General features: G+C 35.8%; 6 protein-coding genes and 1 long non-coding RNA gene across 7 annotated transcripts; 3 read left to right on the top strand and 4 right to left on the bottom strand.

Annotated features, from left to right (window-relative positions):
• Positions 1-4,059: 4,059 nt before the first annotated feature.
• On the bottom strand, positions 4,060-5,256 carry LOC104894884 (hypothetical protein). Its single transcript, XM_010681239.4, has 2 exons — positions 4,901-5,256; positions 4,060-4,498 (listed from the first exon to the last, which is right to left on the bottom strand). Exons 1-2 carry the CDS (start codon positions 4,901-4,903, stop codon positions 4,265-4,267), a joined length of 237 nt encoding a protein of 78 aa, XP_010679541.1. The 5' UTR covers positions 4,904-5,256; the 3' UTR covers positions 4,060-4,264.
• A 1,285-nt stretch (positions 5,257-6,541) lies between these two features.
• Positions 6,542-9,714, bottom strand: LOC104894885 (microtubule-associated protein RP/EB family member 1C). Its single transcript, XM_010681240.4, has 6 exons — positions 9,401-9,714; positions 9,122-9,277; positions 8,921-9,021; positions 7,755-7,971; positions 7,245-7,358; positions 6,542-7,149 (listed from the first exon to the last, which is right to left on the bottom strand). Exons 1-6 carry the CDS (start codon positions 9,506-9,508, stop codon positions 6,877-6,879), a joined length of 969 nt encoding a protein of 322 aa, XP_010679542.1. The 5' UTR covers positions 9,509-9,714; the 3' UTR covers positions 6,542-6,876.
• Positions 9,715-10,762: 1,048 nt separating this feature from the next.
• Positions 10,763-18,888, bottom strand: LOC104894886 (probable LRR receptor-like serine/threonine-protein kinase At4g37250). Its single transcript, XM_010681241.4, has 2 exons — positions 16,861-18,888; positions 10,763-11,862 (listed from the first exon to the last, which is right to left on the bottom strand). Exons 1-2 carry the CDS (start codon positions 18,578-18,580, stop codon positions 11,156-11,158), a joined length of 2,427 nt encoding a protein of 808 aa, XP_010679543.2. The 5' UTR covers positions 18,581-18,888; the 3' UTR covers positions 10,763-11,155.
• A 3,246-nt stretch (positions 18,889-22,134) lies between these two features.
• LOC130591916 (uncharacterized) lies at positions 22,135-23,179 on the top strand. Its single transcript, XR_008969862.1, has 2 exons — positions 22,135-22,329; positions 23,006-23,179. It is a non-coding gene; the product is annotated as an uncharacterized LOC130591916 (long non-coding RNA).
• Positions 23,180-23,594: 415 nt separating this feature from the next.
• On the top strand, positions 23,595-30,041 carry LOC125498919 (uncharacterized). Its single transcript, XM_048647249.2, has 3 exons — positions 23,595-23,694; positions 23,981-24,757; positions 29,868-30,041. The coding sequence occupies exons 1-3, from the start codon at positions 23,595-23,597 to the stop codon at positions 29,894-29,896; spliced, it is 906 nt and encodes a 301-aa protein (XP_048503206.2). The 3' UTR covers positions 29,897-30,041.
• A 332-nt stretch (positions 30,042-30,373) lies between these two features.
• Positions 30,374-34,767, top strand: LOC125498918 (uncharacterized). The gene is made up of 2 exons (XM_048647248.1): positions 30,374-30,483; positions 33,504-34,767. The coding sequence occupies exons 1-2, from the start codon at positions 30,374-30,376 to the stop codon at positions 34,765-34,767; spliced, it is 1,374 nt and encodes a 457-aa protein (XP_048503205.1).
• Positions 34,768-62,853: 28,086 nt separating this feature from the next.
• On the bottom strand, positions 62,854-66,606 carry LOC104894887 (putative oxidoreductase TDA3). Its single transcript, XM_010681242.4, has 2 exons — positions 65,454-66,606; positions 62,854-63,455 (listed from the first exon to the last, which is right to left on the bottom strand). The coding sequence occupies exons 1-2, from the start codon at positions 66,358-66,360 to the stop codon at positions 63,076-63,078; spliced, it is 1,287 nt and encodes a 428-aa protein (XP_010679544.1). The 5' UTR covers positions 66,361-66,606; the 3' UTR covers positions 62,854-63,075.
• Between the last annotated feature and the right edge of the window lie 5,483 nt (positions 66,607-72,089).

The raw sequence follows: 72,089 nt of genomic DNA on the forward strand, positions 1-72,089 counted from the left end.
ACCTATAACTGACTTGCACCTAAAATTTTGGCAAAACAGGTTACATGTAACTCGACCTGTACCCGACCTGATAATAATTGATACCTGCTCATGACCCGATACTCTATGACCAGAACCGATACCCGCCCAAAAAAAACCGATAACTGAAATGATCCGACCTGACAACGATATGAATCCGATTCGACACCTGACCTGATTAGGACCTGAAACTGATTATAACTCGACGTAACTTGTCATTAACTCGACCTGTTGCAACCCATTACCTGATTTACTAGACCTGTTGCGACCCAATACATTATTTTACTTGACTTGTTGCTACATGTTACCCGATTTTGCTGGACTTGTTGATTGTTAATAACTCGACTTGTTATAGATTTCACCATATTGTAACTTAAATCATGAACTAACACTACTATAAAAAGGCATATAACTAGATGAACTATTCAAGCATTGATTATCAATGAAATCTTGAATAATGATACAAATTTGAAGCAACGCCACACAAATTTCATGACTGTTCTATGCTCGAAGCGACCTGAAATCAAGTATGGTACAACCCGATAACTACCAACCTGAACCCGACTCGAAGCTGACCCAAATTGTTATCATCCTAACATGATAAGTATCCGACCCACGCATGACCCGAACCTGAAAGCACCTGCTACAAACCCGACACCACATGATCACGAAACATGACCTGTCCCGAAATTGACCGAGCCGAACCCGCCCGAACCTGAAAGAAGAAATGAACCCGGATAGACCTGACCGAATTATGACCGTTTTCGACCTGCACCCGACCTGTTTGATTTAATGACCTGACACGACTTGATCGGACATGACCTGAAACCTAAGATGACCCGACCTGAACCAGATATGCCCACCTAACAACTGAAGGAGGAAGAAGACGTGGGACAGACACTCCTCGAAAATCTTCCTCAAGAATGGAGCGAAGCTCCGGTGGCGCCACTGAATGAGTAATCACAGGGAGGAGCTGAGACACTCCATGATTGGCAAGCCAATCAGCTGCTCGATTCCCCTCTCTATACACATGGATGAGCTTCACTTCCCAATCTTCTTGATGGATCAAATGAATACAATGATTCAGCATATGAGTACACTCATTTCGGCCAGCAGCTTTGTTTTGAATCATTTGGACACATGCCAAACTATCCAACTGAATCACTAGTTTAGCAATTCTTAAGTCACGGGCCAATTCCAATCCCTTTAGTAATGCCATGACTTCTGCCTTGAACGAGTTGCAGTGCCCAAGATTCAGTGAAAGGGCCGAAATCAAACCCCCACAATGGTCCCGAAGAATGGCACCACCCCCCGCTGGCCCAGGACTTCCCTTCGCGGCACCATCAGAATTAAGAACGTACCAATCGAATGGGGGATGCTTCCAAGTCACTGCTACTTCCTCCCTAGCTCCTAGTGACCGAGGCTTCATGAACAAAACTAGTCTCTTATCCATAGCTCGACGGGCCTCATTGTATCTCACATGGATAAAGCCTCCAATGTCTTGTGGAATATCTTGGCTACGGCCAAACACTACACTATTACGCCATTTCCATATCCACCACAAAGCAACACAAAAAAGGGTCTCCCAAATAAGATATTCATCATTTTTATTCTGCTGGAGGTTTGTCATCACCCATCTTTTAATTGGCTGGTGATAGAACTCACGTGAATCCGCAGGTCCCCCTAACTTCGACCATACCATTCGAGCGATAGGACAGTCTCGAAGGATATGGATAGTTGACTCCTCCTCCGCCCCACAAATATAACATTTCGGATCATCCACTAACTTGCGTTTGAATCGCATAGAATTGCACATAATCCGCTCATGGCAAGCAGTCCACATGAAGGCTCGCACTCGCTGCTGAATAGGAGCCGCCCAAACGAGATTCCAACAATCATCATCAATAGAATCACTCATGTTCTTCATGAGACACAATGCAGATTTAATGGTAAATTTGCCCTGTTTACCTTTGCACCAATAAATTAAATCACCATGCTCCTCAGACTCACGCAATTCATATGATTGAATATGCTTAAGCACATCCTGAGGTAGGTACTCTGCAAACACCTCCCATTTCCAGCCTTGAAGCGAGTCCCACATCTCATGTACCGTCGCCCCTAAAATGCTATCTGAGGTAGGTACATCCTGAGGTAGGTACTCTGCAAACACCTCCCATTTCCAGCCTTGAAGCGAGTCCCACATCTCATGTACCGTCGCCCCTAAAATGCTATCTGGGATGGCCTTCGTGGCTAGAGACGACAACGAAGTTGGGACCACCCACTTATGGTCCCAAAATAAGGTGGTCAAGCCATTAGAAACCGCTACCTGGGTACCTTCACATAGAAATTTGGCATTATCGGTTATCCCTCTCCACACATTTGACATGCCTGGTTTTGGAGAGAACATGTCAATATCACATCTCCCACTATAATATTTCGCACGAAGCACGCGAGCCCAAAGAGAGTTTGGTTCCGCAAGAATTCGCCAGCCCAGTTTCGTTAAGAAGGCTGCATTCGCTTGCCTTGCCGAAGGGATGGATAGTCCACCTTGCTCTTGAGGTTTTTGAAGAGTTTCCCATGAGATGAGATGCATTGCTCGCTTATCCTCCGTGCCACCCCAAATGAACTTACGTACCTTTTTATCAACATCCTCACAAATTGTGCGTGGAATCTTAGCTGATTGCATAGAATAATTAGCCATGGTTGTAAGAGTGGACTTCGCAAGCGTAATGCGGCCTGCAAGCGATAGATACTTCGTTTTCCACCCCCCTAGCTTTCGATCGATCTTCTCACATATATGGCCAAAAGTTTCCCTAGTGACCCGGCTGGTGATGGTGGGCATGCCCAGGTACATACCCAGGTCCGCAGTTGGCTCAATGTGAAGAGCTTCGCTGATTGAGGAAGCTAATTGCTCATTGACATTTCTTGAGAAATAAACGCGAGATTTCGGCAAACTAACTTTTTGACCCGAAGCAATACAAAATCTTTGAAGACAATCATGTATGGTATGAGCTTGATCCACACTTGCTTCAGCGAACAATACAATGTCATCAGCAAAAAACAAATTCGAGAGCATTGGACCATTTCTACTAGCATATATCGGTTTCCATCGTTGGGCGATTATCTCTGCTTCAATAGTTTGGTACAGCCTTTCCATGCACATAACAAATAGGTAGGGAGAAAGAGGATCTCCTTGCCTAATTCCTCTACTTGGCCGAAATGGTTCAGTAGGTTCACCATTCCAAAGCACCTGTAATGAAGATGTAGTAATACACTCCATAATGACATTGACCATGAGAATTGGGAGATTCATCTGGAGAAGGGTGTCACGTATAAATTCCCATCTTAAACGATCATATGCTTTTTCAAAATCGATTTTGATAGCCATGTATCCTTTTCCCCCTTGTTTCCTTCGCATCGTGTTCAAAACCTCTTGCATAATGACAATATTATCCGTAATTTGCCTGCCGTGGACAAAGCTCGCCTGAGTATTTGAGATAATACCAGGTAGGACAGGTTTCAGTCGGTTCACAATCACCTTAGTAATAATCTTGTAAGCTATATTACATAAACCAATAGGGCGAAATTGCGACACTAATTCCGGGTGCTCCACTTTTGGAATCAACGCAATGAACGTATCATTGAGACCATTGGGAATGCCTTTTCCTTCCAAAACTTCCAGTACCAAAGAGTAAACACTATTTAGTGATCTTTATAGCTAATAAGGTAAATATATAAGAGTAATAGGTGGTAACCTAGTAGTGTTGGCCTCACCTTTGATAACAAAGGTCCTAGAACGAGCCTCATTTTTTGCAAGAGTGATCACCAAATTTCCCATATTTTAAAGGAATTTCAACTTACCTTATTTTTTAAAAAAAAACTACTACGGGAATACGTAAATAAATTATGAAATAGCCTTACAAGAAATCCTGTAATTAATTAGAACAACATGAGAAAAAAAATATAGGAAAAAGAATACATATTCTATTATTATGCAAGAGAAATTGGATAAATCTATACAGCTATAGTCCATGGATTGGAAGACCTTGGATGACAAAAAGTTTTGTAAAATCTTACATCTATGGAAGTCCATCAAAGAAATTTGCCAATCTATACAAAATTATACCTTTATATAGTATTACAAGAACAAGTACATAAGATGTTTGGAACATCTCCATGTTCAATAAAAAGAATGACATTCATATATGCATGAGTCACGACTTTCCCTACATTGTGAGGATTTGCACTAGTGCTTATTACTATCAGAAATGGCGTTTTTGGCAGACTGGAGAGTGTTAACGACAGCAACTGCGGCGCCTGTCAATACACTGCCACTGGTTGCAGGTTTTCCAGATTGGTGACTTTGGTGAATCACTTCAATATCCCTTTGTTGTTGTCCTTGCCCTGCAGATTCTCTTTGATCAATTGTCTCCACTTTTACTTCTTCTGAATGTTTTGCTCTATTCATCTGGTGAGAACTCTGTTCATAAACATAAACACAAAAACAAAACAAAAAATGTTGTTAGCACTATTAGATTTATATCTTAAAGTGCTTAAAAATAAAAAATTATGAGTAAGGTTGTGTTTGAGTATAATTATGTTCCATGAAAATTAATTTTCCAATTTTCCTCTGTTTGGTATGTAAGAGGATGAAAATAAATTCTTAAGCTGAAATATGTTTTTCCAACGATAGAAAATATTGAACGTAATGCTAAGGTCACAGTTTTTCTTCCTATCCTCTTCTCTCCTCTATTTCCCCTTTTTCTCTCTAAATTTTCGAGCAAGTAATCAGTGAAGGAAAACCAAACGCAACCTAAGAAAAGAGCAATTTCATGGATAGGATTATAACTATGATCATGATTCATGAGACGCAAAAACATACCATTCTGGATTTTGAAGTTATTGATATGGGGAAATGATCAGGTGGATGAAAAGGTGATGAAGATGTCAAAATGTGGGTTATATAGAGCTTTCTGTTTATAGCTAATCTTCTGTCCTGCTATAGTGGCCACTCTTTGGGAGCAGAATTTTAGGGGGACTTGTGAACAAGGGAATATGTTGTTTCTTATCCACTCTTCAAAAGTTTGATATGAGATAAATTTAGAAAAGAAAAATTGCATTCGCGCAAATCAGGAAAACCTTTTATTTAGCAAATACTATACACCAGGAGAAAAGAAGCTGTTGTTTCTGAGTTTAGGCCAATTAGTCTGTGTAATGTATTATACAAAATAGCTTCAAAAGCCATAGTTGTCAGTGTTAGAGTATATTTTGTATATATTGTATATCTCCTTGTAGAAGATGAGGAAAGCTAGGGTACGGCTAGGATCGTGTATTTGGCTGATACCATGTGGGAATGTAATTCCTTGAGGATTTCCATTAACAAAGTCAACGTTATATGACAATATACAAGAGATAAGTTAGGCTACAAATCAGCCTACTAATTAGCTATCTATGGAAACTAAATATATTCTAGCTAAAGGAGAGATATACAATATATACGAAATATACTCTAACAAGATTTCTCCAAAGGCTCCACATTTCATGTGGCGGTTGTGCACCCATTCTTTACCTATACGTGCGGCTCTTAAAGCTCGCCACATCATTGAGGAGGCGCCTTATCCTTGGTGCCGCTGCAGTGATGAAATTGCGTTCCATGCGTTGATGGGCAGTGAGCGGGTCCGCCAAATCTGGGTGGATTGTGGATGTGCGGCGTTGTTGGGTGACGGAGAAGACACTGATTTCTGTGAGCTTTTGGTCAGTTGGGGCGAGTTGGACGCTAAAATGGTGCAGCGCGGTTGCTTCCTAGCTTGGAATTTATGGAGTGAAAGGAACAAGTTTGTTTTCGAGAATATTCGCACACCCCTCGAAGTGATTGCTCAGCGAGTTGCTCGACAAGTTGAGGAACACGCCTCCTATGCAGACCGGATCTACGCAGGCTCACGAAAGCAGGCCACGCCTAGCCCTAACAAATGGTGCGCCCCTCCAGGCGGGTTGGTGAAGGTAAATGCGAATGCTTCCTTGAGTGATGAAGGGTGGGTTGGTTTGGGTGCGGTTTGCTCGCGATAATAAGGGGGGTGTTCTTTTCTCGGTTGTTCGTAGAACCAGGCCATGGTGGCCAACCGATGTAGCTGAAGCCAAAGCAATATACATGGTTATTCTTTGGGCGAAGAATCATGGGTTGAAGGAGGTGGTTATTGAATCAGATGCCCAGGTGCTCGTGTCTCGTTTATCCTCGGTAGCTTTGTTTCACTCGGACTTGGATGCTATTCTTGGCGATATTGTTAATCTTTGCTCGTGGTTTATTGTTATTAATTTTTCGCATGTAAGGCGGGATGGGAATTATGTAGCTCGTCACCTTGCCAAAGTAGTGCCATTTGGTTATGAACAACGGTGGGAATCTCATTGCCCTAGGGTTGTGTATCCTTATGTACTGATGGACGTTTTGTCCCTGGATTAATTAATGCACTACTTGTTTCCCCTCAAAAAAAAAAAAAAAAGGAGAAAAGAAGCTGAGACTATGAGAAGCAAGCTAAAGAAATTTATAAGACGTCAGAAACATCTTAATGAGATTGAAAGTTTTTAAGATTCACTACATAGGGTCCAATTGATTCATAAAAAACGATACAGATACTATATGAGGACTATATCTTACACATAAGCGACAAATCGACGCATTTCTGATGGTCTTAGGAAGAATACTAAGAAAGCGAGGAGCAGTTCAGAAAGCTCCAGCAAAGCAAAAAAATATGAACTCTCAGATATATCTGTATGTCCACTTGTATTATGTACCGGAAAATCCATTCGTATATCAAATTTGACAAATAATGATAGGGCTCGAACCAGCAGTGGAGCAATGATCTAGCAGGTCAACAACGGTGATCCACTTTGATGCACATCTGAAACATCTGAGAGTCTTTGCCTTGGAGACAAAGTTGTACTGGCAGCAACCTCCACATCCAAGTTGTCAATGGTCTTTCTCTTAAGTGTGTCAACCTTCAAACCGTCCTCTGACTCCTCAGCAGTTGGACTCGATGACTTAACGTGCTTTTGAGCTAGCAAAGCTTGAGCTTCTTCTAGCACTGATGCATTATCATCAACAGCATACAAAATCTTCTGTATAGCTTCAACAACCTGGAACGGCAAACAATAGGGTGCTTAGTCTTTAGGTTTGTTGACATAGGAAGAGTATAATCTTTGCGAATTGACTCAAAAGGAGTTTGATTTACAGGTTGATGTTCAATCGCAGGATATTGGCATAATATCTCAATGTCTCTCAGCTTTGCGAAGTAGAAATCCCTCTCCTTCTCAAGACTATCAACGGACAGCTTCAACTCAGTGATCTGCATAACATTTGCTCAGCTCAAAATATATTACTTCTAGAGTACAATATATTATTCTGGGAAAGTTGTTTTCTCCTTTTGCTTTGCTATACTCGGTAAGGGGAGAAAAAGGTTTTCCAAGAATGAAAAAACATTTGCTCTTAAGAGGAAAAAACTCCACATTTTCTGTCCTATTTCTTACTTTCCTATTTTTTCTTCCCATCCAGTTTTGTTTTCCCATCGTCATGAACTTTTGTAAGGTAGAAAACAATGTAAAACTATTTCAAAATTGTGTTTGTCCTTGGAAATTGTTATTTCAACGAAAATCATTTTCCATCCAGAACACAGAGCCCTTGGGAATAGGCAAAAAACTCAATCCCAGACAAAAGGTCTTAGTGAACTGTACAAGCTACGTACCTGTTCATCATATACAACCCCTTGATTGGAAACAGGTTGAGCTTTAGCAGCTTGATTTGCAGAATTCACAGAAGAGACATCAGCCTTCCGAGAGCTCTGAGTTGGGTGAGACTTGGTTGCTGCTGTTGAGGATTTGGTCGAAGCATGTGAAGCAGCAGTTCTCTTGCCAGTTTCCTTTCCTCCCTTACAAGCTTCTCTTCTTTCTAGAGGATTGTAACTAACAGACAAAAGGGATACGAAAAGTTAATTAAAAGGATTGCACAAGTTATTGTGCAACAACAACTTCATGACAGTACATTAGAAGCACAAAAATGAATACACTATGTACAGAGATGACTAATTGGCAACACTCTTGTGACCACTGACCACGAGACTAGTGCAATCTTGATATCTAAAAACAGCCATTAAAGCAGACGCGGATGATACAAGCAGACATTATTAGCTAATCAATTTTCTAAAGTGAACAATCATATACTGTAGGATTCAAGAAAAGCCACAAAGGTTTGACATCAAACGGTGTCCTGAGTCGTGAACTGATAGCTACTGTGAGAAAATCATAGCTGATGCATATTGAACATAAACAAACAATTAGTTTAGCAAAAATAAAACATCAAAAAATCACACCTCCACCATCACACAATTTCCTTCAACTTAAACTCTTAAAGGAACATGATACCATGCAAAGAGTAACATGATAACCAAAACTTGCAGACCTTGGTATGATACTCCATTCGACTCAAAACCATAGGCCAAACTTGAGAATTTTTTCATATTCTTTTTGACGACAAATGGCTATCACTACATATCCATAAAAATGATATAAAAGAAGTATACAAGTAATCATAAAGAAGAATTGAGCACACCATTTCCAGTGTAGATGAATATATGATTTAATACATCAATGGCACCAAAATTAAACATACGAAAATTGAATGTGGCCAATAATATTGTAACTGAGTTCATTCAATTTCACGCATAATCATTTCATAAGATTAGCCATAACACTAGCAAATTGCATTTTCCAAGCAATCAGGTTTCTAGCGGACTCAAATAACAAATCAAATGCAGATCAATTTAATCAAAATCTGGTGGTTATTAACTTCAATCAGTCCAAACTTCAAAATCACAGTAAAATGCAGAAAAAATGACTGCAAAATTATATTTACATGTTGCTGCTGTGGACGGAATCGCAGTAGCGCTTCATCCACTGAAGGAACTCTAGATTATCCAATGCTCTTCCCTTAATGAGCTTATTCACTTCTATATTCTGAACATCACAAAAAAAAAAATAAAAAAAAAATAAAAAAGTAATTAGTTAAACGAATAAACCCTAATTTCTCGAGAAAAAAGCAATAGAGAGGCAAAACCTTGGAGATTTTGAGCTTATTGAAAACGTCTTGAAGAACTTTGTAGTTCTGAATCATATCATACTCATTCTTCGCCTCAAAATTCACCTTATGCATCGGCACAATCCCTGAATGTGCCGCATCCATCAGCTGACAATGAACTGCTCCACTGCACGCCTAATTTTTCACAGATTGACAATTTGAATTTCAATTGAAATTTTCGGCGAAATTTTCTAGAAATTTGCAGTAGAAGATAATCAAATTGAAAATAAAGACGGATAAAGAAAAATAAGCAGTTACCTCTTCGACTTTAGAGAGATTGAGTTGGAGCGTTGAGTTAATCCAAGCCAGAATCTCCGATCTTCCAACGAAATACGCAGAATCCATCATTCCTATCTTCGTCGCCATTTCAGATTTCTCCGATTAATTTCTTCTATCTGCGTTCTCTGAAGATTGTATGAGAGAGAGAGGATATTTGAATGATGAAATTTGGGCGGGATAGTAGTGTTAGACTACAACTGCGATGGAAACATGGAATGCGTTTGTATTTGTATTTGATGTTTTAGATTTTATTTTGAGTTTGGGCTACCTTAAGAATTAAGACGATGGTTTTGAGTTTGGGCCGTTCTTGGATCAAAGGACTAAAATTTGTTGAGTTTGCTCTGGTTCTTATAGACATTTTGTTTGAGAGTTTTTATTCCAACTCTCTTTAAAGCTCTTTTTTACCAAACACCCCTTTTAGAGTTTTTGACTAGTCAAAACTCTAAAAGTGGTTCAAAACTATATTTTTCCTCCAAAACTCAAATTGCGAAACACCCCCATAGTATTTTGATCAAAGCCAATATGACATGAATACGAAATTATTGAGAAAACTCTTAAGCCGGTGCGACAAGATTATAAATCAACCCAAAGACTGACTTGATTAGATTGATCTAGTTTGCTTATACAATTATCATACATTTAATTGATACAAGACCAAACGTGAACACGATCTATTTACTTTAGCTATCAGTTTTTCGAAACTGAGAGGAATACCATTTTTCTCTTATATTGAGTATCGAGTTCTAATAAGATGCTTTGAGTAGCGGTTTTGGATAAGAATTAAATACCGAAGAGTTGTATTTGTATTCGTGAAGGAAGAGGAGTTAGATCATCGAGAAGTGGTATTAAAACTCGCAGTAGCACTCGTAAGCTAGTTTTACTATGTTCGAGAAAGCCATATTCAATACTCAAGTTAGCTTGGAAGAAGGAATGAGAAAGCCCTTTTCAGGTGTGTAATAATATAATCACAAGATATTGATTTAGACGAAATTCAATCCCCTGCTTTATAGTTTTACCTTTAGAGATTTTTTTTACTAATTAGTCCAGCTCATTTTTTGTAAACTGATTTCAAGAGTGCATTCATCATACATCCGAGTGTACCATGTGCATGATACACCTAATGTCATTTTTTACTCATTTAATCATTTGAAACTCTACCTATGTGATTAGAGGTTTCAAATAAACAATGAACAACAAAAATAGTTTTAGGTACACCATAAGCATGATACACTCGGGTGTACGATAAGAATTCCCCTGATTTTAATAACAACATATTAATGGGTTCATAAAACATGTTATATTTGGAATCAGCCAGTGGGCCAAAGAATATTCCACTAGTAATTCTGAGCATTAGGATATTCAACAAAATAATTAAAAACATGATTTTCTGTACAAGGAATAAGCGAGGTAGTTAGGAGCCTAGGAGAAGAAATTAAAAAAAATGATGAGTTGCATCACGCAACACGATCTAGTAATGTTGCTAGCCAACGGCCAAAAGAAAGACAGTTACATCACAAACAACTCCACTAATTGATAGAATAGAAATGCAAATCATTAAAAAAAAAAACTATCTGAAAAGATGAACAAAAAGCAAAGAGGAAAAAGAAAAAAAGTACAACCTGTAAGTCAATCATACATACAACGTAACTCTTTTAATTTATCTCTTAATAATAATCTACAATGCTTTGGTATGGATCAAGTGAGGTCAGCCATACATTAGTAGCAAATATAAATCTAGGGACCATGATAGTATGATGATGATGATGATGGTGTTGAAGGTGAAGTTGCTATCTTTTCTAGAACGTGGAGCACTTCTTTCATTGAGGGTCTCTTTTGTGGAACATGTGAAATACAATTATACCCTAACTTTAAACAACTTAATAAAGCCTCCTCTTTACCTTCTAAATCACCTCGAATTGTAGGGTCCGCCATCTTAAGCATCCGTGTCCGATCCTCTAACCCAACTGCCAACCCGGCTAAAACGGGAGGGCCAAGTTCATCTGATATTACAACCTTTCCGGTTAGTAATTCGAGTAATACCACCCCAAACGAGTACACATCCCATTTTGCACTCGGCTTTAGGCTTCGTAATGATTCGGGTGGATGGTAAGGTGAGACACACCCAATTGAGCTACCACTTGGGCTTGGAGTAGCACCTAATGAGATGTCTTGGAAACTGTCCCTTGAAGCTGTGGATCTTTTGCTACCAAAATGACGTGTTGATCCGCCGGGTATATACCCAAATTTACCCGTAGTAAGTTTTTCAAGCCCAAAATCACTAATCTTCGGCTCCATATCTGCGTCAAGGAGTATGTTGTTAGGCTTGAGGTTACCATGTACGTGCTTCTTTTCATGGATATAATTTAGCCCACGGGCTACCCCTTTCGCTATTTTCAGCCGAACACCCCATGGTATGTGACACGGTGAAGACCCTGTTTTTCCTGCAATTTTTTGATCAAAGTCATTGATTAGTTCACATTATCACATACTCAACGGCTTTTTCTTTGGCTTTAGGCTTTTCAATTTGATCAAACAGCTAAAAAAGGTGTTTGGTTATTGATTTTTTGGTTGGCTAAAAAGCTGTCTGGAGTAGCTTTTTGGATTGGCTTTTGGCTTATTGGCCCACAAACTCTCTAAGAAATAGCCCACAACTAATTCTACCAAACACTTTCGCGAACAGCTGGCTTGAACAGCCAATACATATAGTCAATGCTTCCAGCCAGTCAAACGAACCAACTAAAACATCCAACAACCAATTGCCAAACAATCCCAACGTACTCCTTCCAGACACTTGTTTTAGTTGGACTTCTATACATTCACTCCTTTTAATATTTCATCTGTTATGAAATAAGTGAAACTCTACTAATAAGAAGCTCTCACATAGAAATAAAATGTTCCACTTCTCTCAAAACGGTAGAATTATATCTATTTACTAAATAATAAAAACAAAAAATTTATTACACATAAAATGTTATCAAAAATTATTAAAAGAGACGGTCTAATTTTAATATAAAAGTAGACCTAGTCAATAAACTAGTCACCGAAAGAAACTAACTTAATCACTATTGAGCTAATTCTCTTTTTAATATTGGACTTACCATTGCCTAATTTTAATTTGAAAGTAGGCGATCTCTTACAAAAATAAACTCAAATGTTATAGAGCTTCAAATACTTAATTTTCAAATACCAACTTCTCACGAATACTCCCTCCGTTTCCTAAAAATCTTCCCTCTTTCCGTTTAAGGGTGTTTCCAAAAGATCTTCCCTCTTTTGCTTTATTCCTTATTTGGCAAAACAAATTTCCCTATTTACCCTCTCATGTCACAATCATATCATTATTAATTCAATTTACTCCCTTTATCTCTCCTACTTTAACCCCTTTTTATTTGTTTATTTATCTTAACCTCTTTCTCGATCTTTAGGAAACGGATGGAGTATATATTAGTAATAAATATTTAATATCAATAACGTCAAAATTAAAAAATTTACGGGTACTAGACAATAGAGGAAACTTTCAATTTCACCACGTCTAATAATAAACTGCTATTCGTGATTACATTATTAAAATTATGAAATTCCCATAAGCTTCCAACTATCTGGTACTCCATAATCTAACTTTTCCAGAAATTAATAGTTCTAGAACAACCTAAGGGATGAGTCAGCATAGCTAAAACTTGAGTCTTCTAATAAAATAAAAAGTCAATGGAGTAATATTTAAGTCAACTTGGGTGCACCTTTTCCATTCTCAACTCTCAAGGGCGAGTCAATTAATTAATTAATTAAAGACAAATAGTTTCTAGAGCATAGTAATCACACATTGATCAAGTTAGAGAATCCATAAAGTACAATCATATCATAATATCAATCAGCATTCCTAACTCATAAGGTAAGACCGGTGAATACTCTATCAATCCAATCTTCTCAGACTTTACTGTAAACTCAGGCTGACTTTTTCTAGTTTTAGAGGTAGGTTTCCATTTTTTTCCCTAGGGTAATTTTGCATCAAAACAAATAAAATACTGTGAGAGCACAGAAATATTGTACTATTTACTTCCTTTCTTTCCTGACAAACTATCCACTACTAGTCATCTAGTTTTGGTTACAATTACACATCTGTTAATTATTTGAAAGATCCCGCTAACGAACACCCCGGGACGCTAGAAAAAAAATATATTTTTCTACTTAATTACTCATATTTATACAAATAATAGAATAATATGTAATTTTAATGCAAAATATTTATTGTTTTTTAATAGGAAAGGAAAAAACCTTTAATTCCTATACAAAGCATTTAAATGCATTGTATTGAAATTAACATTATTATATTATTTAATAAAAATATGAGTAATGAAGTAAAACAATATATTTTTTATTTAGTGCCTCCGGAGCGGCAATTAGCTTCTACCTAATTAACATTATGCACAGAAAATTGTGTAGATAGTCCTAGGTTTTTTTTTCAAGAAAAAGAGGAAGTTTGAGTTTGTTTCACCAAATTTGACAGTAATAGAGTAAATAAATGTGGTATATATGAAACCAACAATTTTTTTTGGGTACTTAATGAAACCAGCAAGTTATATTAGTATTTAATGCTATTTATTTATTTTGTTGCAAATTTGGTACATGCATAATGCATGTAAACATAAGGAGTTAATTTTTAAGGACCACCCTGTTAAGTCAAATTGACATGACCTACAAACATATATATCTATCATTTCCCCCCACCCATCCCCTAAAAAAAATGTTGCAGTGAAGTGTGAACCTAAAAATTGCAAATGCATCGAGGGTGAGTGTGAAGCAAATTAAACTGCAGGCAACTAACTGTATGTACTGATGTACACGTAAGAGTTAACACTTGGCACAATAAATATGAGTATTCTAAGCATTTATATTTATGTAAGGCTTCCGTTACAACTACTCCACCACCCCATGTTTTTCCCTCGAATCGATTGCAATGGCCCTCTTTTATCATTCCTGGCCCGGTTCCCCCCTCTACTTAAACAATATCTATATCTATAGTAATATATTAAAAGGCGTGCGTAATCCAGGAACCGTGCCACGTGGTGTATACTATAGGTTTTGATCCCATGACCTCAAGTTCATGTACTAAAGTTTTAACCACTAGACCAAGTAGTATTTAGTGTTATCATATCAAAGTACAATATTAATAAATGAAATTTTTCTTACCCGTGGCATAACCCGAGTCTAATAACTAGTTATTCCTGAATGCGAGTAGAATATACTTCCTGACGAGGGATAAACACTAAATATATTTCTTGAAATAGTATAAATCTTGGAATGGATTCTAAGGTTATATTTGGCAAAACTGACTGAAATGGAGCAGAAAGTGATAAGGTGGTTGAAACTATCAGGTAGCAGCTGAAACTGTTAAAGTGCTGAAACTGATAAGCTAGCTGATTGCATAACCTATTTGGTAATATTATTTATGACTGTAGCTGAAATATCTTTTTAGACTTAAAAACATAAAAAGAAAATATATTTTTAGGCTTAAAAAGATAAAAAGAAAATAATAATAAAAAAAAAAAATTCAACACTTGATCTCAGAAGCTATATTTTACTCCAACTCAATTTCAGTCAAATTTTGGACTTAAATTTTATTTAAGTTCCTCCACCAAACACCACTAATCATATAAGGTGACTTAAAATTGTAGCACCTTATCATTTAAGTCACCTGAAATGCTTTCCAAACAGAGCCAAATTACGCGTCAATTAGTATAATTAATGTTTATTTTCATTTTAGTTATTTTATCTAATGTTCCGAAGGCGCTTATTTATATCTTACTCTTTCGGCTTTTGAATCTGACTTAAGCATTGGCGAAGACGAGAGGTGTTCTCTAGGATGATTTTGGAGGTACTTAGACGTACGATCAAGAGCAAAATATGAACAATGATGAAGGGTAAACACTCTAATCAACATTAGTTCACACACAACATAGGGTCAACTAAAGTCCGTACGCTTAAAGTGGCTCAAAGTGCTTACACGACATAATGATAGATCCATACAACATGAAAATAATAACATGACCTAACTCTATAACGTAGACTACAAAAAGGGTCAAAAGAAAAACTCAGTTCCAATAATGAAAACAATTATTACCCACATAAGAATTACTCCCTCGATTCACAATACAAGACACGAGGTTTGAGATTGAACTAGTTATTAGGCCCGAGTTATGCCCCGGGTAAGAAAATTTTCATTTATTAATATTGTACTTTGATATGATAGCACCAAATACAACTTGGTCTAGTGGTTAAAACTTTAGTACATGAACTTGAGGTCACGGGATCAAATCCTATACTATGCAATTTCTAATTTTTTCATTGTACATGGATTACATGAACTAAAACTCCCTAGGGAGAACGCCACGTGGCACCGTTTCTGGTTTACGCACGCCTTTTAATATATTAGTATAGATTTTGTCTGTTAATTACTTTCAAATTTTAAAAAATAATATTATTATAGTATTTTTCATGACAAATTAAAGTTATAATTTTTATTTATCGTATTTGAGAGATATTTATGGTCAAAGTAAATTTTCATAAAGCGTGAATGCCTTATATTTTAAAACAGAAGGAGTACTAAGCTTCAATGTCTTAGTAATTGACTATATGGTTTAAGTAAGCCTTGATTTGAAAGTTCCACTCTTTGACTGTAAGGAGGTATACGGACTATATTGATTACATACTCCATTGATCTATGTGATTTTTTTTTGAGAGGACAACTGATCTTTGTGATTGTTATGAAAAAGTAAGTCACAAATATGGACTTTTTAGCTCCCTCGAGTTGTTCACATCTTGGAGTTATTTTGTTTCTTCCAATCTTTATACCACATTGTTATAACCCACTTATTAGCTAGATGTATGTATTCATTGTAATAATCTTAACAATATTTTATGACAAATCAAGAAATTTCAATTAGAAAACTTTAAAAACCAAAATTTGATATTATATTTCTTTTTTGATGGATATCACTAACAAAACACTCAATGATCAACTCGTACACAATTTTTAATACTATTACAAGTAATTGGTGTTATGAAAATGCATGTTCAATATTCATTACTCTTATTAACTTTTAATGTTTGAAGCAATGTTTTTGAAGTAACTTTTAAATGAAGAATATAATTAATCTTTCGTTCTTTTATTTATCCAATAAGAAGTTTTATCGAATACTAATTATTTATAAAATATCTCAATGATCATTTCTTATAAAAGATTTACTTTAGAAACAAAAGCGGGGTAAAAAAACTCAAAGATGCATTATGATCAGAATTAGATTTAAAAAATTTGCGACCATACATTATTTATTTTTATCCATATGAATCACGAATGCCGTACACAATACTCGCGACCATGCATGATGCATTACCAAAAAATGAGCAGAACAAACAAAAATAAAAGTGAGAAGTGTAGTACTTACTGTAACGGACGTTAGCAAGGCTGCCATTAGAAACATACTCATAAATCATCAACTTTTCATCAAAACTCCAGTAAAAACCCCGAATCTTAACCAAATTTTGATGGACCAACTTAGCAATTGCTCGAACATTACCTTCAAAATCCTTAAACTTCTCAACACTATTAGATTCCCCAACTCTTCTAACTGCTAAAACGGTGCCGTCTTCTAAAACAGCCTTATACATTATACTTGTACCACTTGCGCCTAAAATATAAGCTGACGCTTTTAAAAGCGTTTCTAACTCCAACGCTTTTGTTTCTCCTCCTCCTCCATCAACAGTTACTAGCTGCCCTTGCTGCTGATGATGATCTCTACGCTCATTTTCTCTCTCCTCTGACGCGCTTTCTTCGTCGCCTTCATCGTCGTCGCTGTCGCTTTTTTCTTTTCTTAAACAAGACCATTTACCTATACCTTTAGACTCTGATGATGAAGATGAAATTGAAGTTGATGATAAATAATCATCTGATCTTCTTCCTCCTCTTGCAGGTGTTGCTACAGAAGCTGGACTTTTTGTATTTACAGTTTTGCCACTAGTAGTAATATTATTATTATTATTATTTTTATTACTACTTTTTCTCTTACAAGCGTAGAGAAAAATCATGACTAATATTGCAATACCTGTTAAATCACCAACTACTATGGCAGCAATTATATGTGGTTGAAGCCCATGACTTTTCTTTGGTGGGCTTTCATGGGGGCCCACTGGGTTATTATTCTCTGGAGAGCTTGCAAAGCTTTTAGGAATGGCGGCTATGGCGGGAGGTGGAATGGGCTGAAAAGAGTCCACCGGAAGCCCTGTTGGGCTTGAAGGGATTGGACATGGGCTTCTTGATGGGGGCCCACAAAGATCCGGATTACCGGCGAAGGATTCTCTCTCCTGAGAAAGAAACACATTGGAATCCGGAATTTCACCCGTTAAATTATTAAAAGAAAAATCCAAAGTCGCATTTTCTGGTATTTTATTACCGAAAACCGGAGAAATATCGCCGGAAATCCGGTTATATGAAATATTCAAATACTGTATTTTCTCTCCACCAAAATCAACGGGTAGTGAACCGTTTAATAAATTGGACGATAAATCCATGAACCGAACCCGGTTGAACCCACCCGGAATACTTCCGGAAATATAATTTCCTTTAAAAGAAACCATACTTAAATTTCTTAATGTTCCAAGATTCCTCGGAATATTCCCATCAAGGGCATTTTCGGAAACGTCAAACACTTCCAAACTACGTAACCCTCCAATAGACTCCACAACTTCACCGGAGATTAAATTATCCGACACATCAAAAACACGAAGATCAGGTAAGCTAAATATCGAGTTAGGAATTGAGCCATTGATAGAGTTAAAAGATAAATTAAGTGTTTGAAGATGGTCTAAAAGTCCAAATTCAATAGGTAATGATCCTAAAAGTTGACTACTAGGAAGGGACACTCCTATAACACGAGGAGCATCGCTCGGACCTAATAACGTAAAATTAAAAGCACTACAAGAGACGCCATGCCAAAAACATGGCGTCTCATCGTAGATGTTCCATGAGTCTAGGACGTGTAAAGGGTCATTTAGTATGGAGGATTTGAAAGAAAGGAGGATAGTACCATCTGAAGTAAGGCTAAAAGAGTTGTGTATTATAGTAAAGAAGAAAATGGAGAAATATAGAAGTATAGATGTTGCCCTCATCTCCTCATCATCTGTAATAGTTATTCCTTCATATTTTTTTTGTTTCAAGGTTATAGATTGATAGTCAGACTGAAGACGAAGAAATGTTTGATGTATGAATGTTTTAAAAAAAAAGTATGGATGAAGAAAGGAGAATATTTGTAAGGGTAGTGAGATTTATGGGATAGCAGGAGAAACCATGTGAGGGGAATTTGTTTTATGAACAAAAGAAGCTCATAGCACAGCTCACTAATTTAGCAGACTCAAAATTTTTTATATATAAAAAATAAAAGTAGGAGTACTTTGCTTTCTTTTTATACTCTTCAATTATTATATTACTTGGGTTCATCTTTGCTGAAAAGGGGTATGTAATTTAATACGTGCCTACTTCACTCCTTGGTGCAATTAGAAGAGGGAAGAATGATTAAGTAATGACAGAGTATTACTTACTACTACCACGGTACCACCAGCGTCCAGCACCAGCAATGCAACTCATTTTAGCATGAGAGGCGAGACTTTCGGTGGAATTCAGATCACTAATGAAGGGGAAAAAAAAACCAACTCTTTTTCCGGAAAAATTGTTTTAAATAAATCAATTTTGCGCGATCTTTTCATTTTAAGTTTATTTTTGATTATTTCTAATTGAGTTAGACTTGTATGTTTGTTTTTTTCTATTGAGTTTTAACTTGTTTGTGACTTGTTTAGTAGGTTACGTATGATACATATTACAATGTCTTTTCTTCTAAAACAGGCGATGGTTGGGGTGGGACATTGTAACATCTGACACTTATCATAAATAATCTACTAAACAAGTCACAAACAGGTTAAAACTCAATAGAAGAAAACAAATATACAAGTCTAACTCAATTCGGGACAATCAAAAGGTAGACTTAAAGTGGGAAGACCGTGCAAAGGTTGACTTATTTAAAATTCTAGCCTCTTAGGCATAATCAGGGGTAAAAGTTTAAACATTAGACATTTCTTTTGGCTAAGTTTAAATATTAAGCCTCTATCACTTAATCCGTCTTTTATTAATTTTTTTTTTACTTATTCTTTCTTTAAAGTTTTTAAAATTAAATTTGATGAACGATAAAAGAAATTTAAGTGAATTATTTTTGGAATTTTGTACGTTGTATTAACTTAGTCTTTTGTGTTAGATAAATCATTCACTTTGTTAATTGATTAATCTCGTTTTGATATAACAATTGATTATCTTTGTGAATTAATTATAAGATATTTGATTGATGTCATCTTATAGTCAATGTTTCTTATTTTGGTGGTTCAATTATAACTTGATTGTCTTTAACATTTAAGTTAATTTTTTAATGCTATATTTGAGATTGATTTTAATAGAGATATTTTTTTTTTTTACATAATTACTTGTCATGTTATTAGTTATCTAAACATTGTGACATGCATATTTTATACAAAAAAGACATTATAAAGTACTATTTCATTTACATATATGTATCCCATAGCTTATTTTGACTAGTTTAACAGTATATTTGATAGGGAGAAATTGGATGGGAAGGAAGGTGAATGAATTTTTCTAGGAGATCGAAGGTTGAGGACACTAATGATATCTCTTCTTTGAAATATAAATTTACATGGGATTTTAGGAAATGAAGAGGATATTATGGGTTTTTTCAATTTGTTTTCTTCTCAAAATTAGAAGAACTTGGAAGGAAAGAAAAAAGTAGGGGACTTTCCTTTCCCTTGCTACCTAGTTCCGTTAAACCAAACATATTTGGCTCCTTCCTTCCCTTTGGCTTCCCTTTTCTTATCTTCCTTTACTTTTTTTGTTTTACTAGAAAAAACGGATAAAAGTACCCAACAACATGTAAATAAGATAAAATATTAATTAAGATAATTTTATGTCAAAGGACCAACTCAACCAAAAGCTTAAGCTAATGGTTGAGGCCACAGGAATAGATTTATACTCTATCACGCCCCCTCACGCAAGAGCCCTTTGGGCTTGAAGTGTGGATGCGGCACAGGTCTCCCTCATACCTGACGCTATATATTCCACTGAGAAAGGAGGGGCGGAGGAGATTCAAACCCGTGACCTTTTTGTCACGCTGGCTCTTGATACCATGTCAAAGGACCAACTCAACCAAAAGCTTAAGCTGATGGTTGAGGCCCCAGGAATAGATTTATACTCTATCATGGCAGAGCTAATAACTGGAATAGAGTGACCATTGCCAACATAAATAGAACGAATAGTACTCAAATTAGATGAAGGGACAATAGTACCTGAATCCGCAGTTAAGTGGGAAGAAGCACCCGTGTCCATGTCCCAAGAGTCATCAGGTTGGTGCAAAGACATGATGTGAAGGGCGGTGCCAATGTCGATCGGCTCAAGAGCATCCAGATCCGTGAGGTAGGCATGACCCGAAGTCCTAGGCTGATGTGGGCGAGGAGAGTGCACGCGCCACTGTGGAGCACATGGCTGCCACGGGGTGGCCCAACCAGGTTGGGTAGGGTAAGGGCATGGCGGAACGCCCCAAAAGGAAGGCGGGCGTCCCCATGGCTGATAATAGGGCAGCGGGTAGCCAGCCGAAGGAGGCCGTGAGGGCGTGGCGGGGGTAGAATGACGAGCAGCAGTAGGGCGGGGAGACCCGCGATGGTTGTGGCGCCGGTTAGAAGTCCGACCGCCTTGCTGTGGTGGCGGACGTGGTGGTTCAGACCACGAAGGCGCGTCAGATGAAGGCGACGACGGCGCGACCAGGGCAGTCGGAGGAGGACGTTTTCACGAACCGCCCTCCTTTGTTGCTCAAGTTGCAACATGCTACGAGCCGTCTCATATGACGGGATTTGTTGATTAAGAAAAGAGGCCTGTAATATCCCAAAATTTTAAACATGTTTAATTAAATAATTAAGAAAGTTAAATCGTTCACTTAATAATTGTTTTAGTTAAGTAAGTCTAATTATGAACTATTTTATTTTTGAGCTTTTAAACAAACTAACTAATTATTATAAAATATTGTAATTGAAGAGTAAGATTACTAATAACACCTAAGTTAGTCACTTTTATTACAACAAAGGAAACCAACCAAATATAAGAAAAATAATAAAATTAAAAAAAAAAAAAATAAATAAAAAAAAGAAAGAAAAAGAAAACCCCCCCAAACCCACGGTCAACACCCACCTCTTTCCCCCTACACTAATTTCCCTTAATTGAACCACCATTAATCACCTACCATCTCCCCCTATCTCCTACTTGTCCCCTCTCCTAGCTTCCTATCAACAAAACCACCAATCACCATCCTTCCACCTTCAACCTTGTCTCCAAAAATCTGTCCATAAATACACAGAAGAAATGAGTTTCAATTACAAACTTAAAACCACAAAGAAATCACAAAGAATTTCTTCTTCTCCTTCCTCCTCTTCTCACGGCACCACCACACCACCGCCACTGTGCGCACTACCTTCGGCGCACCACCGCCTTCTGACCGGCGAAATCACAACCGTCTCTCGCCGGCGACCCACGTCGCAGCCCGTCACTGCTTCCTCTCTCTCTCACTCTCGCTCGCACGCTCCTCTGTTTCGCGTGCTGTTGCTGCTGTCGTTCCGCCGCCGCCGGAGCTCCGGAGATCTACGGCCGTCGCTGGTCTGTTCCCACCGCCGGCATCCCGCGCCGTCATCTGCGCCGCTCGCTGGAGTTCGCCCAGCCCGTGTTTTTCGTCCCTGCTCAAGAGAGCAGAGATTAAGGAAGATAAAGGATATTACAAGCCTCCCCCGGCTATCAAGGTTATTAAGCAGGAATCCAGGTAACGTCTACTGCTAACACCCGCATTCCCCTTCAAAGTATGTTTTATGATCATGATTAATATTATGTTTTATATGGATTGCGGGAAATGAAATGTTTTATGATGGTTATTATGATATGATGCTATGAGATGATGATGATGACGTTATGATGAAATGAAAGAATATAATTATTCACGATGATGATGTTACTTAAAACCAATGAAACATGATAAATTCAAGTGAAAGACGGTTCTTGGCAGTATGATACGGGCACCGCAAGTGTCACCTATGTTGTGACCGCCTGATGGTTTAAATGATACGGGCACCGCAAGTGTCACCTATGATGTGACCGCCTGACTGTTTTATGATACGGGCACCGCAAGTGTCACCTATGTTGTGACCGCCTGATGGTTTAAATGATACGGGCACCGCAAGTGTCACCTATGATGTGACCGCCTGATGGTTATGTAGTGGGAGACGTCCCCTATGTTATGATGTACTAGCCAAGTTACCAAAGTAAAAGATATATGATGATGAACATGATAAAGAAGATAATGTAACACTATGATATGTTTATGAAATGTTTTACTTATTCTCTCCTTCCTGTTTTTAACTAAAATGATGTGAAATGAATTTACGATGTTAGAGTAGTATGTTACTGAGCCTCGGCTCACGACGTTTTGTTTTATGTTTTAGGTACCGATGGTGATAACGGGATGGCGTAGCAGTGAGGATTTAATTAATATCTAGATTATCTAGACTCTCATGGTTTTAATTTAAGTTTATGTCAAAACTCTGATTAGTAACTAAGTTTCTATTAATCAAGACTAATGTTGGATCTATATTATGCTTCATGTTATAAATGTTTAAGTTATGATTTTATGTCGCCTTGTATTTTCCTTATGGAAAGTACGGCGGTAACGCGCCGACTATCTAGGTTCCGCTGCTAATAATCGATTAATTAACTTAACCAGATGATTAGAGGTCGGGGCGTTACAGGTTGGTATCAGAGCAACGGTTCTCGATGCCTCAAGTAAAATCTCAAAGGTTTTACTTAAATTAGCAAATAAATGGTAAAGTAATCTAGTAAAACGAGAGTCATCACCATAAGTATAGGGTTTATATAATATAATAATATGAATACTAAATGGTTAATAAGTGTTTAAAAATGAAAATGAGTGTGAGTGTTAGGATCGGGGAAGGGAATATTTTTATATTATTTTCACGATGACATCTATGCCTTGTTTAACATGTTATGCACATGGGATATGTGATGTTTTAGAACATGGCAACAAGTGGAAGTGGACCTACTAATGGAGCAAGTGGAACCCATGGGCCTGAAGTCACACTTGAAGAAATGAGGCAAAGGCTAGATACCTTGCGAAGTGACCCTGTTTTCGAAGAAACGACTTAAAATGCTAACGGAAATCAGGTGGATATAATGAAGCTGATGATGGAATTCTTGCAAGGAAACCGACCAAGGGCCAAGACGGAGCAGGAAAAATGCTCCAATATGTTCAAAAGGTTTTCTGCTCACAAGCCGCCTACTTATGATGGAAAACCTGACCCCACCGAGTTCGAGGAATGGTTGAATGGCATGGAGAAACTCTTTGATGTCACCCAGTGTCCAGATAAGTGGAAAGTTAACTTTTCTGTATTCTACTTGAAAAGGGCAAGCTGATCTGTGGTGGAAGACTGCTAGAGAGATGCAGAATCAACCTGGATTTGGATGGGAAGGTTTAAAGGAGGCTATGAGAAACCAGTTTTACCCTCAATCTCTGCAGCTCCAGATGGAATCTGAGTTTATCCATCTGAGGCAAAGGAATATGTCAGTTCTGGAATATGCTGTGAAATTTAATGAATTAGCTCGATTTGCTCCTGATCTGGTGTCTACGGATCGTCAAAGGATGAATCGATTTGAAGGAGGTTTGAATCTGGACCTTCAAGAAAGCCTTGCTGCAAACATAAGTAAGTCCTATCAAGAGCTATATGATCGGGCTATTAATGTTGAAAGGAAAATGAAGCTACGAAAGGATGTTTATGAGAATGGAAAAAGAAAAGGTAAAGGTCAAGAAGTTTCAACAAGCAATGTTTTTAAGAAGCAGAACACTGGATTCTCAGGAAACAACAATGGTCAGAGGCAAACCCCTCGCTGCAACATATGCTCCAAATTGGGCCATGTAGCCAGGGAATGTCGAGCAGGAACCGATCAGTGCTATCGGTGTGGTAAGACGGGCCATATGGTCAAGAATTGCCCGGCTTTGGAAAGGAAGAACGAGAACACTAACAACCGTGTGCCAGTGCAAAGGAACAACTCTCAGAACTATGGTTATGGTAGGAATGCAAGTAATAATGCCAACAGAAACCCTCCACGTGGACCTCCACAAGCCGGACGAGTGTTCATGATGCAGAAAGAAGAAGCTGAGGCTGATGACACCGTTATTACTGGTACTTTTCCTGTCAACTTGTACCTGCTTATGTCCTTTTTGATTCTGGAGCTTCCCATTCGTTTATATCTACTGCATTTTCTAGAAGCTTGAATGCAAAACCATGCTCTGAATTTTCTGCCATGTCTGTCACCATCCCTAATGGTGAATCCATCTTATGTGATGTCATGTATAGAAATTGTCCTATTCTCATAGGAGGATGTGAATTTCAAGTAGACCTCATTCAATTTGAATTAACCGACTTTGATGTGATATTGGGAATGAATTGGTTGTCGAAGTACAAAGCAGACATAAATTGCCTTAACCATGAAATAACCCTCATGAAGCCAGATGGGTGTAAGGTTTCTTATCGAAGAAGAAAAGTCCAAGCCAAACCTGAAATCATCTCATCCTTAAAAGCCTTTAAGTTACTTTCAAAGGGTCATTATGGTTACCTATGCAGTGTGGTAGACCTAACTAAACCTGAACCCTTGTTATCCGATATTCCCATAGTTTGTGAGTACCCTGATGTATTTCCGGAAGAGATACCTGGCATGCCACCAGAAAGAGAAATAGATTTCAGCATTGACCTCGTTCCTGGATCTGCTCCTATCTCCAAGGCACCTTATCGAATGGCACCTGCTGAGTTACAAGAACTGAAAAAGCAACTAGATGAATTACTCGAGAAGGGGTATATTCGACCTAGTGTGTCGCCATGGGGGCACCAGTTCTATTTGTCAAGAAGAAAGATGGAAGCATGAGGTTATGCATTGATTATCGAGAGTTGAACAAGATCACCATCAAGAATAAATATCCATTGCCTCGTATTGATGATCTTTTGACCAACTTCGAGGTGCAACTATCTTCTCCAAGATTGATTTAAGATCTGGATATCATCAACTCCGCATAAAGCCAGAAGATATTTCAAAAACCGCTTTCAGGACCCGATATGGTCATTATGAATTCACAGTAATGCCATTTGGGTTAACCAATGCCCCTGCTGTCTTCATGGATCTGATGAACCGAGTATTTAAATCATACCTCGATAAGTTTGTGGTTGTATTCATCGATGATATCTTGGTGTTTTCAAGAAACGTTATCGAGCATGAAGAACATTTGAGGAAGGTGTTAGAAGTGTTGAGAGAAAGGAAGTTGTATGCGAAGTTGAAGAAATGTGAGTTCTGGTTGAAAGAAGTTGCCTTTCTAGGGCACATCATTTCAGATACTGGAGTCTCGGTTGATCCACAAAAGATAAGAGCTATCATGGAATGGCCTAGACCCACTAATGTTCCTGAAGTTCGGAGTTTTATGGGTTTAGCTGGATATTATAGAAGATTTGTCCAAGATTTCTCCAAGATAGCCATGCCTATAACTCGATTGGTGAAGAAGACGGTTAAGTTTGTATGGAGTGATGAATGTGAAGCAGCTTTTCAAGAGTTGAAGAAGCGTCTCACTACTGCTCCTGTTCTTACTCTCCCTTCGGGAACTGATGGATTTGTTGTGTATAGCGATGCCTCTAAGCATGGATTAGGGTGTGTGGATGCAGAATGATAAAGTTATAGCATATGCTTCCCGTCAACTCAAGCCTCATGAACAAAACTACCCAACCATGACCTTGAACTAGCCGCAGTTGTGTTTGCTCTCAAAATATGGAGACACTATCTCTATGGTGTTCCGTGTAAGATCTTCACCGACCACAAAAGCCTTAAATACATTTTTACCCAAAAGGAATTGAACTTGAGGCAACGTAGATGGCTTGAACTCCTAAAGGATTATGATGTCGAGATCCTATATCACCCAGGCAAAGCTAATGTGTAGCTGATGCTCTAAGCCGCAAATCCTACCTAAACAAACCTTAACCTTGCCGAAAGAAATCAATGATGATTTGATGAAGATGAAAGTGGAGATCATGCAACCGAAAATAGAAGCACAGTTGTACGCATTGGAGTTGAGGCCGACTTTGTTGGAAGAAATAAAAGAGGCGCAAGATGGAGACTTGGAGTTGCAAAAGATAAAGAGTGATGTGAAGAAGGGAAAATCACCGGGATTTGTGATCCAAGATGATGGCACGTTGAGATTTCAGGGTAGAACATGTGTTCCAGATAAGGAGGCATTGAAAAAGAGAATTCTGGAAGAAGCTCATACAGTCCTTTTTCTGTTCACCCTGGAGGAAACAAGTTGTACAAGGATTTAAAGCAGACCTTCTGGTGGAGCAATATGAAGCAAGAAGTTGCAGAATTTGTGTCAAGATGTCTGACTTGTCAAAGGATAAAGATCGAACATCAGAGACCTGCAGGATTGTTGCAACCATTAGATGTTCCTGCATGGAAATGGGATTCAATTTCTATGGATTTTATCATGGGGTTGCCACCATCATTTCGAGGAATGAACTCTATATGGGTCATTGTGGATAGACTGACAAAATCCGCACATTTCTTAGCCATTAGAAATAATTGGAGTTTGGATAAGCTAGCTGAGTTATATATGAGCACAATTGTCAGATTCATGGAGTCACAAGTTCTATTGTGTCAGATCGTGATTCGAGATTCCAAGCAAAGTTTTGGAAGGAATTACAAAAGGCACTTGGTACGAGACTGGATTTTAGTACCGCTTTCCATCCAGCAACAGATGGTCAAACAGAAAGGACCATTCAGACTCTTGAAGATATGCTGAGAGCATGTATTCTGGATTTTCAAGGAAGTTGGGAGAAATACTTGCCATTGGTTGAGTTTTCTTACAACAACAGCTATCAAGCTAGCATCCAAATGGCACCATATGAAGCATGTATGGAAGAAGATGTAGAACACCCCTGTGCTGGAGTGACATTGATGAAGCTCGAATGATTGGACCTGACCTGATACAAGAGACAAAGGAAAAAGTACGATTAATTCAAGCCAGGATGAAAGCTGCACAAAACCGACAAAAGAGTTATGCGGACCGTCGAAGGAGGCCATTGGAGTTCGAAGTAGGTGATCATGTCTTCTTGAAAATTTCGCCTACTAAGGGTATTATGAGATTTGGTCAAACTGGTAAGCTAAGTCCGAGGTACATTGGTCCATATGAGATTTTGGATCGAGTCAACGAAGTAGCTTATCGCTTGGCGTTGCCGACGACTTGGATAAAGTCATAATGTTTTCCACGTGTCGATGTTGCGAAAGTATATACCAGACCCTAGCCATGTGATCAGACACGAGCCTTTGCAGTTAAGGAAATATTTGACTTATGAAGAGAAACCGATTGAAATTCTTGATCGTAGGGAAAAGCGACTTAGAAGCAAAGTAATTCCTATGGTTAAGATTTTATGGGCTAATCACACGTCATCCGAAGCCACTTGGGAAGTAGAAGATCAGATGAGAACAAAATACCCTCAGTTGTTTGAATAGATGACTTTGATGTGTTTGATTATGTGCTTCTGAAATCTTATGTATGAATGTTCAAGTTTATGAATGCATGATTTTATCCTTTTGACAATGCTATGTAAGTTTCGAGGACGAAACTTTTTCTAAGGGGGTAAGGATGTAATATCCCAAAATTTTAAACATGTTTAATTAAATAATTAAGAAAGTTAAATCGTTCACTTAATAATTGTTTTAGTTAAGTAAGTCTAATTATGAACTATTTTATTTTTGAGCTTTTAAACAAACTAACTAATTATTATAAAATATTGTAATTGAAGAGTAAGATTACTAATAACACCTAAGTTAGTCACTTTTATTACAACAAAGGAAACCAACCAAATATAAGAAATATAAATTAAAAATAAATAAATAAATAAATAAAAAAAAAAGAAAAAGAAACCCCCCCCCAAACCCACGGTCAACACCCACCTCTTTCCCCCTACACTAATTTCCCTTAATTGAACCACCATTAATCACCTACCATCTCCCCCTATCTCCTACTTGTCCCCTCTCCTAGCTTCCTATCAACAAAACCACCAATCACCATCCTTCCACCTTCAACCTTTATCTCCAAAAATCTGTCCATAAATACACAGAAGAAATGAGTTTCAATTACAAACTTAAAACCACAAAGAAATCACAAAGAATTTCTTCTCCTCCCCTTCCTCCTCTTCTCACGGCACCACCACACCACCGCCACTGTGCGCATACCTTCGGCGCACCACCGCCTTCTGACCGGCGAAATCACAACCGTCTCTCGCCGGCGACCCACGTCGCAGCCCGTCACTGCTTCCTCTCTCTCTCACTCTCGCTCGCACGCTCCTCTGTTTCGCGTGCTGTTGCTGCTGCTGTCGTTCCGCCGCCGCCGGAGCTCCGGAGATCTACGGCCGTCGCTGGTCTGTTCCCACCGCCGGCATCCCGCGCCGTCATCTGCGCCGCTCGCTGGAGTTCACCCAGCCCGTGTTTTTCGTCCCTGCTCAAGAGAGCAGAGATTAAGGAAGATAAAGGATATTACAAGCCTCCCCCGGCTATCAAGGTTATTAAGCAGGAATCCAGGTAACGTCTACTGCTAACACCCGCATTCCCCTTCAAAGTATGTTTTATGATCATGATTAATATTATGTTTTATATGGATTGCGGGAAATGAAATGTTTTATGATGGTTATTATGATATGATGCTATGAGATGATGATGATGATGTTATGATGAAATGAAAGAATATAATTATTCACGATGATGATGTTACTTAAAACCAATGAAACATGATAAATTCAAGTGAAAGACGGTTCTTGGCAGTATGATACGGGCACCGCAAGTGTCACCTATGTTGTGACCGCCTGATGGTTTAAATGATACGGGCACCGCAAGTGTCACCTATGATGTGACCGCCTGACTGTTTTATGATACGGGTACCGCAAGTGTCACCTATGTTGTGACCGCCTGATGGTTTAAATGATACGGGCACCGCAAGTGTCACCTATGATGTGATCGCCTGATGGTTATGTAGTGGGAGACGTCCCCTATGTTATGATGTACTAGCCAAGTTACCAAAGTAAAAGATATATGATGATGAACATGATAAAGAAGATAATGTAACCTACTATGATATGTTTATGAAATGTTTTACTTATTCTCTCCTTCCTGTTTTTAACTAAAATGATGTGAAATGAATTTACGATGTTAGAGTAGTATGTTACTGAGCCTCGGCTCACGATGTTTTGTTTTATGTTTTAGGTACCGATGGTGATAACGGGATGGCGTAGCAGTGAGGATTTAATTAATATCTAGATTATCTAGACTCTCATGGTTTTAATTTAAGTTTATGTCAAAACTCTGATTAGTAACTAAGTTTCTATTAATCAAGACTAATGTTGGATCTATATTATGCTTCATGTTATAAATGTTTAAGTTCATGATTTTATGTCGCCTTGTATTTTCCTTATGGAAAGTACGGCGCTAACGCGCCGACTATCTAGGTTCCGCTGCTAATAATCGATTAATTAACTTAACCATGATGATTAGAGGTCGGGGCGTTACAAGGCCACCGTGTCAAATTCCGGCGGTAAACCGCGCACAAGTTGAATGACAAGACGTTGAGGCGTGACCGGGCAATCAACGTCAGAAAGTTGATCGGCAAGTTCCTTAAGACGGTGACAATATGCATTAAGAGAAGACATGGATTCAAGTTTGAGATTATTGAATTCATGTTCAAGGGCGGCGGCTCGGGAGCCCTTGTTGTTATGGAACAAGTTCTTCAACTTGACCCACGCCTCATGGGCGGTGGTGTCGGGTTCCAAGATGCGGAGGCAGAGATCGTCGGAAATGGATTGGTAGATCCATTGGAGGACGTGTGAGTCGATTTCTTGCCAAGCAACATAGCCGGCGTCGGTTTTCGCCGGAGGGGCGGTACCGTCGACATGATGGAGGACCTTGTATCCTCGAAGATGAAGTTGGAATAATTTAACCCACGCAGAGTAAGAAACTTTGGTGTCGTCAAGGACGCGCACCTTGTGTTGGATGTTTCCGACCGTGTAAACGGGATGAAGAGGTTTGATGGTGGTTGAGTCGGTGTTGTCAGAGCCGGCCATTGCACGAGGCTAATGGTGGGGAAGCGGCAGTGTTTGAAGGGTGGGGAGGGATGCCGTAGCAGCCGTGGAAGGAGGTTGCCGTGGCAGCCACCGAAAGTCCAGGAAGAGAAGGAAAAATAATTACCTTGCTCTGATTACCATGTTGGATAGTGAATCCCCTAATTAGGATTATTGTTATCATTAGCAATATATAGACCATACAAACTAGGAAACGAGTCTAAGCTAAATAAGGTAACAATATAAATACATAATACATAAATATACACTCTAATATTTTACAATGGCTATAATTTTATTGTAGCTATTGTACCCTATGTAATTTGAGCCCTTCATTTCTAATTTTTAGATTAATTTAGACCATTTAATTATTTGATTTGTATTCTTCTATTTAAAATAATCATATTTTTTCTAAAAGAAAATATCTTCTTACACAATTTTTTCTTTCTCCATTCCGCTTGAAATTTGTTAGGCTTCTCTCTCACCTCGACCTTCATCTTCTCAAATTACTTTGAATTTATTTGTAAACTTGATTTTAATAAGATTTCTCTCTTCTTGAGAGTTTGTTGGATTTTTCGCTTCCCCATGCTTTCAAAACAAAAGGGTTCCGCCTTTTACTTTATATATAGGGTAATGCACAATGCATTACAGTTCTAGTGAATTGTACTGTGTTGCATTTGCTATATGCTTTTCACATAAAGACCTTTCTTGAATTCTGTATTTTATAAGGTAATTACCATTTATAGCTATCTTTACTCACATTATGAAAGCACAAACCAACTTAATTATGCACAAGTGATCAATAAAATCCAATGTTTAAAATTCGCTCTCCTTGAAAGGCGCGACTTGGGAGGAAACAAATCCTCAACGTAAAGTATCTTTAAGCAGGGTTTTATCTCTTGACCTCAACGTCATGAAGGACTAAGGCCTCATTCTTTTGGAGTAAGAGAATTTGTATTGAACTGAACTGAACATAAATAATAATGATAATAATAAAATAAAAATAATAATATTAATGATAATGATAATAATAATATCAAATAATAATAGTAATAATAATAATGATAATAATTAATAGTAATAAGAAGATGAACAAATGATAATAATAATAGTTATAAATGTATGATAATAATAATAATATTAGTAATAAATAATAGTAAAAATAATAATAATATTATTAACATTAATAGTAATTATAATAATAATAATAATTAATAACAATAATAATAACAACAACAGTAATAATAACAATAACAAAATAACATAATAATAATAATAATAATAATAATAATAATAATAATAATAATAATAATAATAATAATAATAATAATAATAATAATAATAATAACAACAACAACAACAACAACAACAACAACAACAACAACAACAATAATACTCCATATTAAACTGAACTGAACTGAAATTAAAATAAATCTAAAAGAAGCTCTAACCTTACTATTGCACAAACTCTCACTTATATATATATATATATATATATATATATATATATATATATATATATATATATATATATATATATATATATATATATATATAACTTTGTAAATAGTTAAACAATATTAGTACAGTATAATTTAATTTAAACACTCTCTAAATTACAAATTAATGACAAATCTTTTTTGTTTTTGGATGGAGATTAATGACAATTCTAAAATTACCCCCACCAACTATTATTTAACACACAAGAATTAAATATTTAGGATTAAAAAAAAAGAAAATGCCTATACTATCATTATAACCACTAAACCACGTTATATTTGATGTTATCAATAAAGTAAAATATTACCAAATGAATTATATACTTGCTCAGATCCAAAATAAAATTTTCTTATTTTTCTTAATTCGTTAGGTTATTTTATTGAATAAAGGATGAGTCAACTTTATAAATATATACTTATATACCAACTCTTTTTTTAAAAAAACTATCTATGTACTTTTTTTTTTTTTTTGTTGCTAATTTACTATGCATTTTCTATTGTGTTCTGCATGGAAACTTTAGTCATGCATGCAATCATTAAGTAGTAGCATTATAGTCTTCGAAGTGATAAGTACATGACATCTCTAAGTTTGTGGCATAGAATTTGCCTAGTAGGTGACAATATATGCTTCGAATTAAGTGTTAGCAGCTTTTGAATTGCCTAGTAACAAATGGGGAAAATACAAATTAGGTACCCATAAATTTTATGTTATATTATCTTTGTTTTTTAATTACAATATTTAATTATTTTAACACACTCGTCAAAAGTCAAATTTTATGTTATATTATCTTGCTAACGGACGCCCCGGGGCGCTAGATAAGAAATATATTGTTGTAACTTAATTACTCATATTTATACAAAATAAAAGAATAATGTATAATTCCAATGCAAAGCATTTAATGTTTTTCAAAAGGAAAGGGGAAAACATTGCCTAAATGCTTTGGAGGACTAGGAGTAGGAAATCTCTTGCATCGCAACATTGCCCTTCTTTTTAAATGGTGGTGGAGGTTTTACAACGAGCCAAGTGCCTTGTGGCGCAATATCATCAAGGAGAAATATGGGTATGATTCATATACAACAATAGCTGACTTTGGAATCCCGAACCGTGGCGGGCCATGGAAAAACATTTGCGCCTCTATTCTTCATCACCCTACTGCCAAATGCCTAGCTAGTTCCAAAGTGAGAAAGTGGGTGGGAGATGGTATTTCAACCTATTTTTGGCTGGATCTATGGGTTGGTAATACTCCACTAAAATCCCTATTTCCTCGGTTATTTCGAATTTGTAGCAACCAGTTGGCGTCGGTATCATCGTTGGGTTTCTGGGATGGGTCAAAATGGTATTGGAGCCTAGATTGGAAGAGAGCCCTTCGACCCCGGGATGTAGAAGACCTGGACCACCTTCTCTCTATAGTGGGTCATGTCTCGCTGGATGTTAGTAGTAGCGACAAGTTCATCTGGGCCCCCGATAAAAATGGGCGCTTCTCGGTTAGCTCAATCACGAAAGAGCTGGACAAAACCTCCCCCATGGTTTCATCTGACATTTTCAAGAGTCTATGGAAGGGTCTTGTCCCCCATAGAATCGATATTTTTGTTTGGTTTGCCCTTATGGGTAAGCTAAACACAAAAGGGAAGCTTGTAAGGTTGTCTATCATCCCTCCCTCCGAAGCTTCATGTAGTTTCTGCAAACAACATATTGAAGATGAAGAGCATCTATTTATTCATTGCGAGCTCTCGAGGAAATTGTGGTATTGGTGGTTCGCTCTTTGGGATATTTCATGGGTCCTTCCGCGGTCATTGAAGGATCTTTTTTTGCAATGGAACAATTGCCATGCAGATTGCTTTTTTAAGAAAGTATGGAAAGCCACCTTTTGCATCATTTTGTGGACCCTATGGAAGGAGCGTAATGCTCGGGTTTTCAGCAATATTGTATGCTCTGATAAACAGCTTCAAGACATGGTTCTACTTCGTTTATGCTGGTGGATAAAGGGATGGCAAGATCCCTTCCCATATTCAAGCAATGAGGTGATGCTAAACCCAAAATGCCTTAAAGGCTGCCTAGCTGCGGGAAGGAATGTCAATCCAGCTCCTAGTCATGAAATTCCCCTTTGGAGCCCTCCGCCTCAATCCTCATTTAAATGGAACACTGACGCATCTCTAGACCCGATCCGAAGTCGAAGTGCCATTGGAGGTGTCCTTCGTGACAGCTTCGGAAACTTCATGTGCATTTTTTCATGTCCCATTCCTCATCTTGAGATCAATTCTGCTGAGGTGTATGCGTTGTTCCGGGCTGTGAAGATCTCTCTCTCCTCTCCTTTAATAAACTCCAACCACTTAATTTTTGAGTCGGATTCAGCGAACGCAGTAAAATGGTGCAATGAAAGAAGTGGGGGTCCATGGAATTTGAACTTCATGCTGAACTTCATAAGATCAGCCATTCATTCGCATCTCAATGCAAAAATCATCCACAAAGGAAGGGGCTCGAATGCTGTGGCAGATGCTTTAGCGAAGAGTGGTATTAGAAGAGAAAATGACTTCATGGCTTGGTTATAATCAATATGTAATCTAGCTGTAAGGGACTTTGCAGATGTAACTCTTTGGTATATTGCCTCACTGCCTCATGCTGTAATACTGCTTGTAATAGCATAAAGTATAAATAAAATTCGCTAACTTATCAAAAAAAAAAAAAAAAAAAAAAAAAGGGGAAAACATTTAATTCAAATGCAAAGCATTTAAATGCATTGCATTGGAATTATATATTATTATATTATTTTATATAATTATGAGTAATTAAATAGAACAATATATTTCTTATCTAGCGCCCCCGAGGCGTCCGTTAGCTTTTGCCTAAATATATTAAAAGCTTTTAAACTCTTAAAGAATGCATATTGTACCATGTTTTGAAAATTAATTGCACTATGAATTGTTATAAATTTGCAACAAACTTATCATATATCCTTAATAACTATTAAATGTATAAATAAATATTAATTAATCTTCCCATCAATTGACACGAACATCATAAATTGGCTAAGATTGATTACCTCAAAAAAGTTGGTTAAGAGATTGATGGTTGGGCATTTGGGCAATGAGAACCACAACAGCAAACGATTTTGCAATTCAAGTTAATAGTTTGGGCTTCCTTTAGAGAAGGATGCCTAACTTTCCTTCTAATATCTTTTTTTTGGCTTAAATTAATGATGTTATTTTATATTTGTAGTCATTAAGTGTATAAGGTGGTTTGTTACGATTCTTAAAGGTACAAAGCACAAATTTAAAGATATAAGTATATAAATTTAACCATGCATTATTTAAAATCTCAAGGGTACAAAAAAATGCAATTGTGTTCCACGAAGGGCCTATGACAGCAAACATGAATGTCCTTGACATAACGAATTCTAAGGACAACCTCAAGTGCCCTTAAGAATAACCAGCACTAGAAAATTGAACTTAATTTTCGCTCTCACCCTTAGTCAAGGAATATATAATTGTCACTATGTTAGAATTTTCAATATATATATATATATATATATATGTAAACTAACTTAATCTCTTTTATTTTTTCTAACTTAATTAGAAAAAAAAAAGAAGTCGATAGATTGCCATTAGAGGTGGGCATGTGTCGGGCCAACACGTGGGTCGGTCCTGCCCGTTGTTTGCTACGTGGGACTGTCACAGGAAAGAAATTTTATTTCAGTCTGTACCCGGAATGAGCCCGCCTATATAGTCCGGTATCCGATGGAATGCTACTTCTCTTTGTTTTTAGTCTAAACTGTCAATAACCTAAAAGAACATCATAAAACATGGGTCAGGTCCTCAAGAGACATGAGTCCGGCCCGCAGGCGTGGACCGAGTCGCGGACAAAATATTGAAATTTCAGCTCGGCCAATGCTCATGTCTAATTGCCACATGTCTCCCCTATTTCTCCCAATTGATTACGGCTATGTTCAGTTCACCTTATTTTTGCTTATTTCAGATCTAATCAGATCAGATCAGATCAGAAAAAATAAGTTCAGATCAGATCAGTTCAGATCATGTTTATATTTAAAAATCATTATATCTTTCATTACATATTAGTAAAAATTATAATAATTGAATATTAATAAAGTACTCATTGAGACGAATCAAACAAGACCCCACATGACTATATTTTTTCTTATACATTAAGAAAAATCTAAAAGATAAGATCTTGTAATCAGAAAAAATAAGTTCAGATCAGATTAGATCAGAAAAAATAAGTTCAGATCAGATCAGATAAGTTCAGATCAGAAAATTTCAGATCAACTAAACATAGCCTACATGTTGCTATTTCAATAATATGTGACATGGTGTTTCTTTGAAGTTATTCAGTATCTCATAAAGCTAAGGAAATGCTTTGAAGAGGTCTCCCAAAATCTTTTTGCTCCTCGATATACATGCCATTTAACTACCAAGTTACTTGTGACAAATCATTTACGAACTTAAAAAATTAAACCAGTTTATATATGTCTTATGAACCCGGGGCATTGCCTTGGTCTAGAGCTGATTATTTGCGTGATTGGACGGGTTACATACCGGGATTAATTTTAAATTTTTGTCCAACGGGCCTAACATGCCTAGTCCAAGTCCTTTTATGCGAGTTTAACTATTTGTCCATGACCTGCCCTAATCAACGGGTGGGCTTGTCCTTGGGCCTAACGGGCCTATTAATACTTCTATTTATTTTCAAATAACTCTAATTAATTTCCTTTAATTTAATATTTATAGATTAAAACACAATTTTGGTTAAAGTAGAAAAAAGTTGATAATCACTAGTTGTTATATATATATATATACTAGTTGTTGGACCAAGGTATAGTTGTTCATGGACGGGACGGCCCACTAAGCCCTCCTAGCCCGACTCACTAAAATTGCTGGCTTAAACAACAAAATTTGAAAAAATAAATAAATGAACGAGCCAACACCAGCCCGCTAATATTCATGGGAAGATATGGACAACCTCAAATATACCGCGAGCAAGCCCGTCCGACCCGTTTATCATAATACCTATATACTATGAAATGTAATTCTTAATCTTACTAATTTATTGTTGATTTATCTTTTGAAATATATAGTTTATTTGCACTAATATATCTTTGGGTAACATACAATTATCTTTATTCTTATATATACATATATATATAAATCGAAACACGTGTGTAATTATTGTATCTCACCACATGTCACCCTCCCCTTTTCCAACAACAATTTATCCACGTATTTCTCATATATTTTTAACAATACATTTATAGTCAATGTGTAGTTTCACAATTCAGAGTTCAGACCCACAATCTCAATTAATTATTATGAAAGAAAGAGATCTATCTATCATTCTACTACACTGTACTCTTAGTGCTTCTTTAGGATTAATAATGACATTATAGATTTTGATGGAAACTAAGAATTAAGATACCATAACATTTTCAACACATATTATAAATAAAATCACTTATAATATCCTTCTTTTTATTGACATTATACTACACAAATGACATTAGTTGTCTTGAACTACTACATTGTAACATACAAAAATAATACCGGGAATTACCCTGGCTCAAACACTATTTTCGTTCGTATGTTGTACTGTGATTTGTTTTCGAACATTTTATTCCCTAAATAATTATACACAGAAGTTACATAAATACAAAGATGTGCTCTGCATTAATCAGACATATATAGATGTAATAGATACCAAAGACCCTTTGGGTCTCATGGTATGACTTCCTATTTTTCCACATGGGAGACCAAAGTTCAAATTTTGATGGAAGCAAAATTTCAATATTATTTGGGAAGAGAGGATTTGGGACTTGTTGGACCTCTGGGTGAGTGGCCCTGTACGATTGCATTCTCGAGAAAATTCATCTTGGGTTCTCGAAAGGGGGAAAAAGAAATACCAAAAACTTAAATTCAATGATATGGATGTATAGATGAATAGATCCCATCTCGTCTGATAAAAGTGGTCTACAATTAACGACTACTTCTACAGAGTACTTGACCTACGATTTACGAAGACTTGACAAAGATGGTTCCAACTTCCAAGCTTGCAAATTAAACAATTTCTTAAACTCTCTATTTAGTTTGTACAGTTATTGTAACATGCCATTCTACTATTCTATTTTTGCGCTGATAATCGTTTTGGCTTATGTAATCTTTGTCGGCATAGAACCTATATTGTTTTGTCACTTTGGATTGTCTATACGTAGCTAGAATCAGGACACAAAATTAATTTACTTGTACCCGTCATACAAATATTATATCTGCTTGTGGGTCTGGCTGCATAAGGTCTGATGATGAAAGATTACTACTTAGTATTAATTTTTGTTTTTTTTTTTTGACAAGAAGAAAATATATCATTAATAATAAATCAAACGGTACATGTAATGATAATTGAAATATGAAAAATACATATTTGACAAATTGCAACAATTTTCACAATAGAACCATACTCGAACACAGCTTCAACTCCGCGGCTTCAAGCTCTACGCGAACAATGTACTTCAACGTTTGTGCATCTTTTCAAGTAAAGACTTTCACAATTTGATTAATATAATATAATTGTTTTTCGTGATGAATTGCTGAAAAAACCTAAACCCTCGTGGATCTATACCATCTTCCAAATTATTGACCTATGAAAATAAGAAAACTCATAGATGAGAAGCAACGCCAAGAAGGGGGACAAAAACTCTCAAAATGAGAGAACTGGACAAAAGAAAGCAATAAAAAAACCTAAAAAGCGCTAAAATATAAGGAAAAGGGTGGAAAATAGTCTAATTTTCTGAGAAATTAGACTATGTCCGGTAAAAAGAGAATTGGAGAGGGAGAGAGGAGAAGAATCTACTAGGGTTTTCTACTTGTATTAAGTTACATATTTGCTGTCAAAAAAAAAGTAGCCTCAAATTGAAATATGTTTAGCGAAGATCTCTCTTTTATCATGGGACCTTATTTCATTAATGGAGTACACATTAACTTGATATGAACTTAATTAGATGCTCTATTAATTTTATTTCGAATTAACGTCTTTGGGTGATGATTGTACGAAATAAGTAGGTCTACTTGGAGTACCCAGCTCCTAACATTTTGGCGCATCTATAAAATTAGACTAAACACATGAAAGTATACCCGCTTATGTTCGATCATATTATTAATCACATTTTTGTGTTTGGCTTTACTATCTCACCTACATGTTCGTAGAGCAGTAAAGTTCTTTAATTTAATAGTTGTGTTCTTTTCATCAGGTAACCCTGAGATTTAACGAAATGAACTAGGTACATACCATCGTTGTTTGGAAAATGCACCAAATGCACTAGAGGTTTAACTAATTGCACCAAATGCCATTAATGATGAACGACGCTAGTCTGTCGTTAGTGCATATTTACAGAAATGCCATCATTTAGAATTGGCGCCATTGGAATGATCCTCCCAACCCACGGCCTTTCATATTTCCTCTTCACTTCACTCGCACCCTCTGTTTTCAAACTCTCTCATCCAAAGAAGCACTAAAAATCACACAAAATTTTTTAGGAGAAATTTGCATAATTTGAAGTCTGGGAATTTGGGTGGGAAGTTTAAGGCTAATAATCTGGGATGTTTGCATCTCAATTGCGGGTTTTGAAGAGGAATTGGGTACACTTGAAAGTTGAAGAAAATCTGGATTGAATCTTCGAAATGAATAGGTAAGTAATATCTCTCTCAATCAGTTTTCATTTAGTGTAAATTAGTGAAGTAAATGGTTATAATTTTGGATTAAAATGCTTGAAATGAACTTTTTTTTTTTGGGGTTTAAGTCTGCGATTGTTGATTGTTTAAAGTTTGAGTTTTTTTCCTTACTTTATGCATGTTGTGATGTGGTTTTGATACATTGCTTGTAATATGCTTAGGGGTCAGAGATATTTGATTGCTTTGTGATTACAAGGGACATAGGTTTGATGTTAGGGTATTATATAAGGATGAAAGTAGTTTTATGGATTTGATTGATGAGTTCATTATGGAGGGACAAAAGCAAGATGTTCTTTTGCTTGAGAAATTTCAGATTGTGGTATGATCATCCTCGGACAGGCGAGTCAGAGGGTGGAAGTGAGTGATGATGAAAGTTTGATGAGGATGTTCCTTCCATTTAGAAATAAAGTGGAGATCATTATATAGATAGAGGAAACACATGATGCATGTAGGTTTGTCATTTAAGTTAGCCATACAAATGAGGAATGCTAAGTTCATGATAGGAATTGAGGAAACAAGAAGAGGAATTGAAGAAACAAGAAGGGGAAGCTAGGATTGAAAGAGAATTAGAAAAGTCAAGGAAGTTCATTGTCTCAGTGGAGGTCCCTGTTTATAATGTTGAGAATGACATGGCAGTAGAGTATGAAGAGTGTGGGAGTGTGACCCTGGGATTTCACAACCACCAATGTCCCAAACACAAATTACTCCATCTCAAACCCCACCTCAGTCACCCACACACCAAAATCCCCCCACCAGAGTCCCCCACATCAGACCCATCTTTCACCCCCAACTAAAACACTTCCACCTCACACATCACAAGAACTCTCACACCAACACCTCATGTTTCACCCCTACACCAACCACTTCCTATACACAGCCACCCAAGTTCACCCTCACACCCTTCACCTCCTACTCACAACTCTTCAATCTCACCCTCACACCCTTCACCTCCTACTCACAGCCCCCCATTGACCCCCTCAACTGAACCCTCACATCAACCCACTAGGAAACAACCCTCAAGGAAACCCCCCACCCCAGTAAAAAGGGTACTACTGCACAACAAAGAAGGATTTCAAGGCTGCTAAGACTAGTGCAAGGAGGCTTGGTATTATGTGCCTAAGACTAAGGGTCCTAGGAGAAATGCAACTTGGTCTAGGCAACTTGTGAATGAAGAGGATGAACTTGGAGACTCTGATCCGTGGAATTCTGGTAGCAGTGAGGATGTGAATTATGAAGAGGAGGCAAGAAAGTTCTGAGATGGAGTTATATAATCTGGACCTTGAATAGGAAGTTCCAGAAGATGAGCCTGGTTTTGATGGTGATACACAGAGGGCGTTGCAGATTCAATGATGATTCCTAACTCCTAATTGCAAACATTTTCCTACATCTGCAAGTCTTGCTTGGCACTCTAATGTAGAAGGATTGAAAATTTGAAGAGGAAGTGTTGAATTGTGAGTTAATTGTAGTGTAAGAGGCAAAGAAGGAAAAAGAGTTTGAAGAATGCATCAAACAGAATCTGATGTTGTTTAAATAACGCCACAAATATTTTCCAACGACTAGTTTTGATTTTTTTTTTTTTTTTGAAAAACTAGTCGTTATTACCATTTTCATACATTTATCTTGAACATTAATGGTATATGGTCTAGAATAAACATGTACTAACGGCAGACTAACAACATTCATCATTTAGTATTTGGTGCAATTTAGTTAAACCTCATAGGCATTTGGTGTATTTCCCAAACAACGAGGATACCTGGTGCATTTCGTTAAACCTTAGGGGTACCTGATGAAAAAACCGTATTAGTTGCTATGAGGTTGAGATGCTGGAGTAGTGACATCACTTCTCACTTCGTATTCCTATGGTTTAAGGGATCAAATCTCAGGAGACTCATTGGAGTATTTTTCCTTACCCTTCTTCAATAAGTGAGTCGCCTTTCATCTTACCTTAAATAAATAAAAATGTAATAATTGTTATACTATTCTACCTTACGCATATAGGTGGTGACTTTTTATTTGGGTTTGAAGAGGAAGAACGAATTATTTCAACAAAGCATAATTTGATTATTCATTTATTTTGTTGTAGTCTATTAAGTGATATATATAAGTACTTCTCACTATAAATTAAATTGCTCAACTTTGTGCAAGAGGGGGATTCTACAAAAAAAATTTTATTACACAATGTGTCTCCTCCATCTAGATTTTATTGTGGCTTAACACCTTTCACAACTCGATCAATTTGCCTTATTTCGGAGAAATTGTAATAAGTTTTAGTATGATATTTCGTACTACTATATAATTGTACTAATAATAAGAAAAACAATTAGCTAGTCTCAACTTACATGCCGGCTTTCCTCAATGCAAAATAAATTAATTATTAATACTCATTGATTTATCGAGCATACCTTTTTTTTTTTTGGTGAAAAGGGTTATGCATTCATAATAAAACTTAAGAGCCGATTACATCATCCGTTTGAGCCACCACGAGGCTGTAAACACAATCCGCTAGGTAGATCTCCCTACAAAAAGGAGTGGGGTTGGGGAAGATTCTAGCAATACTATTACAAATCAACAAGTCTTCATTCCTAATACAAAATTTTGCCATGGATGGAGCAGAACTTTTTAGGTCTAGAATGATATATAAGCTGCATGACGTAACTGAGGAGCATATCTATTGCAGCAGCAGGACAACATTACACATTGATTTATGGATTTAATAGAGTAATTAATGATCGAGGCTGTAGCAATGATAGCATAATTATATATAGAACCAGTAGTAGCATTATAATTAATTGATGTTGTTTGTTTTATACCATCGTAGCTTTCTAGCTCAGAATCAATTGTGGACGTTATGGTCGGATCTAACTTGTCGTCGTTAAATCCTCACATGCTGATGGGAGAATAACCCAGCAGATTTGGTTGATAAAATCTAGTTTTTCTCATTAGTTTAAATACTAATTTTTGTTATTTTCTCGCTATATTTTCCGCACTATGTCTTCAACTCTTCAATTAATCAACGTATTAACTATTATTTGACCGAACCACCATGTTGATACATGATAGTGAAGGCCAACCACAGTTTTTCATTTTTCTCTATTTGTTTTTACCTAGATGGGTAGATAATTAAGAAGGCTTATGAATTGAATACAAATGATATGTTCTTTTCACCTTATTTTTGTTTATCTGAACTTATTAAACTTATGAGTGAGTGTATATTTGACCTTATTACTACTTCCAAATATTATATCAATTTAAGTATTTTTTTTTTCATTTCCAAGCATATAAGATTTTATCTAATGCTCTATAATTATTATTTATCTAGACAATTTATAGATTTTGAGACATTACTAAAACCACAGACTGATTTAAATGGTAAATGTTTGTTGGGTTTAGTTGGAGATAGGTGAAGCAAGGAAAGCCCACGAAGGCAAGCTCAAGAAGCACAAAGGCAAGCTCAAGAAGCACAAAGGCAAGGGAGTCCAAACCCTAGCAACTCGGGGGGGCAGCTTTAGCTCGGGAGGGACAGGGACCCCGAGCAGGATTGCTATGCTGGTTGGTTCTGCCTCGAAGGCGGAATATAATGTTGTACATCCTCTATTCTCGAACGGGCAGCTCGGCCCGGGCGGGATATGGTCTGCTCGGGCGGGATGTTGTTGTTTTGTAAATTCTGCTTCATGCTCAATGTTGCAGTAGGTTTGGGCTCGAGAAGGCGAATGGGCCTGGGCGAAAGATACTTCGATCCCGCTTGGGCAGCCCAGTCTGCATGCGTTTTTTGTGATTTAAGTTTAAATCGTGGCTGTTGGATTGATTTTAAGGCTAGGAGTATAAATACCCAATTTTCTGATTTTAGAAGGTTATAGCACATAAATTCATTATTCAAACTTTGAATCTCATCTTTTCTAGGGTTTTAGGAGAGGGAGTGAGTTTGTGGGGTTTTCTCCCGAAGCTCGGGCATCCCTCGTTAATTTTGGTGTGTTCTTATCTTGTTTTCTCTCTCTTTGCATTACTTAGTTGTTGTTTCAATTTCTTCTTGATTATTTCACAAGCTAGTTAGCACTTGCTCTAGCTAAATCACAACAATTTTATAGGGTCCACGAGTCTACCTACAACTCCACCATTAGTATAATGTTGTCCGTTTTGGGTCTACTAGCCCGCACATATTTATTTTTGTGCTCCTTCCCAAAAAGCCTCATGCTTAGGCTCGGCTCAAAACTAGTGGAAGTCAAGCTCATCTCGAGGTTGAAGCTCGACAAGCCTTTAATATTTGGGCTCGACTCGAGCTTGACAGGACAAAGTCCAAGCTCGGCTCGAAACTTAGTTGGAAAAAGTTGGACTTAGCCCAACCATGTAGGCTTAAGTCAACAACTAAAGCTACACTTAGGCGGTAGGCCCAACCATATAGGCCAAGTGTGCCCTAGAAAGTAGATGAGCTTGTTCACTCACCCACCAAATCCAAATAGTTTGCAAGTCGTCCTGGCTCATTAGCACCCTACGTGCAAGCTCTACACCCACAGATGTCCATGCATTAATTGAGTCACCCATCTTCTAGAACCATACAAAATACCACCAAAGACTTGCACCTACACCCTAGAGCTACACCGCTGCGCACCTGCGTGCTCCAGCAATCATGGGGTCCACATTGTATGCACATTCTCCTAGCCGAACTGTCGGCTCTGATCTGATGCCATTTGTAGGGCCCACGAGTCTACTTGCAACTCCACCATTGGTATAATATTGTTAGTTTTGGGTCTAGCCCGCACGGATTTATTTTTCTACTCCTTCCCAAATAGCCTCATATTAATGTAAACTCTTATAAACTAGGTAACTATTTCTTATCTCCCCTATGTGGTACTTGAGATGTATACCCAACAATGTTTTGGGTTGTGTTCCTCTAATTTAATTCTTTTGTTCACAATGAAAAGATGTTTGTAGTATCTTTGTTTCTTTTTAATTAGGTATGATTTTGATTCATAATTTTTGTTGGCTTCTCTAAAATTAGTACTACAATTTAACAATACTATATATCAATTGTCAATTTGTCACCTCTTTATAGTACTAGATATTAAAAGTAGTCACTTCAAATCATTCATATGAAGGACACGCATTTAGAAAACGAGCAAAAAACCAGAAAACTCAATAGTGAATTTAACACAGGAAAACTTAATAATTCTAGTTACTTTGTTGGTGTGTGTATGCATTTGGATGGTTGGAAAAAAAACTGTAGTATTCTTGTTACAGTGGCATTTATTTATATGCTCCAATTCGTCTTAAGTATAGGATGGGTCAGGTGCATGGCACCACCTGAAACTTCGTTCTATATTTTTTGATTTTTCTAAAACATATGGCTCAGATATTTCAAAGATGATCAGTATATTTCAGTTGGAATTTTCTTATGAAATGAATAGTTACATTCAATAATATGCATGAAATTCAATAGAATTAAATTCGTGTCACATTTTGTTTTGTTCAATGCGGAAAGTTTCATTTTCCATAAAAAGATTTATTTACGTACATCTTCTAGATCTAGATAGACGACAGTTTCAATCTAGTATTTGGTAAAAATATTGCAGATAGTTGCTATATATCTAATTTCTTGTACTCCACTTTAGTGATCGTATCTATAAATTAATCATAACTACTTTAGCTAGCTAGTTTTATTAAAAACTTGAAGTTCTTCTTCATATGGAGCTCTAATAGTCTATATATCATATGTACAAAGATGAGATTTAATGATATATATATACTTTCATAATTGTTTTAAATCTGGAACTATGCTTGAATCACATGTTATACGTACTCATAAGACATATCAATAGTGTTAAATGTTTACTAGATGTATCACATGTATATATGTAGTTTCAATCTTTGATACATTAACCTTAGGGTTATATTTAGCATTTTCATACCTTATTTTAGTGAATTATTCAAAAGCTCTAGGAGGATTAGGAATATAACATAGATTATATATACAACATTTACAAAGAATTCGTTCATGTGATCGACATATTCTCTTTTTAGGACTCACTATTAATTTTTACTTACTCTATACGAGTGTACCAAATTGTCTCTGAAAAATTTAACAAATGATAGACAAAAAACTTTGAAAAAGTCTAGTAAATATTAGTTTTTGATAATGTTGGGTAAATGAACTAAAATAATATGTAGATCACGACAACAAATTATTCATAAAAGATTATTATAGAAGAGTAAAATTTTATTCGTTATGGAATACTTATTTATTTTAGTGCTAAAGTATCAAATATTTGGAAAGTAAAGGTTATAACTTCCCTATTAAGGCTTTCAAATTTTTTCATAAGGATTATCTTCCGAAACTTAGTTTGTACTTATGTTGGTTAATTATAAAATGAACTTTATCGCCTCTATTTGGAAATATAAACTTTATAACAAAACTTAATGGAGCCGAATAAAGAATAATATAGTTTGTCTGAAATGGTTTTAATTAGACCTAAAATCAATTTGATATTTTTTTTAGCTTCTTGACTGTCATTGAAACTTTTTTTTATTAGAATTCTTTTCTAGGTCAACTTGAATAGAATGACCTAATTATTCATGCACTGTAATGATGATGTTGATTTGCCTTCCAAACTGCATATAGAAGTGGACCCAAAATTTCAGTTTTAAGACTTTTTTTTAAGTATCCGATGACATTCTGTATCTCAACGTAGATTTCCTATTAAACATAACAAAAAAAAATCTATACAATATATTAAAAGGCGTGTATAAGCAACAGACGGTGCCACATGACGCTCTCCCTAGGGAGTTTAGGTGATCTAATCCATGTACAATAAAAAAATTAGAAATTGCATAGTACAAGGTTTGATCCCGAAACCTCAAGTACATATACTAAAGTGTTAACCACTGGACTAAACTGTATTCAATATTGTTATCTAATAAATGAAATTTTTTCTTACCCGGGGCATATCCCGAGCCTAATAACTAGTTAACTCCTTAAAAAGACAATATATTTCACCAGGAGATTCCTAAGAATTAAGATGCACCGTTATTAGGTACTATCTATGAATAATCTCAGTAAGATGCGCTTCAGGTTAGAGTATAGTAATTTCAATGAACGAATTAATGTACTTTATTTTCCTTATAGACCTTGGCATCATGTACAAAATTCCAAACCAGAGAAAAGGAGCCAAAGGTCCCTTTTTCTTTGATTTATGTCTAATTATCCTCTTTTAATTGCTACCAATTTCCTCAATACCAAAAGAATTACAAGAAAAGGCACAAAGGTGAAAGCAATTTTTTGTTATTGTATATATGCATATCGTTAATCATATAAGACCCTTATTTGTCATATTACTGATGTCGGTTATAGAGTGTATCTCGACTCCTTTAATACTATATTGTTACCTCTCATTTGTCATTTCAAAATACTACTGTTTATATAATACTTTTATACGAATTATCACTTCTAAAATACTTCCTTTTTTTACAAATAGATGCTTCATTTTTCTTTCTGAAAATTTTAGAATATGAGCTTGTAAGGAAAATTGTAAATTTATGTAATACATACAATTATGCGTACATGAAAAGCACCATTTTCTTTATTTCACATTTAGATATTATCTAACAATTATATTTTTAACATTTCTAACAATCATTCCAAGATGTTTCTAACATATGTGCCTCTTTCCACAAATAAATGATTAAGTAAGCCATCATCCTCCTCTCTTATTACAACTACTTGGTCCCAATACTTCTGCACCTCATCAAATAGATTAATTTTCCTCTATTAGAAGTGGAACATCTATTTGCAACAGCAAATCGAGTATTGACATAAAAGATAAAGCAAGAAAAAAAAAAATCAATGATTAATTTGTATATCAAAACTTAATAGTACTCTCTTTGTTTGTGTTCGGAACGGATTTTAATGATTAAAAGGTAAAATAGTGGGATTAGACGTCAGTGGTGAATTGGTGATCTTAAGAAGGGGGTGGTCGCACCACCAGAAACTTCTTGATCATTACTTTTTGGATATTTCTAAGTTTTGCCTGCAGATATTCAATCAATACTATTTTTGTGGGGATTCTTTTACCAGTGGTTGTTTAACTGAAGTTACTCATGCAGAAGTCAGTGTATCGTACTTAATGTCTATAAACGTTCCCGTAAATGTCTATGAGAGGAGAAAGTATCCTTGCATAACAGGTATGGGGCAGCAGTTGCCCATAATCATGGTAAAGATGTTATTACAGCATAAAGTAAGGGTAAAAGCATAAAAAGTTTGGCTGATATAGCGCCCCATTGAACCAACGTCTGGCCAGGACGTTGGACCCATGGGTCGAACGTGTGGCCAGAATGGTCGCCCCATGGGCCCAACGTCTAGCCAGGACGTGAGGTCCATAGGGCAAACGTCTGGCCAGAACGTTCGACCCATGGACCTCACGTCCTGGCCAGACGTTGGGCCCCGAAATTACGAAAATGCCCTGGTTATGGACAACTGCTGCCCCATACCTGTTATGCGTATATCAGCACTCCTATGAGAGTGTTTGATATAGAGAAATTTGATGTAGGAAACGGATTCAAATAAGTGTTTTTTTAATTCTAATTGTTTGATATGAGTAGAGATGGCAATGAGTAATGGACCTACCCGGATGCGTAGATCCAAATCCATTTTTGGCTGATCCGGGTCCTCAAATTTTGGACCCTATGAATCCGGGTAGGATCTAGATCCACCTTAAAAAACGGATCTGGACCGGGTCCTAAATTATTACTCGAATTCGGATCCGTTTACTGGTTTTTATAATATTATTATTTAAATTATATGATCATAATATTAGTTACTACATGTAAAATAAATTTTCGCTTGAATTTCGAATTATTGTTCTAATTAATGTGTGATTTTTGTGCGAATTTACTGGATAATTGAGTTCGAAAATTTGGTTGATAACTAATCTACAGTTTGATAATTGAATAGTTGTAAGTAGCTGCAATGGTTATTTTTCAAAAATTAAATGTATTTTTTGGTTGATATTAGATGACTTTATTGTTTAAAATCTTTAATTATTGTGAAAATTAGGGTAGTTTGAAGACAATAGGCAATATTCGTTTTGGATCCGTTTAGGACTCAGACATGTAGAATCCATACAGATCTGGATCCTCATTCTTATTACTCAGTGGATCCTGGTAGGATCTGGATCCTTGCCTGAAAATGGATCTGGATCTCAATCCTAGAGGACCCTGTCCAGATGCTACCCATTATTGCCATCTCTATGTATGAGTGTTAAGTAAAAAAATACCGTTTTCGGACGAAAACACAATCCCCCTATTTGTTACCCTTATCGAACTAGTGGAAACAAATCACGTTTTTTCCTCAATCATAAACCTCTCAATTATTTCCATTTCACAAGGATACCAGACAACTATTAAAGGTAAAAAATATTATTTTCATTTCCCCTCCTTATCCGGCCAAATCCTTTTCATTGATCATACAAACGCCCCCTAATAAATTTATTTGGTGAAAAACAGGGCTGGGAGTTTTATTTTCCACAATTGCTAGTCACAACAAAAAAGACGAATATATATATATATATATATATATATATATATATATATATATATATATATATATATATATATATATATATATATATATATATATCATTCTTAGAAATCGCAACCCACGTTTTTTCCAATATAAAATGAGTTCGTTTTTGGAGAGACGGTCTCACGTTAGTGTTAATGTAAGACCGTTGATGTCATGCTGACATCACACACGTGCATCAAACCAGCAGTATAATTAGTTAAGCGATTGTACCTATTAATTATGCTAGCCTTAAATTGCTTCTAGATGAATTAGTTAAGCGTTGAAGCATATTAGTTAAGCACTGGATAATATAAGTTAAACGCTAAATTATATTAGTTAAGAGTTGAAGTATATTAGTAATATCATAAAAATCAAATTATAACACAATTTATTGGCCGTAACTTCAACATCACGCATAAACAATTCTGTCGTTCTCAAAAAAAGTAATGCACTAATTCTCTCTTTCTTAAATAACTATCGCATTTTTGCATTAGTTATGCCGACCTCAAATAATCAATGCAAAAACAATGTCAACTAATGCTTACAATAAATAAAACTAATGACCTTATAATGATAACTATTGACCTCCCATACTATCAACCCTCAACGTATAATCGTTAACCAAATATCAAAACTATAACCATAAAACCATGCATCATTGTTACACATGAAATTAATAAATAATTATTCATATGCTATAATTATAATCTTTCAGTTATTTTCTAGACTAAAACTATTAGGCATAAAATCGGAACCAAAAAAAAGTCATAACTAATGTAAAAAACAATAATAACTAAATACCCAAATGTCATAACTATTTATCAGAAAACAATAACTAATAGCCAGAATCACAATTATCAACCATAAAACCATAATTAAAGGTCGAGGCTGAGAATTGGAGGAAAAACAAACTCGTCTCAGGTTAGTGTTAACGTGAGACGGTCTTTTATAATACTTTGTGATATAAAATTGTATTACATATATAAATTTTTCAAAGAAAAAACTTAATTAAAAGAAGAATATATTCTATATGTAGATAAGATTTTTAAAAGAAAATGTAGGTTATAGAGGGTGGTTATAGGTAGGGGTGTTTATGGGTGGTTAATCTTCCCGAAATAATATTTCGGTTCAAAGTTTCGGTTCGCTCTTTTAGTGAACCGTCGCTGTGACCGTTTAGAGCGGTTACCACCTAAGATGTTAATTGTTTTTTCGGGTAACCATTAACCGTTATTTAAGTTATACTATTATGTTTTACTTAATGTACACACATATATTTTTTTTTTTTACCTTTTTATGTATATATTTTAACATTATATATACTCTAATATAAAATGTATTATAAAGTGAATACTATATCTATTGGAAATTAAAACATAACTAACACTAAGAATTCATTCAATTTCCTAATTATATATAGTGTTCATATTAGTACTAGAGTTTCCAAATAATCACATACATATTTCATCTAATTATTGTAACTTAGTAACAAATATTAGAATTAATCTAATTATTTGAAAATGTTTCACAATAATTAAATAAAGAAAAAAATACTTTGGTATTTCGATCAATCATTCACTCAAAAATCATAATCGTAACCGTAGCTATAACCCTGAAATTTATCGTTCTGTAACCGTATCGTTAAAACATTTTTTATTGGACGATTACCGTGCTTTTGGACCGATTTTGCGATTTCGATTTTTTATGAACACCTCCTAGTTATAGGACTTTTACCTCTGTAACAGTATCTTCAAAAACATTATAAGTGTATTACATTTACAAGTTGGGATTTTGTTTTTGACATCTAAAAATTATGTACAAGTTGGGATTTACGTGATTAAAGAAGCGCGCATTGTGAAAGTCACTTTAGAATATAGTCTAAAATATAGAGTTAACTCATATAAATTCCCAAAAATTAAACTAAGAGTTTGAATAAAGTGATGAAGCACAGAGATTGATTGAGTGATTCTAAGGATTGTCAACCCAAAAACATTATTTTTATATCACTTCTCCCTATATTTATTACATATATATATTAATATTTTATTCTAATGTGTCAAAAAGAACTCGTAACCCTAAAAATTACTCAGACATTTTCCGTCAAGCATTAATCATAAATTTTGGAAGTTAATAAGAGAATATGTTATGTCCTGCATAGTGCATGGAAACACAGATTAGAAACAAAAAACAAGAGGAAAATGGTAAAAAGATTATGTCATCAATCGTCATTCTTCTTAATTTGTTTCCTTAATTGCTAATTAGAAAATCTTACATCGCAGCTTTTTCTTTTTTTCTTGTTTTTTTAATGGGAAGTAAGCTTGTTCTTTGCTAAACAGGAGTACTACTATATTCTCCTTCAACATTAAAGTACATATATACATTACGATTATCTAGGTCAGTTAATCCTATTATCATAGAGTAATTCCCTTTATTTATTTAAAATAACTGCAATCTGCAGGTAACATCTTAATTCTTAAGTTTTAGACCAATTGAATTTTATCTGACTATATTTAGAAGTACATACATAGATAATCTCGAACGCTCTTTAGATTAGAATCTTTTCAATGACCAAATTAAAAAAGTAACTTTTATATTCCTTTTAGACGTTCTTGGCAATTTGTGATCATGTTAAAATATTCCAAACCATAAAAAGAGCAGGCAAATTAAAGTTACTTTTGATGTCTAAGATCTTATCTTCCTCCCAAGCTTCCCAATGGCAAAAGAAATTAAATAACAAGGATAAAAGCAAGAAGCATGGGATCTATAAGCAAAATATTGTGGCTTAAGAAACGCGATCTGCATCCATAAAGGGAATACACAAGAAAGTTATCTCCAATACACACTCCTAATTTACGTTATAACAAGTTTTGATGAGATCAAGCCTACGAAGTAGTATTTGTGATAGACAATTAGAAAAACTAGGTCAAATTAAAGACTAGTCCCGCCCTCTACGTATTAGTATCCTAATTATATTAGGAGTATATTGATATAAGATATGTGAGATGTACTTGGCCTAGTGGTTAAGATTGAAGTGCTGTGAACGATAGGTTACAGGTTCGTGAGATGTACTTTTCTAATTATCTAGTTCAAATAGGATTTTGAAGACCTCTATTTTAGAGAAGAGGCATTAAGTAAAATGCACAAAAGCAGCCAAAAGTGTGAGAATCCAAGAGAGAAGATGTAGTTTTCTCTTGTAGTATGTGTGTCGGGGATTTGGCCCATGCATGGAGGAGTGTCTCCTGCAAAAATGCGTGGTTTGTGACTTGTCCATAAAGTCTCAAGTAGTTCTTGCCAATTCGGATTCTTTTTCATTGTGATGATTTGCGAAGGGGTCTGTGTTATGAAATCGATTTGATTAAATTAATCTTGCAACATATCTAATGTTTAAAGTTATGGTACTGTAACATGCATTGTGTTTCAACAGAAATCACGATATCGAAATTGAATTGGAACACAATACATAAGCGGATAATAAATAGCAACAGAAACACAAAATAGTTTAACGTGGTTCAATCTCTACTACGAGATCTACATCCACAAATTCCACTAATAGCAAATTCTCCTAATATCACTCAAGATACAAGTCCCTACTACTAACTCTAGTAGTGCTCCCCCAACACTTAACTATAATTTTGGATTTTAATTTTCCAATTCAAATCCAAACCAATTAGAGTTTGAGTCCAAACCAATCGAATTCGAATATTCAGACACTAAATTGGATCCTATTCGATTTTTTCTATTTTTTCGATGAAATAAATTTGATGCAAACATCTTAAAATGTTCGATAGTAGAAGTAATTAATACAATCCCATAAAAATACCTTAACAAACTAATAACAACTGATAATTTATGACAAACTCATAATTCGTTAATACACAAGGTTCAACCACAACATTACAACATGTTCAACAACACATACAACTGATTCAACTTTACAACACTAAGTTAGAGTTTTAACTTTTGAGAAAAGGGAAAGGTTGTAGGATCATTTGGGATTTTTTGAAAAGAAAATTAGTTAAGCCCAATCATAAATTAAAAATATAGGACCCATATACTCTTCGTTTGTTTTGGATTGTTGGATCCAATCACCTCAATCCAATCCGAAAATTCAATTTTTCAAAAAACATAATTTGAATCCAAACGAACATAGTTTGAATCTAATATGAATTACTAATTTGATTTGAATCGGATTTAATTTCGATTTATATATGAATAATTTCTAACTCTATACAGGACTATCTTTAAAGTTTAAACTGAATTTCTACACCAGTCAAAGATTAGACTCAAAGAGACCCAAGTCATCATCTAGTGCACGTGCTTTTCGTACATGCAAGCAAATGAGAATTACAACTCACTCTTAAGATAAGTATACTACCTAGGGAGTGGTAACACAAGAATGTGGGAAACAAATTAAAATTGGTTTTAGTCAAAGACCACCGAGCTTTGCAAACTTTGATGAACAACTAGTTTGTCTAAACTCCAAATATCGCTTCGATAAATGAAGTCGTCCCCGTGAAATAAGTAAACGCCACTAATTCCATTTCTTCGTGTTTAGTAATCTATCAATTAATTAAACAACAATTTTGCTTATCCTCTAGCCTCTTTATGTACTAATGTATATGTACTCCTTTTGCTTCCTACTTAAGCCTTTTGTTGTGCTGGTTTTATTACTCGAGTTTTGTGTTATATATGCATGTAATAGTATTAATATTTACTAATACTTAAATAGCCGTAAACTTCACATTGAGGAGAGAGATAAGTTGAAATAGTGAGAAGAAAATAAAAAGTACAGCTGTATTTGTATTAAGAAAGGATATATATTTGGAATTTTTAATGAATGATATTAACGGGAGTATTAATTCCTCCTATTCGCTGAACTTGAAATTAATTATATGAATATCGTCCACGTACGTGAGACAACATGCGAGATTTTTTTTTGTCTATTTTCAGCAAAGCAAACCGCTACTCATAGTAGCGGATAACTTTGAGTTTACTCGCTACTGATGGTAGCGGCATATGAGGCAAAAACCGCTACTTGGTATAGCTGTTTAAACCGTAAATTTCCATTGAACGAAACAAAGGAAAAGCGCGCCACGTAAAGGCTTTGCGTCACACGCACTAGGCGTGCGCGGCACGCACCAAGCCTGCGCAGCTTGCACCCAACGTAGCTAGCTGGCGCCTAGCACAGGCTTGCTGCACGCCGCGCACCCCTAGTGCACTGGATGCACAAAGCCTTATATACGTGGAACACCTTTTCTCTTTTCTCTTGTGTTGGTTCTGTTCTGTAATGAACCGCCACTCTAAGTAGCGGTTTATATGCGTGTCTTATAGTTTGTCTTAGGGACACAATATAATCGCTATTTGAAATAGCGGTCAACTTCGGTGAAAGGTTTTTGGTATTAACTGCTATTTGGAGTAATTTTACTAAAAAACCAGATTTGTGTCGCGATGTCCTACGTGGACGATATCCATGGAATTAATTTCAAATTCAACGCATAAGAGGAAATAATACTCACTTTGACTGTTTTTCATGGAAAATATTCATATATATTGGGTTTTATCTCTCTTCTAGTTAGGGTTCGAGTGCAATAACCCTCATAATTGCTTTAAAGGAATTTAGTAGGCTACTCATTCCAACAAGATGCATCTTTCTTGGAGAGAGCTCATTTCCTTGATTAGTTACCCCACAATTAAGCGTGCTTGACTGAGAGTAGTCCCGGGATAGGTGACGCCCTGGAAAGCTTCTCATGGTGCGCATGAGTGAGGACAAAATGCGTCAAAAGAAATTTTCTTAGTTATTGAGGACAATTCTTGGCCGTGGATCGGATGCGCATTGGTGAAGATGGTACTTGACTCAGTATGAGTTAGGTGCTACATATGGTATCAGAGCAATTTTGAGACCGAGTGTTAATCGTGTGGATAAGTAATCCAAAGTAAATTGCCTAGTGGGTGAGGATTCTAGGGCTATATCACTGATTGCGGTCGAATATGTAATTAGTTTCTAGGCTGGTGATTGCTTTAATGGGATATAACATGCTATTCATACAAATAAGATGCATCTTTTTAGGGAGCTCATATTCTTAGTTACTCGATACTGGTCGGGTGTTACATCCAGGATATGATCTTTTTGTTTTTTTTACTTCTTATTAGTCAACTACAAATTGGGGTTGATATGGTTTCACAACATATTTTAATTCTCCATGGAAGGACGTGTGATGATATAGCAATATCACATCAAAGGGAATGGTGTAGAAGTGTCATGTGTTTAATCTATAACGATAACCATTTTGCTTGGATCATTAGTATATTATACTCCATTTATTCAAAAATCATGTTCTCATTTCTTATTTTCATATTTGTCAAGGCACATTTGTAGTATTATAACTTCAATTACATATTAGCAAAATTATAGAAGTTTGATTTTTGTAAAACGTGCTCACTGAAATGAATCAAACTAGAGTCCATATGACTATTTTTTAGAAGATTAGTTTTACCTATAAATAATAGGCAAAATTGGCCTCAACACCTTGAACTATAACTCGGATGCACACAACACCAGCGACTACGACTAGTAGCCTAAACACCACCAACTATGAGGTGGGTGCATTTTGTACCATAAATGAGGTCGGAAGCCTAAAATGTTGCCGAAGACGGTGCGTTTTTATGGTACAATTAAACTGCACCCCACCCCGTAGTTGGTGGTACAGACTGCACTCCACCCCGTAGTTGGTGGTGTTTAGGCTACTGGTCATAGTTGGTGGTGTTGGGTGCACCCCAGCTATATTTCAGGGTGTTGAATCCAATTTTGCCTAAATAGTGTCAAGATTGATTATTTTTTCCCTATATATAAATATTGTCAAGACTACAAATGAAGTACTCATCTATCATTTAGCCATCGTATAAAAAGATCATGGATTTTTCTTCGTAGTACCCTTGTGTTTTTCGAAATTCTACGTTGTACCCCTAAACTTTTTAAATGTCACACAAAATACCCTTACTAATAGAAATCCTACCCCAAACCTCCTTTAGTCTTCAATTTATCAGATTATATCTCAAACCTCAGTCAACTACCAAGGCCAAAAAATCCTACTATATGCTCACAAGGCAAGAAAGTCCCAAAATATATATTGTTTGATATCTAGTACAAGGATAATTGTGTCACGTTAAGAAATCTTAAGAATGCAACGTGAAAATTTCAAAAACACAGGGTTACTATAGAGAAGAACCCAAACATCATCTCAATTCTCAGTTGGTCGACATTGGAAATGTCCCCAAAATTTTCTCAATTTATATTTTATTCCTGGCTCAGAAAGGGGTCTCCTTCCTCCTGCGAAATTAAAAGATGGTCTCACAGGCGCGTACGTACCCTTTTCACTAAATTCGTTCAGAAATAAAAAAGGAACAGATATAGAAAATTGATTTGTCCCTCCTTTACGAATTAAGAACAACTCCACGTTGCATGTGTTGACTTCTGTCAACTTTGTCCAATCTTATCTATGGTGTCGACAATTAGCCATCAGATGCACACAAACATCACTTTGTCCCTGGACCCTAATCTTCTACCAGGATTTCTGCTGGCCCTAAAATCATTATAACCAAAATTTATCAACCCCTTGATTTAGGCTCCACCAAATTAGATTATTGGATAATAACTTGGATTCCATGATTGTTTGTTGAAGAATGAAGACAATCAACTTTGGGTCCATTAGTAAGATCTTGGACTAAATAGTCCAGATTCTTTAGGGTTTTGTTCTATAGTCTCATACCTCATCATTGTATGCTGGGTTGTTCTTGAATATCAAGATATGTTATTATAACATATATAATATGATTGTAGTTTTTAGTGATAGCTTTTATTTGAGGGTTTTTGGAGCACTTAATCCAAGGGATTAATACAAATTTTGAAAATATGTTTCAAAATATATACAATAGTTCTAGTCTTTATATAAAAAAATTTGCGTGTCGATAAATATTATTAATGTTTTGTTAAATGCTTAATATTAATTTTACGTTGATCATCACTAGTATTGTATGTAGTTAGCCTTAGATATCGTTTCTATATATATTCCGTCCGTTTTTATATCTAAATAGTTAGTAGCCTGGATGATATCTCAAGTTATTGTGTACTCCAACATATATTGCCGACCCCTTGATAATCTAGTGCAAATTAAATATATTTTAGTAAAAATAAAAACTTCAGTTATTTCAATCTTTGAACCGTTTATACATATCTATGTAACTTAAACACATAACAATATTATCATCTTTATGATGGGCAGATAAGTATGCTTTTGCGGATTCAAAGCATTATCTTATTGATAATGTCGTATCATGTGACAAAATGTACTGTATTGTTTCACAGTACTTCTAATGCAAATGAGATGGTAGACACGAGTCTACCATCTAAATAGTGCGCACCATTTTATACGGCATCGTTTCACATTATAATACAATGAACAAAACAACATTCTCAATGAACAAACTAAGCAACATGAAGATGAAAGTAGAATAAAAAACAACACACGACACTCAATGAACATCTGAATCAGCAATGAACAACAAGAAAAAATGATGAACATAAGAATAAATATCTGATGAACAACCACTCAACCTAATGAATAGACAAAGAAAACACAATTAACAAAGAAACATTTGCAATAAACAAACTAAGAAACATAAAGATAAAGGTCAACAAAGGAGAATCGTCAAGATCGATGTTCATTGCTGAACAGTTGATGTACATTAGTTTTACATGTTCATTGGAGAACAATAATTGATATACATTAGTTTCACGCGTTTTATGTTTGCGTTTTGGCCGGTGTCTACCATTCTAATGGTAGACACTAGTCCACCATCTACCAATCATACTTCTAGTAATAATTGTATGTATATGTATAAACCCGCAAATATGTAAAATCTAGCATATGAATTATATGATGATACTTTGGTGCACAGCAGTGAGGAGGACTACAGAAAGATCCACTACAAGCAATACAAATTTCTGGTATATGAAAAAGTTGCATGGGCTACAATTTCACGAGTACATGGAATTTGTCACACTAACATGTGAACTATAAAAGATCAAACAAGTTAGCTGTCTGGCTTTTTAGAAGATGTGGCACATGATACAAGGATGGCTCTTGCTATAATAATATATGCCACATGAAGGAATAAGCTAAGATTCAGTGTGCAGACGATGTTTATTCTCGGGGTCACCTAAAGTATAAACATGCATGGTTTGTTGAAGTTGCAGTTGAGATCCAGTAGGAGATATACATACAATAATGTCCTTGAAACTGATCGATTTGAGTTTTGTTATATATGTTCATCAAGTCCATATTATGACTCAGTGTAATAATACACCCTGTCGCAATTCGCATTATCCTCTCCGTGTTCTAAGCACATACATACGAGAGGTGAATAATAATGTGAGTGAGTATAAACAATAATAGAATACTGTTCATTTCCCCACCTTTATGTATGTTGAGCTTAACAGTTACTAATGAATTAGTAAATTTCATTGTTTTTCTCAGTATAAGGTCTGGTGTGACAGATGCAATTAACGAAACAAATAACAATTAATACAAGAATTAACGTGTTTCGCTAGCTAACAATATGTTAACTACGTCCAAAGGTAGAGAAGAAACGATTTTATTATATTTAGAAGAAGTGCATATTACAGAATAATATTGCAGAGGCAGAAGTTAATAATAGAATTTATATAGTACCCTACTAATCAACCTAATCATATGGACCTAAATTCGAAACTAAAACATATCCGATATATTAAATAACATATGCCGAGGGTGTTCCCCTAACTCCCACCAGGGCGTTTCACCCCTGGACTCCGACTCTGTGCTAGGTTAATACTAACGCCAGATAAATAATTCAATTCAATAAAGTTTGATTTGGTTCATACGAAAACATTTCTTATAAAAAACTGAACTTTTACTAAAATATTTTTCCTTTAATAAAGTTACATACTCTTTTTCAGTACGTTCAACATAAGAGAAGTTAGAGAGAAATCCAAGTTAAGAAATAGAGGACAAGATGCATACAAAAGAGAAACTAGAAGGAAAAGGAGTCATGTGACATCCATTTCTTTAATAAAGAAAATTATATATGCCTTTAGAACTTACATTTTCTGTAAACTCTGGAATCAAGTGATATTCTAATTATCTTGAAATATTATTTCTTTTCAACCAAACATTTGTTACACAAACAGATTCATAGTAACTTAAAGCAACAAACAAGTCGATCTATAACATATTACGTATAAAATCTTTGAAGAATACCAAACTTTAAGTACGTAAAATGGGTCGTTTCTTGAACCTCACAAGTCATATGCATGCCTCTTATAAAGCATAAACAGATTGCTTCTTTTGCTCCAAATTTACTGGGAGGACGAACCTATACCATACATGTATGGTGTTTTTAATTTGCCGCATAAACATAGGAAAATAAGTAAATAACCTTTTGTTTAAAAAATGTCTATGCATAAAAAAATAAATATTATCGTTAAGTTTTGGCTCTCTTTTATGTTGGCAACTAAAATCAACTTTTTTTTTTTAAACCTAACTTATATTTACTTCATCTTATTTGAATAAGTTGATAACAACTTACCTAACCATATTAATTAACTTCCTAATATGAACTTATATAACATAATAACAAGGTAGTTTTATCCACTTATTAGTGCAAATTCTAGATCCATAAATAACTACCCCATCCGTCCCAAAATATAGTTTCCATTTCTCTTTTTTCACGGTAATTTATGCAAGTAGAATCTAAGAGGGATAGTAACGATTTTTTGTTCATTTAAATAAATGTGTATGAAAAAAAATGATTTTAAAAGAGAGAATGGAGAATATAATTGGTGAAATAGCATTAATTGTAACATTTCAATTGAATAACAAAGGAAAAAACAAAATTCAAGAAGCAAATAAATGATGGGACACGATTTTTCTAAATAAATTATGGAAAAATATGGAACTAAATATGAAAATGGGAACTACTCCCTCCGTCCCAAAATATAGTTCCCATTTCTTTTTGCACAGTCTCCAAGACGTATCTTTGACCTATTATATCTTCTATGTCGTATTAGTAAAAAATATAAAAAATTGATATTATGAATGTATATGTTGAGATGATTCCAACAAGACCCCACATGGATATGTTTTCTTGTATACATTAATGAGAATATTTGGTCAAAGATTTTAAATTTTGACTCCCAAATTAGAAATGAGAACAATATTTTGGGACGGAAAGAGTATATTTTAGGACACCCAAAATGTGTTAGAAGTGCAGATCATTCATGATTATGCAAGAACAGACTACTGAGTTTAATTCATAGAATATAGAGAGAGAAAGAAGAAGAGAGAATTTGTATTATTGAATGAATGATTACAGCAGCAATAATGCTTGGTATTTATAGAAAACATATCTAGGGAGAGTATTCTAGAAATGATTACATCAATCTAGTTGGTTGTATATAACAAACTAACTGACAGTTAGTTATAGGAGCTATGATCAGCTGCTATGCAAGGGTGCTGATCCAGTGTGATGCAGCCTATGTATTAGCTGCATTGCTCTGATACCATGTTAGAAGTGCAGATCATTCATGATTATGCAAGAACAAACTACTGAGTTTAATTCATAGAATATAGAGAGAGAAAGAAGAAGAGAGAATTTGTATTATTGAATGAATGATTACAGCAGCAATAATGCTTGGTAGAAAACATATCTAGGGAGAGTATTCTAGAAATGATTACATCAATCTAGTTGGTTGTATATAACAAATTAACTGACAGTTAGTTATAGGAGCTATGATCAACTTGCTATGCAAGGGTGCTCATCCAGTGTGATGCAGCCTATGTATTAGCTGTATGTATATCTCCAACAAAATGAAAATGGAAACTATATTTTAGAACGTAAGGAGTATTTAAAATTTGTTTCTAAATGGATTATTACCCCTTTGCAGCTCATTTATGCAACATTTATACTGCCTTGGGAACAACAAGCATTAAATTGAAATAGATAATGCAATTAATTCAAGTAATATTACCACTTTCAAAAATAGTCTGCCTTCCCCACTCATCAGTCAATTACTCGTAACAGATTGCGAGGGATATGTCATGATAAAAGCAATTTAACAAAGGGGAATGATAAGATATATAATTCTAAGAATTGATAATTTTGATGAGAAATATAGTGATAAAGCATAATAAATGCAATAAATGTAGTGACATCTATATCATATTCTTGTGATTCTGTCACAACTCACAAGGCTTTTGCAATTCTTAGAATTACCCGAACATTTTCTTAAACAAGAAAGAAAAAATAATCATCATACAAATTTGCGTGGATGATCAATAATTAATTACTCCCTCCGTCCCAAAATATAGTTCCCATTTCCCTTTTTTCACGGTAATTTATGCAAGTAAAATATAATAGGGATAGTAAAGATTTTATATCATCATACAGATTTTTTGTATGGGAAAAGATGATTTTAGGAGAGAGAGTGGAGAATAATTGGTGAAAGAGCATTAATTGTAATATTTTGGTTGAATAAATAAAGGAAAAACAAATTTCAAGAAGCAAATAAATGATGGGACACAATTTTTCTAGACAAATTACGAGAAAATGTGGAACTAAATGTGAAAATGGGAACTATATTTTGGGACACCCAAAATAGAAATGGGAACTATATTTTGAGACAAAGGGAGTAATATATAGAAAATGTTATATGTGCTAATCCACGGGCAAGGGTGAAAATAGATCATAATATTTGGGTTAGAGAAAAGAGAGTATTAATTTTTGAATAAAGAGGTAGAATAAGTTGGAATGGAAGCATCAGATTTAATCATCCCAACAGATAAATAGCGCCCATGTTTGCTAACAATGAACTTCCCCATTATGTTCAACCCCCAATTGTCTCCTTAATGAATAATGATCTTATACATGAAAATATTCGTATGCATATCCTACACATAGTTTAATCATACAATATAATAGCGTTATCAGAATAGCCTAATTGAATTTCACATTGAAGAAACTAAAAAAAAAAAGATGTAGGAAGTATTATTTATACTTATAAGGTATTAACATACAACCGTACATCTCACGTATTTAAATCTAGTTTTCCAGAATTAAGTTTAAGGTTCTATTTGATAGGGTGTAAACCATTTTCCTGGAAAACTGTTTCCATCTATTTCTAGTTTTACATTATTTGGTTTACAAAGGAGTGTAAAACCATTATCTCTAGGAGTAAAATTGCTCTCTTAGTGATGAAAACCCATTTGCCCTTCATTTAAAGAAAAACTATTTTCCTTAATTTTCCTTATCTCAACGGAAAGTAATTTTGGAATTGTGTTTTCCGTTGTAAATTGTTTCCCAAGAAAATCATTTTACACTGAAAATGTTTTACGCCCAACCATACAGAACCTAAGAGTAAGTACAGAAGGAAAGTACAAGAACATCCTGATACCACATGTACTTGGAACTCAATATACAACACACAAATAGCAGAAATCAAACTTTCATCTATGATGGCTTTGAATCTCAACACCAAATGCAAAGCTTCAAGACTTTCTACTTGTAGCAACAAATCTTGCAGGGCTAAACGAGCTCAGATCAGCAATGCTTGCTTGACCATCCAAAATAAGCTCGGATAAGGCAGCTCCTGTAGCTGGACCATTAAGGATACCCCAACAGCTATGTCCCGTTGCTACAAAGCACCCTTTCATACCTGGAAGCTCCCCGATAACTGGATCACCGTCATCAGTGCATGGCAACATGCAAGCTTGCTCGGCCTTCACTTGTGCTTCCCCTTCTTTTAAGTGTGATGATACGTTCCCCGCTACCCGTTTCAGCATCCTTATTGATTCTGGATTTGGTGCAACTTGCTCCGGATCGTCTGGCACCTCCTCTGTTGCTGACATCCCACATATGTACACTTCACCTACATACATATAGCTATACAATTATTCAAATGCGAAATGTAAAGTTCCAAATATTCCTCTTACTGAACTTCACACTAGCTTGTCCTTGTAATTTTACAAAATACTTAAACATTACCAAGTTGGATATATTAGATTGTTTTCGATGTGTATTTTTCAAATATTAACATTCATCAATTATGTAATTAAGATAATAATGGTGAAAAACTGGTCTAACACGCCTACACTTATATTGCAGGAGTCGTAATTGCTTTTATTAAGGGTGCATTCTCTTCACTTATGATATGAACTTATTGAAACTTATCTGAACTAAACTAAGATTAATGGAGTTGATGTGGACTATTCTGAACTAGACTAGATTAATGGAGTTGATGTGGACTATTTTTCCTGAAATATTTCCTTTTTAAGACAAAGAGAAATAAACAAAAGTTTTTGAAGTGATTTCCATCACTTGTGGCCTTCTACAGCTTAGAAGTTAGAACTCAATGGCTGACACTATGATCGACCAAAACATTCGAGGAAACCCAGGCACACCTATAATAGTAGAAAGGATTGGTTTACATCAGGTCCAATTCAGGTTGTTCCTATTTCTCATTGTAACTTCGGGTTGGGTATCGGGTGGGTTCATAGATCGCCTGTGAAGTTATAATATAATCACTAAGTATTAACCCTTTCTAACACCTCCCCTATACATAACTAATCTGTTACAAGTAGTATAAGTGATGACCATCACACGTTCAAATAAGAGTGCAACATCCCCGAAACCAATATCACAATTCAAAAGAAATTCCTAATTCATAATTGATACAAACATTACTTTGTCCATAACAATTAGTGGTACTATGTTCGATCATATATTGACTTATACTAATAAGTCATAAATTGTAGTATATTGAATCACAAAGGTTCTACATGAAAATCAAGGTATTAACAACAAACTTCTATTAGTTACTTAATACAAGGATGGTTGGAGCCCTTCTTTCCACTTAAATGACGCCCTAAATTAAAGACCCTAGGCAAAGCTCCCAAGTTCCACCATCAATTAATAATATACGAAGAGGATGTTTCGTATAAAAAAAATCGATGTAGGAAACGGATTCAAATAAGCGATTTCATTTCTAATTGTTTGGTATGAGTTTTAAGTAACAAATAGCGTTTTCAGAGTAATTCACAATCCCTTCATTTGTTACCCTTATCAAACTAGTGAAAACAAATCACGTTTCCTTCCTCTATCATAAACCTCTCAATTGTTTCTATTACACTATGATACCAAACAATTATTAAAGATAATTATTGTTATTTCCATTCACCTTCCTTATTCGAATAATTTCCATTCCGTTTTCATCAATCATACCAAACGATCCTAAGAGTGTAAGACTAAGTCGCATATTAGAATGGGTACAGTGTACACATACACAACAATAAGCTACTCCCTCCATCCTCTATTAGTTTACCCCTATTCATTTTAAAAGTGTCCCTTATTAGTTTACCCCTTTCTCTTTTTGCTATTTTTGGAATGAAACCACAAACTTTTCATCACACATATATTCAACTTTAAGTATAAATAATCTTTTCTCTCTCTTTGTATGCCCTACAATACTATTCCTCCTAAAACTATGTACAAAAGAAAGAGGTAAACTAATACTTCCTCCGTGTTTTTATTCTTGCTACATAGAGAAAGTGGGGGGTTTTTAAGAAAGGTAGAGAGAGAAAGTAGGGGACCACCACTTTTTGAAAAAAAACATTTGTTAAGGGAAAAGTATGAGTATTTTAAAAGAGAAGGTGGGGGACCACCAACTTTTTAATAGTATTTTAAGATTTTTATGGTGAAAAGGAATCCATTTATGGTACGTACCATCTATTGTGACATTTCCATTTAAGAGAAATGTAGCATCTATAAAAAAACGGAGGAAGTAGGAGACAGAGGAAGTATATATAAAAAACAGATACACACACCAAAGTGCAAGAACAAGGAGAGAGAGAGCTGAAAGAAGTTGTACCAGTGGGCCGGGGATAAACTTCGGGATCCATGGGCTTCCCCCCCTCGGCTAAATAATAGCTCAAAAACAACGCATGAGGAGAGATAGCATCAGCTTCTTTGGGCTCCAAAACAATACTATGTGCCTTAAGCCCATAAACCCTAAACAACGACGACAACAAGCCCAATTTAGAAGACCAAGGCCCAAGAGCTAAAACAACTGAGTCCGCCTTAATAACTCGTCCATCCTCCAAAACTACCGAGTCAACTCGCCCATCTTCCCTTCCTTCAACTCTCTCCACCTTCCCAATCACCACCTCCGCTCCATACTTCTCCACCGCAGTAGTCATCAAACACCTCGTAAACAATTGCGGGTGCACTTGGGCCGTCGTTTGGGTCGTCCCAATGGGCTTCGCATTCCGAGCAGGCCCATCAACCCACGCCGGCAAATTTTTAACTCTCCCACTTGGGCCTGGGCCTGGGCCTGGGCCAGGCCCATTCTCAGACTCATCAATTGGGACACTGAGGGTATTAAGAGGACGATAACCGTACGATGAAGGCCCATCAAGCTCATCGGATAATGAACGGTGGAGATTGAAGCTGGCACGTGCAAGAGAAGAAACGGGCCCACCATCACACCAATCTAACGCGAGAAATCCGCCGGCTTTTCCGGAAGCTGCACATGCCACGGAGGATTTCTCAACGACGGTAACAATTGCGCCGGTTTTGGCTAAGAAGTAGGCAGTGCATACTCCGATGACGCCGCCACCGCATACAACCACCTTACGCCGCCGGTTATCGACGGTTTCCGACATGGGTGAAGTGGAGGAGCAGCGGATTGAGGTGGCGATGAAGGGGTTGGAGTGAGAAAAGAGAAATAGCTGCGGTTTTGTTGTTAATGGAGGTGGAGAAATGAGTAATCTTGCCATTTTTTTATTTTTATTTTTATTTTTGCTTTTTTTAAAAAAAATAATTAGTGGGAGGTTCCTAGTTCTGGATTCTGGAAGCTTTGTGATTTGACACGTGGGAGGAAAAGTTGATTATATTGTTATGGGCTGGTATTTGTAGCCCACTTTTAAATGAGCTGGATTTGTATAGTATTTGAATTAAAGATTTGGGTCTTCTGGACCAGATATTTGAGTGGATAATGATGATGAAGAATTTGGGCCTTCATCCTTATAGTTATACTACTTCACATCTTTAGCTTTATTTATTTTCTATTAAGAGATTTTTGTTGATACTCAATATCATGGTGTTTCATAAGTAGAGAAGACAATTTATTTATTCTAAATTGTAATGAATTTCGATTTCGGCTTGATTCTTGTTGTCAAGTACGCTCATTTCAATTAAGATCAAGCACATTGTGGGTGGGAAAAGTATAAGGAAATTCTACTCTTACAGTACGTTTGGTAGTTGTTAATAGATGATTGTAATAGGAATAAATTTTAGTATAATATTACAAGGGGATCACCCTTAAATCCGAGGAGAAGCAATTTCAACAACTAAATGAGATTTGAACCAATGACCTTCCAATCATGACTCATGAGGCATAACTTCAATTAATAGATTAAGTCTTGCAGTCTACAAAAGAAGTCAATTTATTAAAAAAAAAAAAGAGTAATGTATATGGCTTTGGTACGCACGTCAAGTTATAAGAAAATTTGTTCTGCGCCGCTAAAGTGTATATACTCAAGATCTCATAGTTATGACTAGTGAGCACAAACCTCTAACTACTAGATCAAGGCAAATTTGGCACGAAAAAAATATGCATAAAAATAACACTAATTGCTACATTTGTACTTGGGTAATCTGCATACAACAAATAAAAATTAATTTCATAAATTGAGTTGGACTCCTTTATTTATTATTCGCCCTATTCCGATAATCTGCTATTTTACTTTATTTTATTTGTGGTGCTATTTTATTTTATTTTGTTAGTAATCTACATTTGTACTTGGGCAATCTATAGACAAGAAATAGCATTTACTTCACAAATCCAACTTACTGGGCTATAGGTATAATATGAAAGAAGGTGCTATATTAGTTTGCTATATTCTCATTTTGAAGGGGAATACATATGCATTATATATAATAATACAATATTAGATGAATTGTGATGGATTCCCTGGTATTAATTTTGCTCAATTTTTTTCTAAAAGGATGAAAAGTCAACTTATTCTAGAACTTTTTCAATGCGATCCTAGTTTAGAACTTTAAAGCAAAAAGCTAAATGAAAAACTAAATTTAGAAATTATAATTCCACTATTACTATTTTAATTGAGAATTAAGGTTCAATAGATAGGGCCTTTAATGAAACAACTCATACTATACACTATTCTCTAATCTAGCTACCCAATTGAGCAAACCGTAACTCGTCTAAAGTTCCCTAACTTACCATAGAAGACAAAAAGTAATCCGTGTTGCTATATCATGGGTGGCTAGTATAAGGCAATAATAGTGTTAGCATGATTAAAATAAATTTCATTTTAGAAGTTCGAATCCCCTCTAAATCTCACGTAATATAGTTGCATTAAGATAAGTTTGAATCCTTCATAATTAGATATCTATTGAATTTAGAGGTGGCCATTGAATAGGGCCCACTCGGACCCAGCGTAAACGACTAAACGCGCTAGTCCGCTAGAGCATCGGGCTTGAACCGGCTCATAATCATCCATATGCACGGTTAAAGTGCCAATTATCGGCCCGGCGCAACCGCTAGATCAGATCGTGAACCGTACCAACTTTAAACCGATGCGTTGAACCAGTTGGAAATATGCAGCAAAATTCTTCAATTCTCTACTTGACCCTATTATTGAAAAAACTAGTACGTGTGTACGATATTAGAAGTTAGTTATTGTAGAAGTATATATGCATTTAATACTCTAAATTGAAACGCATATCCATCGTGCAAAAGAAAAAATGAACCGCTAAGCAAGTCTTGAGCAAAACAAAACCTGGCCCAATCCATGCATCGACATAAATCCTAATGGAACCAGTTCAAGTTTGACAATAATTGGCAGCCATGAACTTGAACCAAACCACCTTGGTCAACTAACCAGTCAAATTCAAGTTCGTTTTCAGCTGAACTGCCCGGCAAATAAACTTACTTGGAACCGACCCAACCCACCCTTAACCATATCTAGATCATATGATCGAGTGCATTAGACAATATAATTTATATCTTATGTGATGATTTTATTTGAATACCAATTTTTAGTTAATCTCAATAGAAGTTGTAATTACCTAACGTTGGATTATTTTTCACATATCGAAAAAACAAAACCGATCACATGTTGATATTACCTACTATTATTTTATTATATTCATAATTCATCACCATTCTTCTTACCCCCTATCATTAGCTATATATTTTATGATGGACCATCCATATTATTTTGCAGCTTCTTAAGTTAATGGTATTCCTATTTCCTGACATGGATGATATACCCCTCCATAGTCCATCCGAAAGAGCTTAGGACTAACGCACTAAAGCGACAACCTTCTTAAAGGATTTGCGTGGTTAGGTGAATTATTAAGATTCGAAGTTGTCACTAGCTTGTTCTCAACTAAGTCTCATAAGTACTGAAAAGAGGTCATCATGATTCATATTTGCGAATTAATTAGTTCAAGTCATTAGTGCTAACCAATTCAACAACAATGAGTCAATCACATCATCAATAATGCATGGAAATATAAAAAAAAGAAAAAAAAAATCCCATCATTAGATTATAAGATGCACTAAATAGACCCCTAGCTTGTTGGATATAAAGGGCTTTAATATTTAACATTATTTTTGAGTAAAGACAAATTTAGTGTCTTCATATTCAATCAACTTGTTGCTACTTTTGAGTTTAGCACTAAGTTCTTTCATCATGTAGCTTACTTTTATGCTTAGTAGGCATCTTATTTGCTTAACGTGCCCGAAATGGAATTACATGTTCTCCTGAAAATTATATAAAAACTAATGCATCCAAATCAGTGGTAATTTTAATCTGACTTATCAAAGCTTTATTGGTTCATCTATACAAATAGGTTAAAAGGCGTGCGAAAACAAGAAACTGTGCCACGTGGCGCTCTTTCTAGGGAGTTTAGTTCATGTAATTCATGTACAATAATAAAAAAAAAAAAAGAAATTGCATAGTATAGGGTTTGATCCCGAGACTTCAAATACATGTACTAAAGTTTTAACCACTAGGCTAAGTTGTATTTAGTATTATTATTATAAAATATTATATTAATAAATGAAATTTTTTCTTACCTGGGGGATAGCCCGGGCCTAATAACCAGTTATTATCGATATCATGTGTACATTTGAAATATCTGTACAACATTACAACGATTGTATCATGAAATGTAAATAGTTACATGCAGGGGTGTTAATCGAGTTGAGCAACTCGTGATCGATTCGGTCAATACTCGGTCATTAATGCTCAACTCGATTTCGTGATCGACTCGAGACCTTAACGAGTCGGTATGAGCAAGCTCCAACTCGACTTGATAAGCTCGCGAGCAACTCGTTAAAATTTTTTATATAAATTGTTGAAATGAGAATGAAAATAAATATACTTAAAAAGAAAGTAAGGTAAACAAGTTGGAAACTTATCCCACGTTGGTAAAAAAACAAAAAATCAAAACCTATTTTACTTTGTAAAAAGATGGTGGCTTAAACAAAAGTCCCACATTGGTTGAAAACTAAAAACTAAAACTTCTTTTCTTTATAAAAAGGAAGGATGACACTTGACAGGTTGGGTTAAGCTTGATGGGTTTGTGTTGGTTGAGCATAATGAGCCCAAGTCGAGTTGAGCTTGATGAGTTCGAGTCGATCAATCGAGCCGAGTCGAACTTAACCAGCTCGAGTCGAGTACTCGAGCTGAGTCGAGCTTAACGAGCTCGAGTCGAGAACTCAAGCCGAGTTGAGCTTAACGAGCTCGAGTCGAGTACTCGAGTCGAGTACTCGAGTCGAGTTGAGCATCAATAATTCTTGATGAGCACGAGTCGAGCTAGGAAATTTTGTACTCGACGATTTTTGAGTCGAGTCGAGCATGATTCGGTCGATTTTCGAGTCAAGTCGAGCAGACCCCAGTTCGCGATCGACTCGCTCGATTAATTATTAATATTACTTTTAAAAGTACTCCTCCATCTTTAATTAATTGTCTTCTTAAACTTGGGCAAACAAAAGTAAGAATAATTAATTTATTTAGTAAGAGTATGAAGAAAGTATAACACTAAAAAATATTTGATTTTGGAGGCGCGGTCATCTTGTGGGCTCTCAACCCTAAACAAATTTTATTTCATTCCTTTCATAAGGTACGACAAGCAATGGAAACATGACACCTCAATATTTGAGAATGCAACACATGATCAGCTAGAAGATAAAACTAGAAATAAGAGACACCTTACAACTTATATTTCTACATCCCCGTTACAAGTTGGGTTTGATTCATAGAAACAAGACCTAACTTGGAGCTTAAAAAACAATGTTGGGCTGCAATAAGGGATTCTGTTAAAACATTTGCTATTTGCGGAGAAGATTTCACGTGAGCTGTGGAAATTAAACCAGCTTCAATATTTTCTCGAATGTAATAACAATTAATATAAGTTTCATTATTATCTTCACTTTCAATCATCTTCTTGATGAACTTGCAAGTGCATTTTTGAACTACCCCATAATCACAATCAAGGATACCGTCCAAATTGTTCAGTTCATCCCAATACCTCTTGAGCTTACCATAGTAGTCTGCAATACTTAACTCGTTTTGCATTAACCCATTTACCTCATTCTTTATAGAGTATAACTCGGGTGCATTAGTCTTACCATATCTCTCAATAAGGTCATCCCAAAAATATTTTAGCAGACACACTAAGAATTAGTTGATACAAAAACAAAAAGCCAACATCTCAACATATAATAATTTCTCATCCATTTGCTTAAGTCTTCATAATCAGATGAAGGTTTAGGAAGCTTACCATCGATGAAACCCAACTTATTTTTAGTTCCTAATGCCATTCTTTCAGGGGGAAGACTATTGTTACCATTGAAGATAACACTAGTCAAGACAGTAGCTAAGTTGTCGGAACTACCGAGATAACAAACATCTGAATAAGGAACTACTTGTTTCTCTGCCACGAGGAACAAATTTCTAAGCTCAAAGCTGATATCAACATTTTCACCTTATATTTCTAAATTTAACAAGAAGGAAAATACGAAGGAGAAATTCTGATTTTATCAAAGAACAACAGAGTAACAAAGAAGGGAGTTAAAATATTGATGATTTTGAAGAAAAAGTAAGGATTTTTGAATAAACAAACCTAGTTTGTTCTGATACCATAAAGAAAGTAAAGAACTAGGAAATATTTGATTTTGGAGGCGCAGTCATTTCGTGGGCTCTTAACCCCAAACAGATTTTATTCCATTCCTCCTATAAGGTACATCATGCAATATAAACATGACACCTCAATGTCTGAGAATACAACACATGATCAGGTCGAAGACAAAACTAGAAATAAGAGACACCTTACAACCTATATTTCTACAATGTAGTAATAGGGAGAGAAAAGAGAAAGAAGAAAATAGAGTTTTTTTTTTACTATAAGATAGAGTTAATGAATAGACCTACATCACATGTGCTTGTGGCACGTATATTTGATTTATGGAACA

Source organism: Beta vulgaris, chromosome 6 (genome assembly GCF_026745355.1).
Source record: "Beta vulgaris subsp. vulgaris cultivar EL10 chromosome 6, EL10.2, whole genome shotgun sequence".
NCBI lineage: Eukaryota > Viridiplantae > Streptophyta > Magnoliopsida > Caryophyllales > Amaranthaceae > Beta > Beta vulgaris.

Bases quoted from the DNA above. Each gene is read 5' to 3' on its own strand.
- LOC104894885 (XM_010681240.4), bottom strand. From the start codon at position 9,508: ATGGCGACGAAGATAGGAATGATGGATTCTGCGTATTTCGTTGGAAGA. The intron at 9,278-9,400 runs GTAACTGCTTAT...GTGAAAAATTAG, and splicing joins ATCTCTCTAAAGTCGAAGAG to GCGTGCAGTGGAGCAGTTCA. The intron at 7,359-7,754 runs GTACGTAGCTTG...AATGTTATGCAG, and splicing joins GGGTTGTATATGATGAACAG to ATCACTGAGTTGAAGCTGTC.
- LOC104894886 (XM_010681241.4), bottom strand. From the start codon at position 18,580: ATGAGGGCAACATCTATACTTCTATATTTCTCCATTTTCTTCTTTACT. The intron at 11,863-16,860 runs GTAAGTACTACA...AAAAAATTGCAG, and splicing joins CCTTGCTAACGTCCGTTACA to GAAAAACAGGGTCTTCACCG.
- LOC125498919 (XM_048647249.2), top strand. From the start codon at position 23,595: ATGGCAACAAGTGGAAGTGGACCTACTAATGGAGCAAGTGGAACCCAT. The intron at 23,695-23,980 runs GTGACCCTGTTT...CTACTTGAAAAG, and splicing joins AAGGCTAGATACCTTGCGAA to GGCAAGCTGATCTGTGGTGG. The intron at 24,758-29,867 runs GTACTTTTCCTG...TTTATGTTTTAG, and splicing joins TGATGACACCGTTATTACTG to GTACCGATGGTGATAACGGG.
- LOC125498918 (XM_048647248.1), top strand. From the start codon at position 30,374: ATGGAACAAGTTCTTCAACTTGACCCACGCCTCATGGGCGGTGGTGTC. The intron at 30,484-33,503 runs GTGAGTCGATTT...TCGAATTTGTAG, and splicing joins GTAGATCCATTGGAGGACGT to CAACCAGTTGGCGTCGGTAT.
- LOC104894887 (XM_010681242.4), bottom strand. From the start codon at position 66,360: ATGGCAAGATTACTCATTTCTCCACCTCCATTAACAACAAAACCGCAG. The intron at 63,456-65,453 runs GTACAACTTCTT...ATATGTATGTAG, and splicing joins AGTTTATCCCCGGCCCACTG to GTGAAGTGTACATATGTGGG.